Source organism: Phragmites australis, chromosome 13 (assembly GCF_958298935.1).
Source record: "Phragmites australis chromosome 13, lpPhrAust1.1, whole genome shotgun sequence".
In the NCBI taxonomy this organism is placed as follows: domain Eukaryota; kingdom Viridiplantae; phylum Streptophyta; class Magnoliopsida; order Poales; family Poaceae; genus Phragmites; species Phragmites australis.
In genome coordinates, this window is record NC_084933.1 from 15203086 (window position 1) to 15274439 (window position 71354).

The 71354-nt window shown below is 41.2% G+C and overlaps 6 protein-coding genes and 1 non-coding gene across 12 annotated transcripts in view; 4 read left to right on the plus strand and 3 right to left on the minus strand.

Moving 5' to 3' along the window:
* The window catches only part of LOC133889231 (cytochrome b-c1 complex subunit Rieske, mitochondrial), a 2686-nt gene extending 1047 nt beyond the window's left edge, over positions 1–1639 (plus strand). Inside the window, exon 2 of the mRNA XM_062329726.1 lies at positions 726–1639. Within this exon, the coding sequence (XP_062185710.1) occupies positions 726–1375 (650 nt within the window). The 3' untranslated portion in view covers positions 1376–1639. The remainder of the gene's footprint in view (positions 1–725) is intronic.
* A 1327-nt stretch (positions 1640–2966) lies between these two features.
* Positions 2967–10681, plus strand: LOC133889230 (probable glucuronosyltransferase Os04g0398600). Its single transcript, XM_062329725.1, has 4 exons — positions 2967–3302; positions 9123–9511; positions 9668–9909; positions 9995–10681. Exons 1-4 carry the CDS (start codon positions 3164–3166, stop codon positions 10506–10508), a joined length of 1284 nt encoding a protein of 427 aa, XP_062185709.1. The 5' UTR covers positions 2967–3163; the 3' UTR covers positions 10509–10681.
* Positions 10682–10797: 116 nt separating this feature from the next.
* On the minus strand, positions 10798–11776 carry LOC133889232 (pollen-specific protein C13-like). Its single transcript, XM_062329727.1, has 2 exons — positions 11486–11776; positions 10798–11311 (listed from the first exon to the last, which is right to left on the minus strand). The coding sequence occupies exons 1-2, from the start codon at positions 11661–11663 to the stop codon at positions 10980–10982; spliced, it is 510 nt and encodes a 169-aa protein (XP_062185711.1). The 5' UTR covers positions 11664–11776; the 3' UTR covers positions 10798–10979.
* Positions 11777–12578: 802 nt separating this feature from the next.
* On the minus strand, positions 12579–34746 carry LOC133889062 (uncharacterized). 6 transcript variants are annotated; one of them, XM_062329505.1, is made up of 29 exons: positions 34453–34740; positions 34128–34302; positions 33304–33972; positions 29004–29141; positions 28754–28852; positions 28536–28661; positions 28271–28333; positions 26906–26998; positions 26133–26243; positions 25755–25918; positions 23758–23836; positions 23457–23555; positions 22620–22676; positions 22304–22348; positions 22079–22169; positions 21640–21764; positions 20310–20384; positions 20134–20221; positions 19189–19261; positions 17374–17433; positions 16870–16963; positions 16657–16737; positions 14517–14627; positions 13878–13943; positions 13635–13790; positions 13465–13545; positions 13325–13387; positions 13166–13249; positions 12579–12868 (listed from the first exon to the last, which is right to left on the minus strand). In XM_062329505.1, exons 1-29 carry the CDS (start codon positions 34620–34622, stop codon positions 12758–12760), a joined length of 3447 nt encoding a protein of 1148 aa, XP_062185489.1. In that variant the 5' UTR covers positions 34623–34740; the 3' UTR covers positions 12579–12757. The 6 variants fall into 6 exon arrangements, with proteins under 6 accessions (XP_062185489.1, XP_062185488.1, XP_062185490.1 ...); XM_062329504.1 differs by having other exon boundaries at positions 16657–16755; positions 34453–34738; XM_062329506.1 differs by having other exon boundaries at positions 16657–16755; positions 21640–21713; positions 34453–34737.
* An 18487-nt stretch (positions 34747–53233) lies between these two features.
* LOC133887927 (uncharacterized) lies at positions 53234–53837 on the minus strand. Its single transcript, XM_062327946.1, has one exon. The coding sequence runs from the start codon at positions 53622–53624 to the stop codon at positions 53310–53312; it is 315 nt and encodes a 104-aa protein (XP_062183930.1). The 5' UTR covers positions 53625–53837; the 3' UTR covers positions 53234–53309.
* A 2164-nt stretch (positions 53838–56001) lies between these two features.
* Positions 56002–56082, plus strand: TRNAL-AAG (transfer RNA leucine (anticodon AAG)). Its single transcript has one exon. It is a non-coding gene; the product is annotated as a tRNA-Leu (tRNA).
* Positions 56083–56578: 496 nt separating this feature from the next.
* Positions 56579–58725, plus strand: LOC133889252 (small ribosomal subunit protein eS27-like). Its single transcript, XM_062329747.1, has 4 exons — positions 56579–56739; positions 56858–56959; positions 57684–57712; positions 58378–58725. The coding sequence occupies exons 1-4, from the start codon at positions 56737–56739 to the stop codon at positions 58502–58504; spliced, it is 261 nt and encodes an 86-aa protein (XP_062185731.1). The 5' UTR covers positions 56579–56736; the 3' UTR covers positions 58505–58725.
* The last annotated feature ends 12629 nt before the right edge of the window (positions 58726–71354 follow it).

Sequence of the window (71354 nt, forward strand, 5' to 3'; positions counted from 1 at the left end):
ATGTATGTGCAGCATGGGTCATGGTTGATCTGTGGATTTTCTGTGGATAATTATTTGCATGTAGTTTAGGATCTATAATCGTTTATTTGAGATCTGTTACGACACACTTACAGCCATCTAGTGTTTCCTTATGTTCTGCATAGATCTATATATGCTTGTGTAATGTGCGCCATTCATCTTTTGTCAGTTTCTAGTTATTTACTTATGTCAGTGTGCTTAAATCACAATTTAGCTCATATATTTCTACCGTACCAGTTGGTGAAGACCATGGGAGTGGGGGTTGTCATATAGCAGTAGTTGTTTTTCTTGCTTGCGTGTTTTAACCATATTCCTGATGCGTTCTGTTAGTTCAAAGCCTGCATAACATATACTGATTTTTGCTGGGATTAGTATAATACCAAATCGAAGGATTAAACAACAGTATTTACTTTCAACTCTACAGGAGAATTATTTATTAAATGTTGTTGTCTAGTTTGTTCCTTGAAATGCCTGCTAGGATAGGATCAGCTTATTCCTACCATTGCCAACTCCTGCTAGTTTATCCTTTGCTTGTGCTGGAGTCCTAGACTAAGGATGGGAAGGAAGTGGGCGAGAATATCGTCAAATTCGTCATGCTCAAATCAACTTTCTTTTTGGTATTTAGTTTACAATATTGTTCTGTTGGTGTCATTTCTTGATATCTGAGGATGGGTTATGCTGTAGTTTTTACCTCCTTTTTCATGCAGGTTTCTCTTCAACTGAAACTCTTGTCCCAAGGAACCAGGATGTTGTTGGCTTGGCTGACCTCCCAGCAACTGTAGCTGCTGTTAAGAACCCTAACCCAAAGGTGGTTTATGATGAGTACAACCATGAAAGATATCCTCCTGGTGATCCCAGCAAGCGCGCCTTTGCTTACTTTGTTCTGAGTGGTGGGAGATTCATATATGCATCACTGCTGCGTCTCCTCATATTGAAGTTTGTCCTGAGTATGTCAGCAAGTAAGGATGTGCTTGCCCTTGCTTCAATTGAGGTGGACCTCTCCAGTATCGAGCCAGGCACCACAGTGACTGTGAAGTGGCGTGGAAAGCCAGTCTTCATCAGGCGCCGCACAGAGGATGACATCAAGCTAGCCAACAATGTGGATGTTGCATCCCTGCGCCACCCAGAGCAGGACGCAGAGCGTGTGAAGAACCCCGAGTGGCTCGTGGTTATTGGCGTCTGCACCCACCTTGGTTGCATCCCGCTCCCGAACGCCGGAGACTTTGGTGGCTGGTTCTGCCCATGCCACGGTTCCCACTATGACATTTCTGGGAGGATCCGCAAGGGCCCTGCGCCGTTCAACCTCGAGGTCCCAACCTACAGTTTCATGGAGGAGAACAAGCTGCTCATAGGCTAAGGGCCTGGGACGATCCATCTATTTGTCCTATCTACCTTCACAGAGGCGAATCCCTGCTGTGCTGTTATATTGTTTTTCCTTTTTGGTTTGGCTAATTTTTTTGTTTCACAAGGGTCGTTGCCATGCCGTGATGGTTGACTGTTATCTGCCGAACTGCATTTTTCAAGCACAAAATAATTTGCTACTTTGCTGCTACCGAAATGTAAGTTGGAAGTCGTTTTGAACTTCATCTTTCTCGGAATACAGTAGGAAAGATCTTGATCACCTCTTTTTGGCACATTCTCATATGACGAATAAGCTATCTCACTGTTATTTTGTCATTTGTTACGTATCTGATGTTAAGTTAATCACGGAACTGGTGAAAGTTTTGGATGTGAGATCAAACCCCATGAGCTCTTCTGTTAGTTTTTCTCCTCTTAAGTTGTGGACTCGATATCAAACTCCAAGAGCTCTTCTGTTGGTTTTCCTTCTCCATCCATGTTGCGTTGATGGGATTGTTACATTTTGTTGTCATCTGCTGGTGTTAGTGTCCTCTTGGCAGTGATCAGGCTGTGTTCCGGTTCCTACTTGCCAATGCCTGCATTCATGTGTGGCCGGTTGTCTTCATGCGAAAGCGACTGCGTACAGCGATGGACAGCGGGATGGTGGCTGCTAGCGCTAGGGTCCAAAATCCAAACACTTGGTCGACCTCAAATGGTTAGCTTTTAGTATGGAAACATTTCAATTTGCATAAATATGCCCATAATTGTGTACGAACGATTAATTCCTGTTGTAAGTACGAGCGAACAGCTTGTGCTGTCATGGTTAAGCTCGATGAACTTTGGTACGAACTCGAGGTCGGCTCGTTTTATAAAGGAACTGAGCTCAAACCAAGGCTAGATCGAGCTTAGCAGCTTGTCGAGCTGGACTTCTTTAGGGCCCCTTTGCTTCATGACTAATTCTGTCAAATATTATTATCTAAGATTAGTTATGTCATACTTTTGTGATACAAAAATTAACTAACTAACCTAGATACAAAGACTAAAAAGTTTGACAAGATAGAATAATGATAGCAACTAAACACTATCTAACAAAATTGAGATTGTCCGAACTAAAATATAATAAATATAGTTACAATCCAAACATATCCTTAATCACACATGACACGAAGCTCCTCAAATTTGAGTATTTGACGGTGGAAGGCGTTAGCAGCGAAGACCGAGCGTGTCCCAGCCAGGCAAGCTCCCCCCACCTCATCAATGCTTGCGACTATTCACAGCTTAATGAAAATCCCCGGTGATAATATAATGAACTTAGTGAGGGTTAAATGTTGCTGCTCATTGATGCTTGCTACTAATTGCTGCTAATTTTTCTAGTTAAATTTTGGAAGCTGGACTGCGTAGCGCCTAAAACAACATACATTTCCTGATTTACGTAAAGATGACTTACTATTTTTGCAAATTTGGAAAAAAGAAGATTTTTTTCGAAGAGGGCATCAGATTTTAAAAACCAAAACGATAAATATTAATTCTAGCTAGTCTTAATTATACTAGTCCTAATCTAATCTTAAGTTCCTAAACTAGGATTCGGAGAAAGTGTTTCCCTTTGATTACTGTGGACTAGTTGTTGGAGACTGGACCCATTCTCTTCTCTCTCTCCTCTCCTCTCCATTTGTTTGCTTACCTTCCCAATCTCTTCCTTCTCCTGTATCGAATTCCCAAATCCAATCTCCTTGTTAAGCGCGCGCTCTCTCTCTCTCTCTCTCTGCTCCGGGGGGTCGACCGGTCGAGACTGGAGAAGGTGCCCGGGATGGGATCAAGGACGGGGTGGCTCCCCGTGGCCCTCCTGCTGGTGGCCGCCTCCGTCCTCTCGCCGCAGGCCGCCGCCGCAGCCGCTTCCTCCGGCGAGGCCGAACAAGCCGTTCAGCAGCACAGCGAGCGCATCTCAGGTCTTCCCCTCGTCTTCCTCGTTTCATCTCCAATATTTTTCTGTTCAAAGCTGATACTTGTTAGCTGTTAGGATTTAAGAACCTAGTTTTCCCCCCTTTGCTTGTTGCTGTTCTTTGCATATCTTTGGAGTCGGGAGCCTGTGGAGTTGTTGATTGTGGGTTAATTTCTTCTAGCTTTGCAATTGGATTCTTGGAATAGTTTGATTTGTGAAGATTGTTAGCTCTTGCTTTTGCTTTAGAGTTGTGGATTAGGACGCCTTTGAGAGCTATTTAATCCGTATAGGTTCAGTCGAATTCCTTTTTTTTTTTTTTGGCTCCGTTTGTGTTGGATTTTCCTGTGATATAGTTGCTAACTTTTCAGGTTCAAGTTCGATCCTTTTTTCTCGTCAATATTGTGGATGGTATGATCACTGCTAGCTGTAAGATGGTATTGGGTGTGTTCTCTTTTTTTTTTTTAATGCAAAAACCTTTCAAAAGTCACTTAGATTTAACTTTCCTCTCAGAAATTGTTTTGTTGAAAAAAATCTTCAAAAATTTAGCTTTGTTATAAAAACCCTCCAAAAATTCAAAAAAATAAAAAAAAATCAAAAAAATCTTAAAAAGACTAGAGACAATTTTAAGACCTTCTGTGAATTTTTTTTTCAAAAATAATATCTTTTGCATCATATTTAATGGAGAGAAAGTTTGAAAAAAAATAATTACAGCTCATTTATTAACTCATGTTATTTTAACTTTGTCATGACTACTCATATTTTTCCTACACAAATCATGGTTTAAGTAAACTAATCAAAGTGATTTCACTAATTTTGGGGTGTTATGGATTAGTTATGAATTAATCTATCTGCAACACATTTACTTAATCCTGCACGTTACAATAACTATTTCAAGATTTTATGTATTTTTAGAAGATAAAGGATCATGTAATAAGACTAAAAAAATTTGTTTGATGATTTTTGGATTAGTAAATAATTAACTATGCATTTAACTCAAATTAATAAATGAGATGCATATTTTTTTTTCAAACTTCCTCTCCATGAAAATATGATGCAAAGGATATTATTTTTGAAAAAAAAAATCACAAAAGATCTTAGAATTGTCTCTATTTTTTTAGATTTTTTTGTGATTTTTTTTAATTTTTTTTAAATTTTTAGGGTGTTTTTGCAACAAAGCCGAACCTTTCGGGGTTTTTTGCAACAAAACAATTTCTGGAGGGAAAAGTCAAAATCCAAGTGACTTTTGGGGGTTTGCATTTTTCCTTTTTTTCTTGCTTTTGCTACTTTTTGCTAAGATTATGGTTATGCGGCCAACCGATGATTACACCAACAGTACGACACTGGTCTTGTGGCTAATGGCCATGGTCCAGGCCTGCTAAGCATATGCTAAGGTGGGTTTATTGTGGATTTGGGGGGTTGATCCCATGATCTCTTGGTCGCTGAGCGTAAGGATAACTATGGTAGGCAATCGCAAAACTAGGAAAAAGTGCATTTTTTTATGCAGCTGTATGTAAGTATGAGTGTGTTAGTAATTTGCTTCAATTGGTTGAAATGGCATGGAGTCAATGTGGAACCGAACCCAATGACATGAATTGGTTCCAATACGAAGGCCTATGTCATCTTAAAGTTCAACTCACGTGGATTATACTTTTTTTCTTGAACGCGCATGAGAGCTGCGTGTCATTCCATTAAAGAAGAAGAGTAAATGATACATTCGCGCCAGAAACAAGATAGCAACGATCGACAAAAAAAAAAATGGATCGCAGGGCTCCTAGATGAGTCTTTGGGGGTTCTGAGCCCCGGCCACACACTACAAAGCTCCCTCTTCCTCCACTGTCCGAGCTACCATGCTCACACTCGGAGTGGCATTGTTGAAAACACACTTATTACGATGCTTCCAAAATTCCCAGGCCACTGATATGATCAAAGTATTGAGTCCTTTCCTTCGATCCTTGTCAATACATTTGATTGCTCGGCACCACCAGCTGGAGAGAACAGTCGTGTCCGGCTGTGGCTCCATTCCCTGCAACCCAAGCTTTTGGAAGATACAGTCAGTTTGGTTCCCAAGCAAGCCTGGCCTTGCCTTGCTATCACGAGCAAGCCTTGCCTTGCTAGGGGAGGAGAGCCAAATTTGCTAGCTTGAGGTAGCAAGGAAAAAGCTTGCCAGCACAGGCCCCGAGGAAAGCTCGCCAGAGATCCAAACACTCAGCCAACTCCAATTTCTTGCTCAGCTAGTAGAGGCAAGTCTTACCTGAGGATCCAAACAGACCCATAATGAACCACACTTGCTGAGCCACCACACAAGAGACCAGCAAGTGCTGAATTGTTTCATCAGCTTGATTACAGAGAGGACGTCGGGTGAGGTAACCCGCGCTTGGCCAACCTGTTCGTAGTCCAACAACAATTAAGCACCGCAAGCCATAGAAAGAACTTGCACCGTAACGGTGCCCAGGATTTCCAAATGCGCCTTCACGGGGCAAATCTGATTGAGTCTTCAAAAAAAGCACGGTAGGCCGAATTACTAGAATAGGTACCAGAACTAAACAGCTTCCAAACATGTTGATCCAGGGTACCTTGCTACAGCAAAACCTCCTCCACAATTTCCCAGAGCTGAAGATATTTATCCAAGGCTTGCATCGTGAGAGCTCTCCTAATGTTAGCCACGCATATACGGTTGTTGAGGGCCTAATCAACTCTTCTTTGGTTGATGATGCAACGTGGAACCAGTCTACGAGGTGTGGAGCGAGCTCAGAAATGGTCTTTCCATGCAGCCACCGATCGTCCAAAATAACGTATTGGACATGTTCCCAACCAAGGTCACAGTGGCCATAGCATGCATTGCTCTCGCATTTTGTTGAACCTGTACTTGTAGTCCAGCCCATGGCCGATTAGGCTCCATCTTCTTAAACCATAACCATCTCATTCGAAGTGCCCTACCGAGGGTGGTGAGATTATGTATACCTAGCCCACCAAATTGGATTGGCCTACACACCCGTTGCCATGAGATCAAACAGTTACCACCATTGACCTTCTCTTGACCATTCCACAAAACTCCCTTATTTTGTCAATCGCTTTGATAACTCTTTTAGGGAGGTCCATGGCGATAATTTGATAAATGGGAGCAACGGTTAGAACAATTCGAACCATAATTAATCTACCTGACCTATTCATCAAAGATACTCTCCAACTCGGCAAGTAGTCGGCTACCTTGTCAATGAGGGGTTGTAGCTCTACTTTGGTAGGCTTTTTTGACTAATAGAGGAAGCCCCAAATAGGTACAAGGGAAGTCTTTCACCTCATAAGCGAGAATATCATGTATAACAGCTAGCTCCTCTTCTTTGCATTGGATAGGTGACAGAGCATTTAAGAATGTTGGTTCGAAGTCCCGAAGCCTCTCCAAAAAGCTACAATAGTTGCTTGATCAGCTCCAAGTTATCCACAACCGGCCAGAGGAACAGCACCACATCGTCTGCATACAAGGAGACCCGATGTTGCAACCCACGAATGGAAAGCAGCTGAAGTACGTGATCTTGGCAAGTTCGGCTGATGAGAGAGTTCAATGCATCCATCACCAAAATAAACAACATAGGGGAGAGAGGATCCCCTTGCCGTTATCCTTGTTGGTGCTTGATTTCCTCGCCCAGCTCACCATTTAAAAGAACCTGAGTAGAGGAGGTGGCCAGCAAAAAGCATAAAAGGTTGCACCACCGTCGACCAAAACCCAACCTTCGTAAGACGTCAAGCAAGAAAGGCCAAGACACATAATCAAACGCCTTAGAAATGCCCAATTTGAGAAGGATATGGGGCTCTTTCCTATGTAGACTCTCGGAAGTTTGTTGGACAAGGAGGAAATTATCTTGAAAGCACTGACCCCTCACAAAAGCACTTTGGTTACTAGAGACCATGTAAGATAATCTCGGTGCGAGTCTATTGATCGTGATCTTAGCAATCAATTTTGTGAAGCTATGAATCAGACTTATAGGACGAAAATCCTTGACTTGCACCACATCAACTTTCTTCGGCAAAAGAGTAATGTAGGTTGTGTTTAGTAACCTGAGCTTGGCTCCCCTCCCTTGCTGTATGGCCAGCGGTGCCTCCATCAAGTCATGCTTGATAATTGCCCAACATGACTTGTAAAAACGGCTGGTAAACCCATCAAGACCCAGCGCCTTATCCTGTGGTAAGTCTTTGATTGTTGACCATAACTCCTCAGTGAACAATACATCAAGTGCCTTCAAATCAAAGTGTTGCGAAAGGAATTCCTCAAGATTCAGAGTGGTATCTCTCTGTTCAGCTATATCAAGCAAAAGAGTAGAAATCAAATACAACCACATGTTTGTCCTCTTGATTGGTGACAACACGATCATCCACCATGAGTTTGGCCATAAAATTCTTTCGCTTTCGGTAACAGGCCTGCTAATGGAAAAAAGAAGTATTGGCATCTCCTTTTATGTAGAGAATCCGGGAGCACAGTCTCGCAATAGTGCGCACAAGGGAGGCTAAACCGAGGCAATGCATTTTCAGCTTCTTGCGTAGCCATTCCTCATTGAGAGTAAGTTGCCGAGAGTCCCAAGCAATTTCAATATGATGGAGTACTTCCTTAGCCATGGCAAGCTGTGATTTTAAATTGCCCACCTTGCGCTGGCTCCAACTCTGTAATCCCTTGCTCAACCGCTGCAATTTAACAAAAATACGCTCCAGCAGGCATGTGGCCGATGCAAGAGCCTCCCAATTTTGCTGAACCGCATCATGGAAGCCTTCAAGATTGAGCCAAAAACTTCCAAAGTGAAAACGACGTTTGCCTCGGGTGTTAACAAAGGACAATGGTTCGAGATCGTGGGGGCGGAGCTTTGCAACAAGAAGTCCGATAAGATGTCTTCCCAGTCCGCAAAACAGAACGCACGACATAGCCTGACAAGGGTTGGTGATTCCCGTTCATTCTACCAAGTGAGTGAATTTCCGACCCAACAAAGGAATTTCTTTGACTTCCACATCATCCAACAAGCGTCAAAAACGGCCCATCATAGCTCGATTAAGATTATCGTTGTATTTGTCAGAAGCTTGATAAATCAAATTAAAATCACCGGCTACCAACCATGACCCGACGCACAGTGCACGAACATCTCTCAGCTCTTGTAAAAACAACTTATCTGCATCTTCCTGTGGGCCATAAACACATGTGAGCCACCAATTGTTGCCATCTTGTTCGGCGAACTGAACTGAAACTGAGTAATTTTCCACACGTGATGCAAGAGCCTGACATATAGCACTTTTCCATGCAATAAGGATACCGCCTCTTGTGCCCTCTGCCGGTAAAGCCACATGCCGATCAAATTCAGCACCAATGGTTGAGAGCAAGAGCCGAGGAGAAAGAGCTGCAATTTTCGTTTCTTGCAAACAAACTATGTCGGCGAAGCCGACATCACCATGTCCCTGACCGCATTGCGCCTGTCTAGCTGATTCAGCCCACGTGCATTCCAGATTAATATGGAGGGATTCATTGGGAAAAAAAAAACTATTTAGAGAACGACCAAGAGTACAAGCTTGTACACTCAGTTGATCCCACTGGATCATCCGCCACCCTAATCTGGTCGGCATCCTCTGGTGTCCACCCAAAGATGGTGGCCAAAGCTGTGAGCTGTGTACGGTTGAGAGGCTAATCCAACACAATTTAGCTCACAGTGTATTATACTTAAAATGCTATTTAGCTCACAATTTGGTAGAGATGGCAGCATGCTTGCTTCGCTGTTCAACTTATTTACATCATATGTAGTCCACGTGAGCTTCTCATGTGTTTGTACTAAAAACTACAACTATGATACTGTAGGAAGTGCTGGTGATGTGTTAGAAGATAATCCTGTGGGGAGGTTGAAGGTCTTCATCTATGACTTGCCGAGAAAGTACAACAAGAAGATGGTCACCAAGGATCCACGGTGCCTCAATCACATGTTTGCTGCAGAAATTTTCATGCATCGTTTCTTGCTATCAAGTGCTGTGCGGACACTAAATCCCAAGGAGGCCGATTGGTTCTATACACCAGTTTATACTACTTGCGATTTAACTCCCGCTGGATTGCCCTTGCCATTCAAGTCACCACGGGTGATGAGGAGTGCAATCCAGTATATTTCAAACAAATGGCCCTTCTGGAATAGGACTGATGGAGCAGATCACTTCTTTGTTGTCCCGCATGATTTTGCAGCATGCTTTCACTATCAGGTGAGTGCACCTCCGACCTCCCTCAGCATCCCATGCTCATCTCTTCATTGTGCATAATTTTTCCTTTTAACAGAGATTGGAATCAGGGATAGATCCTTCCTTAACTACCATTTTACTAAGAAGTTGTATGTGTAACGATTGTATTGACATTTGCAGGAAGAAAAAGCTATTGAGCGTGGAATTCTTCCATTGTTGCGACTTGCTACATTGGTCCAAACTTTTGGACAGGAGAATCATGTTTGCCTGAAGGAGGGCTCTATCATTATACCACCTTATGCTCCTCCGCAGAAAATGCAAGCTCACTTGATTTCCCCTGACACTCCACGCTCAATCTTTGTTTACTTCAGGGGACTTTTCTATGACACTGGGAATGACCCTGAGGGCGGGTACTATGCACGGTAGGAATCACTTTAAATTTTTAACATATTTGAATTTTGTGTTAATGTTTGATCCCTTATTCACTACAGTAACACTGTTGTACAGAGGTGCGCGAGCTTCCCTATGGGAGAACTTCAAGAGCAACCCTCTATTTGACATTTCCACAGATCACCCTGCAACTTACTACGAAGATATGCAGCGTGCTGTCTTCTGCCTATGCCCATTGGGCTGGGCACCATGGAGCCCTAGGTTGGTTGAGGCTGTGGTCTTTGGCTGCATTCCAGTCATCATAGCTGATGATATTGTGCTACCATTTGCGGATGCAATCCCATGGGAGGAAATTGGTGTCTTTGTCGAGGAGAAGGATGTACCAAAGCTAGACACAATCCTCACATCAATGCCTATCGATGACATTTTAAGAAAGCAAAGGTTACTTGCAAATCCATCAATGAAGCAGGCCATGTTGTTCCCGCAGCCAGCTCAACCAAGGGACGCATTCCACCAAATCTTGAATGGCCTTGCTCGCAAGCTCCCACACCCTGAGGGTGTATACTTACAACCTGGCGATAAGCGTCTCAACTGGACTGCTGGACCTGTGGGAGATCTGAAACCTTGGTAGCGAATTTGCCATGGAAACCCCATAGGATTAGTCTATAGTTCATGAAATGTGATGTAATCGAAATGTTGTGCTTTAGGTGCAAAATACACCTTGGCCTTTTCTAGTCCTTATGAACATCATGTAACTTGGTAACTTTTGAGAGAAATGAAATGATATTAATCTTGCTATCAGAACCACAAGTTAGACTGGTTATTTATGTTGACAAGTTTTTGCTGCAGTATGCCGTTTTATAATTTAAATTCTGTATCACTGTATGTTAAAGAAGACAAATCGGTGGCAAGGGCAAGAATGCAGCACTCAAAATCTGGTTAGTCCCAACTCACAAGGCTGTGAGTAACATTAGATAGACAGCAAACTTACAGTTTTCATGTTTTCGGATATTGCTAAGCGTGCACTCTGTACTTTGCTGACACATCCATGCTACTTGCAGGCCAGGAAATTGATTATAGTTTGTGGATCGTCGCCTTACTCTTACTCGTCATCGTCAGCCAAGTCGAATTGCTTGAGCAGCTCGCTGCAGACGGGCAGCGGCACGTCCTTGAAGTAGCCGAGCGGGTTGGCAGGGCGCAGGTTGTCGCAGATGCCATCGTCTCTGGTGAGCACAACGCGGGCACGGTCCCTGGTCGCCTGGACCTCGGCACAGTTTGCGAGGGGGCTCTCGACGAGGACGACCTCGCAGATGTCCTCCACGTGGCTGTCCTTGAGTTCAATTTTGTACGTGCCGGTCTCGTCAGTCACTCCTTCGACGCTGCGCTCGACATTGCCAGTGCCGAAGTGCTTGCACTCCAGCCTGACCTTGGCACCTGCGATCAAGAAGCTTGGTGAGCCAATGATGAACTTCTGGACATATATACCAGGTCAGTGAAAACTTCTCTGCAGTTTCGGACGTAATAAGGGCACTGTTCATCTTTCTTCCAGCTGTTCATGGATTCAGAGATATGTTTGTGTTTCCACTGTAGAGCTGAGAAATGACATACCCTTGATGTACTCGGTGACATTGGTCTCGAACCCGGCGCGGCACGTGTCGCAGTAGACGCGGCCCTGGACGAGGTAGTCGGGAGCGTCGGTGGCGACGGCGGTGTCGGCCACGACGTAGAAGAGGATGTAGAAGAGGATGGTGAGGGTCATCGCCGGAAGGATGCGGAGCGAGGCCATGGCCGAATGTTTTCCCCTCCCTCCTACGAATGTTGTGGCCTCGGCGAGGCTGATGGATGGAGAAGGTGAAACCTTATTTGGTGAGAAGGGTGAGAGGAGGGTAGTGAAACTAGCCTGGTTTCGCAACAGAGCTGTGCTGTCCTTAAATAACCTGGGAGTCGGGAGGATTTGTATGGCTGCCCGTGGAATTAGGAGGCAATGAAACAACCGTTCTGACCGAGTTTTGTGCGATTGGAAGGTGAAATATGGCGAAACCTGGCGAGTTTGGTCGAGTTTTTTTTTCTGTGATCCACAACAGTTGGCCAACTTTTATGCTGTTTCATGAAAATGGTGCATTTTTCATGTGAAACAAAAAAGAGAAAGAGACGAATTTCATAATGCTTGTTCACCATGGTGTGTTTGCAGCTGTGGATTGAAGGTTTTTTTTTTTTTTGGTTCCATAGAAATAAGCATAGATTGTTTGACCGGACATTTTACCCTCGATTACAAGTGCCTTGACGTGAATTTGTCAGTGCAAGCCGTACGACCGTGTGTCCTGAGAATCATTCATAAACCAGCTAACCTATTAGCAAAATGCAAAAACCATCGGTCTACATCTTGGCTGTCACTGTTCGACCACGCATTGCTGGAAACTTTTGGGGCGCAAGCCAGCAACCAGACATCAAAACCACCGCAGGAAAACATCTTCCCATCGAGCCATGACAGCGGAGAAACATCTTCCCATCGAGCCATGACATTCATGTACTTTTCCCCACAAAATATGTACGAATTTTGATGAAATGGTAATCCAGAGTGGAAATGTTCCTAGTAGATGCGGAGCAAAGAAAGTTAGGCGATCCAGAGTGGAAAAGGGTACAAATCTTTCCATTTTAGAAGCACGCACATGGGTGCAAGATTGTTCTAGCATATTCAGCATTTCTGCACACAAGTAATGCAATTCTACATCCACATAATGGAGAACATTGTTTGACAACAGATTCCAGGACTCGTTTACGTGAAGAGAAAAAAGTATAAAACAAAAAAAATGAGGGCTAACAATTCGAGCCCTTGTCTCATTTTGCTAAACTATGTTCAAGTATGCAACAACAGGAGCCTCATGATTGGAGAGCAGCAAGAGCAGAAGTGGGCAAGCACGACTCCACGACATCCCTTGAGATATCCATGTACTTGCACAAGGACATCAGCCAAAAAACTGCCTTTGGCGCCTGCAAAAATAGCCATATGAGATAAATAACAAAGTTGTTCAAACTCGGAAAAGAAACAGAATACAAGCAACGAGGACGTATTTCTTGACTCAATGAAGTACAATAAGTTAAATGTACCCGTTGTGCTACTATTAGCATCTAGAAATCACTAAATGACAGCATGCCATGATTAGTGGCACTGACAAATGATATGAGGCTGTGTTGTTAAAAAGATAAATGCATGGAGGTTGACACAAGAAAACTTCACTATGTGCTTTCACAAGTTCACAAGGATAGAAATGCCGGAACAAGTAAAACCTCAGAAGAATGTGTAGTCCCCTTTTGTGTATCAGTCATGACATCGAATGCTGCTTCTGCCATCCGTATGTACTGAACCATGAACTGAAACCAACATAGATCAAATTTCTGTCCTGGGTGTATGTCTAAGAAAGGATCAAGATACATGAATAGGAATACCTGGATATACTGGACCATATAGAAAGTATCAAACTGCCGCAGGAGTGTACCAAGCCCTATGATCTAAAAGAGAAAAAACGTGATTACTTGGCAACAGAACACGATGCATTATTCAGATACAATGGACTTGAGTTGCATACCACAGCAGAGAAATCGGCTATGGACCTCTTTAAAGGACTGGTCAAATTGCCTAAATGAACATCAAGCACATATCTTGACAACTGCACTCAGTCAAATAGACATAATTTTCATGAGTTTATTCAAGGTATGACGTCAATTCACAACATTACTTAATTGTTCATGAAGAAACCTGTGATATTGAAAAGAGGGTTAGCAGTCTGGCCAAGAACATTGGAGGGTCTTCTGAGATATAGATAGCTTGAAGAGGTGAAAGTAAACCACAAAACTTTTGCTGCTCCTTTATATGGTGAAGGAAGAGTCTGGCAGTTTGATCCTCAGCTCCTCTCTGTACACATGATCATGCTACTGAATCACAATCTATGAATATCAGATCTACAATGATGCCAACATGTTGAGTATTGTGGAAACTGACCTCAAGCTTTCCTTTCAGCATAGGCACCAAAACCTCAACAACCGAGGTTATAGTACTTGCTTTGATCTGCCAGAGTGTCACAGACATGGTTTAGAAATTAGAAGTAAGGGAGAGACTCTGTCATGCAGAGCAGAAACGAAACATACAGAATATGATAAATCCACAAATCAAGTCGTGGATGTCAAAGCTTCTGACAGAGATGCATAATCAAGCAACAAATAATGAGTGAATCCTAACTCAGGGTTAGGGTTCACTTTAGTGGCTCTGGAAAGGTCCTCACCCTAGGATGGCTACAGGTTCCACTGTACTGGTAATAGATAGAATTGTTTACACACTATAAATTTAGACACAAAATTTGATCAAACTATTACCCATCTGATCTTTTCTGCAAGAAAAGAGTTTCAAATTTTAAATTCAAAACCTAGGCTAGTTAATGTTCTCCTGGTCCATACCTGGAGAGAGTTACTACGGATGGTAAATAATCCTTCAGTTAACGCCAAGAAGCTAAGACCTCTTCCTAATTGTCACTAAAAACTAATGAGTAATGACTTGAATTTGACATTTCTACTGGAAATCAGAAGAATCATGGGAAATGTTAAGGCTGTGAGGAAATAAAAGGTTGGCCTTCAATTTCCTTACCTTGCATGCTGATCTCAATTTTAAGGATATAAGATTCATAACCAACTGCAGTTGTCCAATTGTTGCCAATTTCTCAACCAGTGGTCCCAATGATGAATGGAAAGTCCTCACCTATGTAAAACATAGAACTGACTGTAAATTAGTATAGATGATATATATATATATATGGTGAGTCTATTCTGCGCCTAATCGCAACAGTGAACTACGTTGCGTCACCCTCAGTTGTTGCAGTCACCTTTGCACCACCCCAGTTACGATTAAGAAACTAGTCAGTTACGACGGTGCATATAGATAAGTTACGATCACATGATAAAAAGTGTATAATTACGAGAAGCATTGTAGTTTATTGATGTGCCACCTCCAGTTACGACTAAAAAAATAGTTAGTTACGATAGCACAGATAGTTGAGTTACGATCACATAACAAAAAAGTCAATTACGATAGCAACTATACTGCTTTTTGGATCGTAACTGGGGTGTGCGCAGAGGTGACCCAGTTGCGATCACAGTTATAACTAAGAAAATAGTCAGTTACGATAGCACAAATAGTTGAATTACGATCACATGACAAAAAAATTAGTTATGATAGCAACTATACTGCTTTTTGGATCGTAACTGGAGGTGTGCGCAGAGGTGACCCAGTTGCGATCACATGACAAAAAAGTGCATAATTGGACTAGATAAGGTATCTAGTAACGACCATATATGTTTGTAATAATTGACCTATCTTTTGAGTCGCAACTATACCGTTTTTTGGATCGTAATTCCAAGGTGGCGCAACAGTGAACTACAGTGCACCTAGGCACATAATAGATATAATATATATATATATGTGTGTGTATGTGTATGTGTGTGTATATATATATACATGTATATATATGATACTCTCAGGAGTATGTACTCCCACATATGTATCTCATAACATAGGAAGTATTTCATATGATAAATGGTATGTACATGGAACATATAAGATCATCCAAGTAATATGTGTATTTTCATAATTTTTTAGTGTGTTACAAATACAAAGGTATTATCAAAATCTAATAAAATTGATGGACTTCTTTTCTATTTTTTATGTAATTCATATTGGAGTATCTTAGAATGAGTATATAAGTATACTCATAGTGACAAAGGAGTATATCCAATTCATTTATGTGATATATCATAGTAGAGAGTATGTACTCCCGAGAATACAGACTAGTTTTCCTATATATATACTCCCAGGAGTACATACTCCCTACTATGATATACCATATAAATGAACTGGATATACTCTTTTGTCACTATGAGTATACTTATATACTCATTCTAAGATACTACAATGTAAACTACATGAAAAAATAGAAAAGAAGTCCATCAATTTTATTAGATTTTGATAATATTTTTGTATTTGTACATAAAATGTAATATACTCAAAAAAATATATGCAAACCACCTAAAAAACTATACATACCACTTGGATGATTTTATATACTCACATGCTCCATATACATACCATTTATCATATGAGATACTCCCTATGTAATGAGATAGGTATGTGGAAGTACCAAATATGCTTCCTATATATATATATATATATATATTATTGGCGCACAAACCATTATTGTTTAAACTTAATTGCACCGAATCGTGGTGTTCACTTTGCACCAGACTCAACATAGACTAGTGTTATACTTCACAGAAGAAAAATTCCCACAAATGGTTGAGGTCAGTTCAAATAGTTCAGTAACAATATTTCCCTCAACAAATCCTACTATATGCAAGTAGGGAAAATTACAAGAGTAACACAATCCCTTCAACAACTAAAATAGTACATGTTATTCATGTGGTTTAGGATTGCATACTATAACTATTGTAGTTATACCAAATATGCAAACCATAACTATTAGCAAGTATTGAAACAAGAGATTCTGGCAAGTACTAGAGGAGAGAACAAGCATGCTGCTCCATAAGAGTGCCTTTAAATGAACCAAGAGCGATGAAATTTATCAACTAAACAGTTTACAGGTTAACTTTCAATAAAATTATTTTGACATAGACATTTGTGCTTGGTATCACCCAACAAACAAGAAGCGTCTACCAAGCCAATAGAATGTACATAGCCCATCATAAAGTTTCCAAAGCATAATTTACAAGTATACCATATGCTTATATGATGACCAGCCCATCAGAGGAATTGACATAGGAGGGCCCAGAAGATCATCCAGCTGACTCAATTCCTCCTGACATTTAGTATCAACCTGAAGTCAATCTTGTAATTAGTGTAATTGAACAATGACCAGGTGTGATCACATAATCAATAGCGTATACAAGAAGTTTCAATCCTGTAAGCTGTCTTGAATTATAAAGCATACCAAAGAACATAATTCTTTCACTGTATTCTCCATGCTCTGCTTTATGAGTATGTGTATTAAGGAGTCCAAGCATGCTAACCCAACCTGTCCCACGCTAAAAAAATAAGCACAATTGCATGTCAGGTCTCCTGAGCCACATAAAGAATCAAGTATTTTTTTTTTTAGCAGAGTACAGAATAAAAAGAATTATTCATAAAATAAATATGCCAAAAATTGGGCAATGGAAAGAAAGCTTCAAATGTTTTTTGAACAATAGGTTATGTCCAGAATAAAGCACCCCAGAATGCAGCAAGCAAGGAATAGTCCATCTCAGGACATTTTTCGATAGACAGGAATTTGACCCAGTCCCCTTAGACTGGCAGGGTGGGTAATTAGTTCATGTTCCCTTCCAAACCATGGTAATTGGACCTAATAAGTAATCCCAAACGATCCAAACATGCCCTTATATGTGCTCATGGGCACAAGTATTATTTCATCCCATAACAAGCAAAGATGAGAGGTTACCATAATTCCAGAAGATTAAAAAAGCGCATACCAAGCAACTCATGTCCTCCTGCATCAAACCTTGGGCCCCAAAAAAAAAAAACATAATCAACAATGTAACAAAAACAAATGAACAAAGGAGAGCAGAGAAATCCTATATATGTAGAAGCCAATTGTAGCAAAGTTCAAATATTGCAAAGCTGAACTGATAATCGATGCATACATTTCTCTGCAATAGAATAAAATAAAGTGGGTGGAGTAAGCATCCAGATGCCAACATGATACCCAGCAAACAGTATGATATATCAGGACTAGAGAATCCTTCGATCGTCTACCTAGCTTAAAAGTAAGGCAACATACTTACAGAACATCAAGAGCAGTGGACTGCAAAGGGTCAGACCAATTCATTCATTGGACTTGATAATATTTTCTTATGGCAAATTGCTAAGGAGGACTACAAAGATCACGTGAGTTGGGAAATAACATCGATATGTCACAGACATGTGGCCCCAGGGCTCACTAGTCACTAGTCATCATCACACTGGACGTTACATTCCAATTTATGAAATATTTGTAGTGTTACAGAGCAAATGTTCCTGATTCTCTATATCCAACTTTTGGATGGACCGATTTCTTAAACTGCTTCAGTGCTTATATATGGACATACTACTTGTGACATGCTCAGTTAACCTGGCATGTTCATCTACTTTCTTAGAAAGGAGAGCCTTGCAAATTGAAAGATCTCAAGCAACGTGGTTGAACAGGAAAGTAGCTAACGAACATATATTTACTACAGCTAATGTGTTTGAGGTACTTTTAATTGTTGAAATGTTATTTTGCATGTGCATGTACCCTATTTTTCGTTGTCATGTTCTTTACCAAGAACTATAAAATTCTAGCCAAAAATATGCATGTTTTGAATGGAATCTGACCATCCAGGTTAAAAATGGAGGATTTCAGCAGAATCTTTGAAGTTCAATGGAATTAGAAACTTAATTTTGGCCAACGAGAAAATCATTAAGACATTTCTACAACTGCAATGCATTGTTGATGAGGGTTTTTTTTTTTTTTTAAAAAACAATAGGCTTTGGCAGATCGCTGCCTCATGTAACATAATGTTTTTCACCCTTCTCAAAAAAAAATGCAACTTTAAATTGAGCCAAGATCCCGACAAGAACCAACCAGGACTTGATGGAACCGACTAACCAGCCAGAAAATTCTTCAGGCACCACTACCCTTGATACCTAATAGACTGGTTAAATGAGACATACAGCGCTTAAAGTAAGAATAGGCAGGCTGTGACAACACAATAAGGTGAATCATCAACCATGTTGTCAGTGGCAAATCATCCTAATGACCTTTATATCATATCTAGTTAACAAACGCTTACATAGGACTTAAATGCAGCAGAACAGGCCACAACTTACTGCTCATAAATCAATTGGCTAGGCATCACCAGAAGTGCCAATAGATTTGAAAATATCTGGCAGCCATCAAACAGAATTAGCTTATCAATCATGCCTAGTTCCAATGCAACACTAAAAACCACATTACAGCCTAGAGCATACTGGTTCTATAGCAGTTTCAGATATCTATAGATTTTAAAATTGTAGTCTGCATATGCTTAAGTATCTGAACAGTCACTAAGCCAACCATTTTTACATTTTATCCAGAAAAATTGGCACCATGTAATTCGATAAGGATCCAGGAACTTGTTGGCGTTGTGACTATGCAGTTAGGGCTTAGGCGTGCATTACAAAATTGCGGATGTACTGGAAAATGCTTCTGTTATACAGCTAGAGTTTCAAAATAGCCATGCAACAAAACAACACTTACCAACCAACCATGGGCTCTATAAACATGGAGTGCGATGGATTTGTCAGCTGAACTATATATTGCAGCAAGTTGCCTGAAATTTGATGACATTTAACAACATGAACACAATGCAAAAGTCCTAGCATAATTTGTGCTGTTCTAAACTGTGCAAAGAGGGGACATTTTATTCAAAATTCAAAATTTTCAGCAGCATCTTCAGTGTTCATTTTGTAAATTTCACGAATATTATTACTTACATTACAATGAGAAAAGGTTGATTGAATCTCAATCTAATTCAACTCATCAAATTTTGGACTGACGCCAGAAAGAAAGTAAAATAAATAATAAAAAAAACTATATGCCCTATATTTTAAACTGGATGGAATATGATGAAATTGTGTGGTTACCATACAGGTAGGACTAACTGATACAACCATACAGCTGATTTTTCAGTTATCTGAAGGGTGCAAGAACGTGCATGTGACTACGGCAAAAAAAATCCAATAACTAACAAATGAGTCATCCAGATGTGGGTTTCTAGCAAAGAGACAACAACATCCAGCAACCATTAAGGTGTAAAAAAACAGCCATCTTGCAAAATGGACAATAGCCAATGACTTTACTTGGTGGTCAGGTTGATGGCAAGCGACAGAGATTAGGACCGACTTTTAGACGCATGACACAACCTACCATGCACGGTACCATCGATGATAATGATACCATGAATCCCCGCTTAGAAACTGCAAATGAGGCATACTTTTTTTTGGGGGGGGGGGGGGATCAGGCGTACTGGTATTGTGTGAATCTGATCTACAAATAATATATACACCTAAAGTTAAAAATTTAGAAGGATCCTAACTTTCACTTATGTATGAACCTATCAATCTTTCAGGTACTACCTACAGACGTCACTAGTGAAACCTACAAAAAACATGCTTCTCTACAGGGATAGATCTAAAACATTACCAAAAAATGTGCTGGAGCTGGATGCATTATTCAACTGTTCCACCACATTAGCTGACTTTTGCATGCATCCCATAAGCTCCAGAACCTCCTGTCAGAGGAAAACCAAATAAGTATATAACGACTAATCTGACAAGTTAGAGAAATAATAAAGCTAACTAGGGATGATCCTGGCATACTCTTTTAGCACATTGTTCCAATACAGTAGCTAATGTTTCTTGCCAGATTGAGCTCCCATCAATGTGCAGTATATCCTGCAATGATTTATTAAACAAAAGAAGCATCATCTTTGACAGCTCAATAGTAGTGAGAAACACGGGCAAGGAACTTAATTGATTATATTTGAGTAAGTGTCTATAGAATGGTATCGCATTCCAACAGGATATGGAAACTTATATGAGACTTCTGTAAAACTGAACTTGCATGGAACTTAAAACTTTCATGATGAAACTTACATGAAACTACTATCATGTTCCCTAGTCACTCATTACCTTATAAATAAATAGCTGTCAACTCAATAACAAATTGATGATTTGTTAAAGAAACGCACATCAAATTTGGATGTGGGTCTTTTTTATTCAAGCACGGTTGTGTCGGACACTTGAAAACTAGGCATACAGTCAACAGTATATTAACTTAACACATAATTGAAATGAGAAGCAAAATTGTTTTTATGTTCAGAGCAAAATTCTTGTGCCAACATGCCCGTGTTCATGATTCACAACTAGCAACCGAAAAGGCCCAAAAAAGGAGACATAATCTATAGTTATATACACGCTGAGGTCTATTTTGCAACACCAACGGCAAGTCCGCAATAAAGACACTAGGCAAGCGACAGGCTCGGACGGGGCTCGTCCCCAAATTGACCCCTAGGGGTGGGGCAAAGCGAGTAAGGGAGTGCTTAACCAGGGGTGGGGTAAGTCCGTAGACTGACAAGTGGACCTTGGCATCCTGGTGGCAAGTGACCCACTTGCCATCTGTACAAATTGCAAGATCACACTCATGACATCCCATTATTAACCCTTGTATCGAGGCTCTACCCTATGAAAAAAATTGACTTTGTTCTATAGCAAGTTAGCAGCTCTTTAGTAAGAACTCAGGTGTTGGATGTAACCAAACCAAAAAGGCCCTGATTTGTACACAAAAATTTCAAAAGGAAACTACTACTTCATATTGATTTGAAAATCAGCTAATATTGTCACTGACCTAATCTATGATTGGTCAGAACCAATAAACAGACCTCATTGATCACTAGAAGACAAATATTTTGGACCATACATACAAAATAGCTCTAACTTATAGTCATTAGTCAGGCTTTGTAAGAGATTATATAGTGAAGTGCAGAAAGATCCATTGGCAGAAACACAAGTTCCTGTGCATCTAAAATAAGAAAAATTTAATGAAAAATAGAACCGTGTAATTCTAGTTCATTGTCTTATGTTAACTGAAAAGAAATGTGATTGATAAATTTCTTAAAGAAAAACTAAAATAAGACTGCAAAATAATCACCTGAAGGAACTCCATCCTCTGCATCTGGGAAAGCATATAATTTGACAAAGAGATCAGGCTGCTCTCCATATCATCTGTCAGCAGCGAATTTAAAATACTGCTAATCCAGTTAATCCAAAGTAAAACTACAAATAACAAAACTCTACATGTAATTCCGAAAAGGATGGCATATACATGTATTATCTGCTAATACATAGACATCGTCTCATAAGTAGTGAATATCCAGCACTAACGGTTGCCTTTACACACCTTCAGTAGCAGGCTTGCAGCACAATATAAGATTAGATAGTCAAATTTAGGGCTAATGTGAAGTTGATTCATTTTTCAGTAGATGTGTAGTGGTAAGTGTTAAGTGGTCACAGATACACTTAAACAAACATAGTAATAATATATGCTCACAAATAGTTAAATAATAAGTCAATGTTGGTCAGCTTCGTACCATAAGTGGGTGACGATAAGCATTTCAGTTTTGCTTCTAGCTGAATTGCTAGTTCCTTTTTTATCATCTGACTCAGCCATCCACCTAAATTCTTCATATGAAATAGGATGTATAAAAATATTAGCAGTGAAAGAGTGGAAAAGACAAAAAGAAAAGGAGAAACATGCCACAAAGTCAAACTATCTCTCGTCTCCGAAGTTAAAATGATCAAAGAGAAGGGCACACCAGGCCAATAAGGTCATCAAAGCTCTTCGACATGTTCTGAAGGCCCTGCATTAGTCATAGAGGATCCCAGTAACATGTCAGTAAAACCAAAAATCACATAACATATCATGGTTCACAGATTAAATACTACCAATCATAATTTTTATTTTGCGAGGAAATACCTCCAAGTCAATTGACAAGAAGGCATCTGCACTCACTCATAAAAGAGTTGCGGGATGGTTTCCTTACTAAATTATCCCGCTTCTCTGATAATGCTTCTTTATGCAAGCTTATTAAGGATGCTATGGTGGCAAATAATGCAGATACTAGTAAGTACCTCTGAAATGGTGCATAGTTTGGCAGCCTGCCGTGCTTGACATAGTTGATGATCCAACTGTGGCATAAAGCGCATCACAAAGTCATTAATGTCAAACAACCAAATAAATGCAAGTGAATCGTAGTCTACCATGACACATTATTGCACCATACTGTCACCTCCAGTCTGAAACAGATGTTTTAGCAAGTTAATTTTGGTTTGCAAATACTTCCCATTTTGGCCTTTTTAGGAAACTTTTTCTCCATCAAATGCCCCTATTAATTGCTTATTGTTAGAGGTGTATTATACCAACATAAGGCATGTGTTCCTTCGCCAGTTCATTAGCCCATGTGCATGGAGCCAGAGGCGTCTGGGGGAGGTGGAGGTGGTGAAGGTCGATGTTAGGGATGTGCTCGTAGAGAGGTGGAGGCCGAAATGGCTAGGGGCACGCCGATAAATGGTGGGTATGGATTTGGTGGTCGCTGGAGATGGTGCGGTATGGCAGTTCTGAAGGTCTTTCTGGTGGCAAAGGATAAAAGGTCAAATTTCTACACACTGCAGAAATCTATAGTGACCTTATCAAGAAAGGACCGAGTATTTGCGTAGTAAAAGAGCAAAATTGATGCCTATATTTCTCAATCATCACACATAACTTAGATATTTGGACATGACAAACGAATATGTGTATTTAGGGGGGACAAAGGACAAGACTTGAGCATAAGGTTTGCTATGAAAATAGTAGTTAAAATAATTAATAGGTGGTGTATCCCCTTTTGTGTGCATTAAGTAACTTAGAACCTTGATAGTACCAAAAGAACCAGCTAAGTAGAAGAATGTAGAAGGGAAATTGTCCAATACCTGCATGAGCTCTTCCAATGCTTCCTTGTTGATGCGATTTACTAGATAAGTAGACTGTTCTCCATAATCAACAGCAGTGGAAATTTTAAGCAATATGACCTGCAAATTTTGGAGGAAAACCAGCATAAATACCTGACATCTCAAATGCTCCTTATTCATGTGATTCAATAGAGTTTTATGGACACTAAACTGCAATTTATCTAACACGTTAAAAGATGAAGAGTTTGCTATGATAACACTTTTAACCATATATAAGTAAAGGTCATGTTTCACTAGCTAGCACCATAAAGAAGGAACTTACCGGGATAATACCTAAAACTGCAAATATCTTAGCTGCATATTTTGAAGAATAGTAGGTGGAGACACAGTGAAGATCAGGGCTGTCAAGTTTTGAAACTCAGGATGTAAGATTTACATGTTCCAACAATATGAGTACAATAGAACAGCAAAGATCAGGCATACGATAAGTACAAGAGAATATATTTACATTGAAGGGGAACCTTTTTTTATAGAGCAATTATAATACCAAAGTTCATTATGTAAGAAATAGCAACTCCCAACTCTCCTACTCCTTCCAGTCCGCAGGATGTGGAAGTGGATAAAGGTGAAGGTGGTGGATGGAGGTAGACGAAGACGTGATGCTTTTAGTGCTTCAAGATATCAGACTCTCTTTCCAATTTTTATTATATCTGTAATTAATATTCCGAAAACTGCACATGTTCAAGAAGCAGAGGGGTTGAATCGAAATCTTAATCAAAATCTTTTTTTTTTAGGGTTTAGGGTTAACAACATTGCGCAGGTGGATGACTGTCGCTCAGGCTTTACAAGATCGTCGCTGGGTACAGGATACACAGGGTGACCTATCAGCTACTGTACTAGTGGAATATCTGCAGGTATGGAATATGTTGGGTTCGCTCTACAGCCAGATGAACAAGACCAGCACATCCGGAGGCAGTCGGCTTCTGGTCAGTTCTCACCCAGATCGGCATACAAGTGTTCTTTCACAGGTGTTGTCGGCTTTGCTCCTTGGAGACGTGTCTGTCATTCTTGGGCTCCTCTTCGATGCAAGTTCTTATGGCTTGCAATCTGCAACTGCTGCTAGACGGTCAACCGGTTGGCATGCCGTGGCTTGTTTATCCAGCTCGCTGCCGTCCGTGCAACCAAGACAACGAGACGGCCCAACATCTCCTCACCAACTGTGTGTTGGCCCGAGAACTCTGGTTTCAGGTGTTCAGGCATGTTGGTCTTCAAGCCGTGACACTTGATCCTTAGGATGCGGTCTTTTCGGATTGGTGGATGCAAGCTCACCGGCGGGTGGATAAGCTGCTCAGGAAAGGATTCAACTCGCTCGTCGTCCTAGGTGCTTGGTGGCTTTGGAAGCACCGCAATGATTGCGCCTTCAATGGCGCCTCGCCAAGGATCAACGACGTCTTGCGTGAGATCTCGAATGAGGTACATCTTTGGTGCTCGGCTAGGGCTAAAGGGCTTCGGGCCCTGTGGCCGGCTTAGGTGTTTCTTTTGGTCGTGCATTTTGTGTTTTTGTAAGTGGCGCAAATGCATCTAAGTAACGGAGTATGAGTGTGGGTGAGTTTGTATATGCATTCTTCCACTAGGAGGAGTACATGTAAGACCGTTTTTCTTCTTAATACAAAGATACACAGCTCTCCTGCGTGTTCGAGAAAAAAAAACCTTTGTGTTTTTGTTCGAACAATCTGATACACCTTGTGGAGAAATCTAGCTACTCTTTCTAATATATATTCAACTAACTCGAAGACTAACAAGGTAAAAAGTACCAAAACATTGCTCTAGTATCCAAAACTTCATTAACTCAATAGCTATGCGGAGTTTTCAACATGCAGATACATGTAATCGGTCACAGTTAGTCGATTGCAAATCCAAACTAGTTATTAGGGCATGATGTTGGCTGATGTGACAGAAATCAAGGGTTCTCTGATTCCCTTTCCTCTTGTATCTTTTATAATTTTTATAAAGGAACCAACTTCATTTGGGGGGGGGGGGGGGGGGGAGGCGATCAGCTAATGCAAACTGTCTGCATTGAAATTTCTGAAATATACAACAAAGCTACGCACCAACGTGGTTCCTTCAGAACATAATCACCCTAAGATGTAACAGTAATAACAAATTACTTCGTAAACATGCTGAATGCATTCATAGCCAAAAAAAATACAGTCAAGAGTATCATAGATCCGAATACCATCATAGCATTGACAACACTTCACGTTATAGCATTAGTTCTGAACTTTGATGGCCATGGAGGCATAAGATCAGAAGGCAAACCTTTTGCACTGCTTGATCCTTTGGAGCGGTGCACTCAGCCATGACTGTAATTTAAGAAACATCGTATGCAGAAGTAAAGTTTGTGATGGATCCTGACTGATATTCTTCTTTAGAAGTGTCTCAAATAGTGTAAGATAAACCCATGCATACTTAGCATCAGTAATCTGAGGAGGCAAAACAGAGAGAAAGAGAGAAAAACAAAGTTATAATTGATATATATTAAGTTTCAAAACATATAGTCAGAAACATAGTAACTCTATGAGGACCATTAGCTACCATTTCAACTTCCAAGTAGTCAATGATGAACATATTAGTAACATGGTAAATGTTTTCATTAAGGTGAGTCCAGGGATCAGATACAAAAAGACAAGCTCTTACCACTGAGAAAATACTTAGTGCCTCTTGGTTTAGGTTAAGCACTTTTATCATATCATGAAGATTCTTCTGTATTTTCGAGAAGCCTTGCTTTATCTGCATGCTCTCTTTGATCTGCATCATTTTGTCAAAAATGTTACTCCTGTTCAAAAATACATCACGCTTTGGGCATGGCACGATCTCCAACAGGCAACTTTGACCATCAATTCCCATAGCAACATGTCAGTAAAAGATATAAACAATGTTATAGTTTGAAATCACTTTTCATGACAAATCTCATGATACCATTTTCAAACAATCAATATGCATTGTTTTACTTGTACTAATGGTTGACCACTCAAATTCTAAATGTTGTATATCGAACAGAGGGGAATAAAAAACATGGATATCCAAAGGCCAAGTCAAGAATTTCTTACACCACTCAAAATGGACGATGCCTTGTTACTAGATTCTAGTAGTGACATCATCCTAGAGTTCAACAAAGTTTTGGCATTGTCTTCTCTTTGATTTCACTTATTATTTTATTGGAATTCAGACCATATTTTGGACCCCCACTAAACGCTGGAATATCCGACCCAAATTAACTCAGAAGTAATTTCAGAATACACATGGAACTTCATATGTTGTTCTCTTGTGGGAACAGCCAATATGGTGTGCCACAATCCACATTACAGTTTTTGCACAAAGAATTGGAGACCGCAAGCAGAGCATGAATACTATGAAATTATTCTGCCAAATTTTGTTAACAAATGTTAAAGAGATTAGGAAGCTTCTACTTGGTGGAGCGTCTCAATATCTTTCAGTGTTGATAGCACTCGATGGATTGTCCTGCCAGAGCTTCCAATTGTGGTATAATTCAGGGAGACAACCTGTCAGAGAAAATAATCAACAAGAGAACAAACTTCAATATATAAACTGCCAATCCTCATAGAAAAAAAAATGGGTTAATTGGATTTATGTCACTGCAACTTGGACTATTCAGAAGAATACCACTCGTATTTTGAAACTTCGAAGAACGCCACCGCAACTTTGCTATACTTTAAAAAATGCCATTCTCACCATTTTAAAATGTTTGGGCCCCAATACAGCTGCGTATTTTGATTCGTACACGAATATGGCTCCGCTGGCCCACTTGTCATTGGCTCTCTCCACTCTCTCTCCAGCTCTCTCTCTCTCTCTCTCTCTCTCTCTCTCTCTCTCGCCTGCACCGCTCGCCGGCTGAGCTGGATCTCCCGTGATCTCCCATGTCACCCGACCCAAGGCACCCTCTACCAGACCTTCGCCCGCACCGCCCGAGCTCCATCTCCCTTATGAGCTGTCACACTGCTCTTCTTCCCGAGCTCCGGCGTCCGCCACCAACCCCTCCTCTGTGCGCCGGAAAATCCCATCTCCCTTATGAGCTGTCACGCTGCTCTTCTTCCCGAGCTCCGGCGTCCGCCACCAACCCCTCCTCAATGCGTCGGCCAATCCCTCACGCCTACACCATCTCTCTCACCCATTAAACCTTTCCCCTTGCTCAATCGCAGGAATCCATCGCCAGAGAACCGCCGTCACCATCGCGCCCTTTCCGCTGATGCACCTCACCATCACCGGGACTCCTCAAACCCCCTCTGCCTCAATCGGAAGCTCGGTGATCACCCTTGTACCGCACAAATGCTCGAGCCGCGCCCTTTTTTCCTTTTCCGCCGCTGGCCAGCCACCGCACCAGCGCCATGGCCACTGCCGCCGCCCGTGAGTCGCCGAGCCACACTGGACACCCTACCGAGCCGCCTACATTTGAGTGAGTCGAGGTCGGGCGGTGGGCGCCTTGGGTTGGGCAGCACTGGCGGAGGTCGGGCGGCGAGTGATGGAGCTCGGGCGGTGGGCGAGAGGAAGACAGCTGATGACAAGTGGGCCAATGGAGCCATATTCGTGTACGAATCGAAATACGCAGCTGTATTGGAGCCAAAACATTTTTAAATGACGAGAATGATATTTTTTAAAGTACAGCAAAGTTGCAGTCGCGTTCTTCGAAGTTTCAAAATACAAGTGGCATTCTTTTGAATCAGCCAAGTAGCAATGGCATAAATCCAATTAACCCACTAGAAAAAATTGCAGCAACTTCAGTAACTACATGTAAATTGAAAATGAACAGTATTGACCTCTGATGAAATGTGCTCCAACCAGTCTTTTACGGTCTTGTTCTTGAATTTGCATGATGCAGCCTATTGAAAAGGAGAAAAAAGCATCATGCTTAAGGTATTCATTCACATTTTAAAATAAACCTCATAACCTCAAAACATGATATCCATGTATAGACCCAAGGTTAATGCAAGCAATAAGGCCAATAAGTGAAGTAAAAGACTATAAAAATAAAGTATTTCAGCTGGATCTCAAGGAAGGTTATATTGGAAATCTAGAACGTACCCAAATTCCAAGATAGTTCTGAGACAAGTCTTTTATACATTCCAAAGCATCATGCCTCTTTTCACACCACATACTTTTCCTGGTATTCAACAGTTCAACATGCAGTTGCTTCACCTCAAACTCAAGCTATATTACAGAAAACAAAGCCAATGAACATTGGAATCCAACTAGGATAATCCAAAGCTAAAATATTCAATATCTCAGAGAAGGGTCTTCACTTTAGCATTCTTCAATAAGAGTTGTAACAGGTTTCCTTCATCTACTTGCTGTGATGACCCTACAGAGATCACCAGGTCCCTTGCCTTCTTATCACTGGTCTATGAAGCAATATGTTATAGTGTAAACAACAGAAAGGCAAGCATAACTCTGGTTTGCTACCTTAAAAAGATTTTACAACGTCAATACAACAATGCCTAATGATAAAAAGTGAAAAAGATGTTTACATCGAGGACCTAATTAGGGTTTTACCATGCGATGAAGCAAAAGCCAACGCAGCGTGAAATTGCACTCTCTGATGACAGAAAGAAGACTCAGCGAATTATCAAGCACATGATTTTTGTTTATAGCACGTATATGAATACCCAAGTCAGCTAAAAGCTGAGGAACCTGAAACAAAAAAAAAACAATATGCAGAAGTCAAAACAGGAGAGTGAAAAAAGAGATGGAAAAAAGATCAAAAATGAGAAAATTCAATCATAAATGGAGCATAGGTAAGTCTCAAGTTCAACTATTTGCTAAGGTTAACGACTAGGTAAACAAACAGATACTGAACTGCACTTCATATCGACAATACAAAAACAACAACATTTGTCCCAAGCAAGTTGGGATAGGCTCGAGATGTGTTAGCGCATTGCTTTTGTAGTCTAGGATTATTTCCTTAACTGCCTAACTATTTATGGTTAGTCTAGATATAATCTATAGCTGTACAGATCCTAACAGATCCTGTATCTCGTGTATTTGGGATGTAATCCCTTGTGATCAATATATATAACCACCCTGATGTTACCTGGGTCTCCGACGATTGTGTTGTTCGCACGGTCATGTATGGCTCCATGAAGGACGATGTTCTCAACATCATCCTCGACAAGGAGCAGGATGCCCGCGCTTTGTGGGTTGCTGCTGAAGATCTCTTCTATGGCAACAAGGAGAGTCGCACAATTGTTCTTCTGAATGAATTCCATGGTCTCCAGCAAGGCGATCTCTCCATCACGACGTACTGCAAGGAGCAAAAGTCGCAGACGCTCTCCGAGACGCCGACTCACCTGTTACCGATCACACCTTGGTCCTCAATTGTTGCGCGGTCTGTGTTTAAGGCCCCTTTTGATTTAATACATTGTGATTTGTGGACATTTCCTATCATCAGCATGTCGGGCTATCAATATTATCTTGTTATCGTTGATGATTTCTCGCACTTCTATTGGACTTTTCTACTGCATGCCAAATCTGATGTTTTTGTTGAACTGGAATCGTTTTTCGCAATTGTCCAAACTCAATTCAGGGTCCTTATTCGCTCTATCCAAACTAACAATGGCAAAGAGTTCGTTAACCAAGCAACCACTACGTTTCTTGCTCGCCATGGCGTGACATTCCGTCGGTCATGTCCCTATACTTCTCAACAAAAATAGCACTACCGAACGAGCAATTCGCACCATCAATGATGTTATGCGCACTCTTCTTTTTCAGGCTCAGCTCCTCTGCCGCTTCTGGGCTAAAGCCCTATATGCTGCCACCTATCTCTTCAACAGGAATCCCTGTAGGCTTTAGCTTCTGCCACACCCACTACACCCTCCATCGAATCCATCCTTCCTATGATCATCTTAGGGTGTTTGGCTGCTTGTGCTATCCAAACATTGCCGCCACTGCCACAAACAAACTCTACCCTCGGTCCATTCCTTATTTCTTTCTTGTATATCCGCTCAATCATCACAGCTATCGCTGCTATGATCCCCACAATCAACGCATCATCTTGTCTCGTCACGTGGTCTTTGATGAACCTGTGTTCCCGTTTCCTTCGTTAACCTCATATTCGCCTTCCTCGGTGCGAGATCTTGACTTTTTACAGGAGATTGATGTGCTTCCCCTTCGCTGCACCGCAACGACTCTGACGCCCACACTGTCTGTCGCGCCTGTTCCTCAAGCTGCAGCCCCGATAGTCCCCAGCAAGCCACCGGTGCGCTTGGCATACTCCAGGTGGCCACGTGCGACCCCCCAGGCGTCCTCACTAGTAGCTCCAGCGTCATTCGCCGCCGCCTCGGCACCAGCAGCAACAACTTCCCCTGTTGCACCGACCTCAACTTCTTCTCCATCAAGGCTGACTGCCTCCACGGCAACCCTAGCACTTAACGGTTTTGTTGCACTGCCCACCGTCGAACAAGTTGTCCCTGCTGCTCGGCCTGGGCGCGACCCTCATGCCATGAGGACGCGTGCCAAAGATGGCATCGTTGCCCCTGTCCAGCACTACAGCTTCTCCACGCACCATGCCACTCTTTCGTCCGTGCCCAAGTCTTACCACTCTGCGTTGCAGGATGCCAATTGGAGACAAGCTATGTCTACTGAGTTTCAAGCACTTCTCGATAATGGTACGTGGACTCTCGTTCCACGGCTGCTCGGTGTTGATATCGTCTCCGACAAATGGGTGTTCAGACACAAGTTCAACTCTGTTGGCTCCCTGGCACGCTACAAAGCTCGTTGGGTCGTCCGTAGTTTTTCTCAGCAGTCAGGCATTGACTATGACGAGATTTTCAGCCCTGCTGTCAAGCCTGCTACTATACAGATTATTCTCAATGTTGTTGTCTCCCGAGGCTGGTCTATCCGTCAACTAGACGTCAAGAATGCTTTCCTCCACAGCACCCTTGATGAGACCGTCTACTGCGAGCAGCTGTCCGGTATTGTTGACACCAATCAATCTCAGCACGTCTGCCGTTTGCTCAAGTCTCTGTACAGCCTCAAGCAGGCCCCTCGGGCCTGGTACTAGCGATTTGCCACCCACAATGCCTCACTGGGCTTCGTTGCTGCCATTTCCGACACGTCCCTCGTGTTTTTCGTTCTGGGACTGAGATTGCCTACCTGCTGTTATATGTGGACGATATCATTATCACCGCCTCTTCTAATGCTCTTCTGACATAGCTGACTCGCTTCTTGCGTAGTGAATTTACTATGACGGACCTTGGTGATCTACACCATTTTCTTGGCATTTGTGATACGATCCACCTCAGGTATGTTCCTGTCTCAGCGTCAGTATGCTATTGATCTTCTCCAGCGAGTTGGTATGGGCGATTGTCACTCTACAAGCACTCCAATGGATACTCAGTCTAAATTGTCGACTGCAGCAGGGGATCTTGTCGTTGATCCTGGCGAATATTGGAGCATCATGGGTGCCCGCCAGTATCTCACCTTTACGAGATCTGACATCAGCTATGCAGTTCAACAAGCCTGTTTACACATGCATGATCCCCGCGAGCCTCATCTTGCTCTTGTCAAGCACATTCTGAGGTATATCAAAAGGACTCTTGGTCATGGTCTGCATCTCCATGCTTCTTCTACTTCGGCCCTCACTGCATACTCTGATGCGGATTGGACCGGTTGTCCTGATTCTCGACGCTCCACCTCGAACTTTTGTGTTTATCTTGGAGATAACCTCATCTCTTGGTCTTCCAAGCGCCAGCCGACGGTCTCTCGCTTTAGCGCCAAAGCAAAATATCGTGTTGTTGCCAACGTTGTTGCTAAGTGTTGTTGGATTCACCAGCTTCTTCAAGAATTACACCTTCCCCTTCAGTCGGCAACTGCTGTCTATTGCGACAATATCAGCACAGTCTACATGTCTGCCAACCCCATCCAACACAAGCGCACAAAGCACATCGAGATTGATATTCACTTTGTGCGAGAGAATGTGTCCCTTGGACATGTCCGTGTCCTTCATGTACCATCCAGTCTTTAGTTCGCCGACATCATGATGAAGGGGTTGCCGACCAAGCTCTTTCTTGAGTTTCAGTCTAGTCTTGGCGTCCGGGAGCCTCCCGCTGCGACTGTGCCACCGGGGGGGGGGGGGGGGGGGAGGGTTAGCGCATTGCTTTGGTAGTCTAGGATTGTTTCCTTGATTGCCTAACTATTTATGGTTAGCTTGGATATAATCTGCTAGCTATACCGATCCTAACAAATCCTATATCTTGTGTATTTGGGATGTAATCCCTGGTGATCAATATATATAACCACCCTACGGCTTTACTGCGGTGTGTGGGGTTTTCCCATAATTTCTCCTCTCTGCAAGATGAAACCTACAAGATCCAACTAAAAAGATGTTGAAACAATGATGATAATAAAGGTATTAGTAATAGTAACAAAATAAAAGTAATAACAGTATAAGGAGACTGATGCATAAGTTATGGTTCTGATATGTGGATTGTTAATTTTCACGCACTTCTATATGTGAATAGTTCTTTAGGGATATTTCATTCCTTCAAATCTCTCTTTACAAACTCCTCCCATGTTAGGTTTTGTTGACCCCTAACTCTCTTCATATTATCAACGCGCCTCAATATCCCTTTATGCTCAGGTGACTCTGGAGGCCTCCGTTGGATATATCCAAACCATCTCAACCGATGTTGGATAAGCTTTTCTTCAATTAGCGCTACCTCTACTCTATCACGTATATCATTATTTCAGATCCAATCTTTTTTTGTATGGTCACAAATCCATCGCAACATATGCATCTCTACTACACTTAACTTCATATCGACAATGCTAAAATAAAATGGCTTGCTACACTGACCTTTGTGAAGTGGTGTAGACTAATATCACGTATGGAGGCAGGAGAAAGGCAGGAAAGCAACGATAACTTTGCTTCTTTGTATGCATCCCAAGAGACAAGTAAATCTACTGAGAAATGCAAGAATATGGGAACCACCCAGTTATCTTTGAAGAACCGGTCAACAATCTCCCGCATAGCCAAACCACTGTGCAGAAGGCCATGAGAATAAAACAACAGGACATAGAGATGTCCAGCTTGCAAGGACAGAGCTGTAGTACGGTGCTGCGGGTCAGGATAGAAGCGGACATTGTTGTACACATCACCATTTCGCAAGCAGGTTATGACAGCATCCACAACAGGTTCAGGAAATGGAAACCTCCCAAGCAGGTCCTCAGGCTTCTGTACAGAAATAATATCTGAGCTATATGCTGATGAACCGGAACTAGCAGACCAACCAGGTGTAGGCACATGCTGCCGACAGAGGTCACATATCCTCTCCAGATTGGGATAGTTGAAACAGCGCTCGTACCGCAGGTGCGCCACGAGGAGCCTCTCACGCAGCAACCCACCAATTTTGTGTTCCATTAGCAGAATCATGCATCCGAACAAAGTCATCGACTCCACAAGCAACTGGCAAGCGCAGTTATTCTCCAGCACACCATCCAATGTGCAATGCACATACAGCCCTTCCTACACAAGAACGGGCACCCATTTAGTGTCACTAAAATTGGGAATGAGGCATCATGTTCCATGGTCTGTTCATCTTAAAATAGTTCGGCATCATGAGTATCAACTAAAGAGGTGCGAAGACACTGAGCAACGGAGAGAGTGCAAAGTAACCTAACCTGAAGATCATTTAGGTAACTGCAGAGCTCCTCGTGGTAAGTAACGGCGCCATCCAGCAAGAAGAAGAACCTCTGCATGTACGAGCCGCAGGACTCGCGGAGTTGATCTTCCAGTGCTTCAAGCTCGATGTCGCCTTCGATCCTCGACTCCAAATCTCCCGGGGAATCGAAATATCTGCGCGTGAGACGTAAAATGTCGGTTGAAAACTGCGGTGGGTACTCGAGATTTGGGGATTTCGAGCTACCAATAGGATAAGGGTTCACGCAATTGCATTTTCACATTGCGTCGGTGTTGAATTTATCGGAAGAGAGAGCGAGTGGTCACCGGAGGTCGAAGAGGACGTTGTCGAAGCGGCGGTCGGCGAACTGCGGAGGTGCGCGGTCGGAGAGCAGGAGCAGCTCAGCGATGAGGGCCTCCGCGCGGGCACAGAAGCTGAGGAGTTCGGGGAAGTCGGCGGCGGAGGAGGCCGGCCGGCTCGGGCCCGGCTCCGCCATGTCTGGGCTACTTCGAGCGGTCGGATCGGTCGGGAAGAAGAAAGCCCAGATACGAAGGAGCTATGACGCATACCAACTATGGTTACGTAAACCAGGTCGAAGGCGTAAATACGCATGTGTTGCTCTGAGAGTCTCCAATCTTAATGCTCCTCAAGGCGTAATTTCGACTAGTTCCTCTCTGTACACTAGTAGGTTCAGCGTGCTTTCTTTAGGCTGGCCGGAAGGGATCTGGCTCTATTGACCAAAAGCGCAAAAAAAAAAGGTTTTTTATTTTATCTAAACTATAAAGCCACAAATACATTTAGTATTAAGCATCCTATCCAATATTTTCAGATCAGATCTAACACCTCCAACGCCCCTGCACATTCTGGCTCACGTCCGGTCTTCCTACCTATTCGCGTATGAAAAAACCGATCATGTTCGCATATGAAAATAATCAATCATGTTAATCACTTATTATTTTCCTTCCATATCCTTCCATCTGTTATTTCACCTCCTTCCACTTTTAATCAACGCCCAATTATAGGTGAAGGTGTCTCTCGACCCGAAGCTCACTGCATCACACGGTCACACCCCATCAACCATGACACCAAGTGTCGCTTGGGCTCCACCACTGCCACCATCACGCGAAGCCATTCCTTTCACGCCGCCTCTGATCTCCACGCCCCTATTGGGAGGTCGGCGCCCCTATCATCACCGCGCACCTCGCCGACGAAGGGGATGATGGGGAGATACTGTCTTGCTCCTTTCCATAGAGCACCTTCTCTCGTGAGGTAATGTCTCCATCTCCACATTCGTTCCAAGTTCAGCCTGCATGGTATATCTGGTTTTGAATTTGTGATTCTTAGTTAGCAACAGTCTAGATTTATTTCTAGCCATACATATTTATCTTCTCTAGCATATCAGCATTTGAAAGATCTTTACCTAGACTTTTATATTATGGTAGTTTTGTCTTTTTTATATTTTCTTTTAGTATTTTGCAACTCCACTTGGAAAGACATTTACATTTCCTTTCTATTAACTCGCAGATCTCCTATAACTCCGATATATATGTCCTCCTGTTCAACGGTCGGTTTTGGTTGAAGCAGAGATTATTCAGGTGCTACTATTTTTCTTTCTAATTATATTTATGGTATACATTCTTCAATTCTGAAACATACAATTTTTATGTTATGTTCAAGTAGATATTGTCGTTTTTTTTGTTGTTCTTAGTTGCTTGAGAAATTGATTGCTCAAAAGTCAATGCAATAAAAGAAGTACTTTGTTAATTAGTTATTTCTTTTGGTCCTGGCCTTCACATGAGTTTGTATTGGATAATTTTACTAGGTTTAGACTTCTTTGATGGGACAAATTTTAGTTTAATTGTACAACTTTCTCATGTTTGTTAATATAATTTGTATGTAAATTGCTTGTATTACCATGTACGAAGCATTGTCTTTGAACTTGTTATCGGCAAAGAGAACATTCTTTTGTCTCATCTTATTTTGATGTATCTATCAATGTCTCTTGTTACCCATTTCTTATCCTACACAGTTCCTTGGGCTTGTGCATAAGACATGTCTATTGATCCATCAATCTTTAGTTTAATAACTAAAGTGGTGAATGTGAGATTAACGAAAAAACAATATCTTTGTGACAATAAAAATCGAGATCCATTTCTTTTAATTCTCATTCTAACATTTCATTCTTGTTAATTCAGTGCCATATTTTATAATTCCTTTTTTTATCTTATTAGTCAGCATGTCTAAATGATTTCATTTGTTGCTCTTGTGTCGCTGGATGATGCTTTGAGGAAGCTCCATGGTTCATTAGTCGACGTTGTAGCATTAGTTGCCCATGTCGGCCCTCTAGACTATGACACCTTTTACCCTAAAGGGATTAGGAAGATGACATTGAAAGACAATCGGTATATTTATTAACTTTGAATCTTGCACATTTTATCTGGTTGCTATATAAAGATACTTATCTCTTTTTTTAGTCAGATTGTCTTCATGTGTGTCTTCATCAGCTCAGATGATGAAGATCGCAACCTAATCATAGCATCTGATATTCACAACTACTTTCTCCTAGCCACCAAAGTTATTGTCGATCAGGTAGCGCGTAAGCATAAGTTGAAGGCCCTTTATTTACAGGTGTCGCTGACACCAGATCATAGCCAAAATTTTCCAAGTTGTCTGATCAAGTCTAATAACACCACCATTGCTTTCATGAGATCTGAGCTATACCTATTGCTATTATCCCTCGAAGGTACTCAGATTATTATGTTAGCTATAATATATCATATTTTTTTATTCTATGTGTTATATGAGTCTCATTAAACAATCTAGCTAACACCGTTTTTAGACATTAGGTACGGCATACGGGAGGACCATGTGGCACATGACTGCCTCAAATTTGCTATCACCTATCGAACTCGTGAGATTAAAAAGTTGGAGGTCCAAGAACAAGCAATGTTGACTAACCATCACTATCCCGACAATGAAATAGAAGTCCTCTGACCTGCTGGAAACTAGCTAGATTAGTTCCTGCATTGTCCATGAATAAATTAGAAGATTTATTTCTTAAACATACTTTGTACCGTTATCGTTGATTGCACTGATGTTTAATTTTGGAAAAAAAATTATGGACATTTGGTACTTATATCTTTACAAAGGATGTGTGATTTTGTAGCTTGAATAAATAAAGGATTGCACATTCAGATGATCATAAGTTTGGAAGCAGAACAAGACATGGAATCAAAAGAACTGTACTAAATTTTTCTATTTTGTTCATTAGTTGTTTATCATATACAAATCACTCAACACCCCCTGATCATTCCTACGTCCACACTGTTTACTGTACATAAACCTCTCAACACCTTTTTTTTTTTGCAATATACTGATTAGTTTAATGCCCATGCATGGTAGAGATGGAAGAAGTGAGAAAGAACAAGAACTAGATGTGCCCTCACTGCATCGAGGAGAAGGGTATCAATAACTTCTGGATATGCAGCAGATGAGAGTGTCTCTAATCTTGCTCTCTTTGGTTCTACCGAATGGGATTGTAATATATGATGGTAATTCTGGTTCTGTGTCTTGTCCAGTATACGTGATACATGTTGTTCTTGCTAATTGTAATTTCTATCTATATATGTGCCTCTCTTTCTCACTTTATTCAGTATTACAACATCAAGAGGGCAAGGATATGAGTCAGTTGCTCACCTTCTCATGGATAGGCAAAAGTGCCAAGCATTCTAACAACAACGACTAGCTGAACTTTCACATGCTCACTTCTTCAGCGATTTCGGTGATGATGGTCGAGAATGTAGCGAGAGACCCGTTTGTTTAGTGGTAATTTAGATGACAATTATCTTAGGAGAAATGTGAAGCTTTTGTGCTAAAAAATGTGAAACAAGGAACATTGTGTATCTGATTTTTCAGAGATATGACAGTCACAATGATCATCTTGATGATAGCTTGTCAATTCACTATCATCGCATTTTGTCTGTGTTCCGGATCAGAATGTAAACTAAAACAAAATGTGGTCTATCATGACTCAATAAAAATTGTCATTTTACTGTGTCTAAGGTAGAATCAGCTGTCTATATCAATGGCAAGGTAGCGACACCAACCAATAGGGTTAATTAGAATTTAGATTCATGCATTATAAATATCAAGGTTTTGAAATATGCCATTACAAATGCGGTATTTGGAAACATGCCATTATAAATTTGTTGAAATTTGGTCCATACAATTACAAATCTTCTAAAAATTGGATCCATGCCATTACAAATCTCCTAAAATTTGAATTCATGCTATTACAAATCTCTGGAAATTGGATCCATGACGTTACGAGATGTGACTGATTTATAACGGTAATGGCGTGAATATAATTGCAAGAGATTTGTAATGGCATGTTTTCAAATACCGGATTTGTAATAGCATATTTCAAAACCACGATATTTATAATGGCATGAACCTAATTAACCCCAACCAATATGACTCCAGCTAGCATATCTTGTGCTAGAATATGTAAACCTATATATCTATTTTAATTTTTGCATTTTATTCCTTGAAACACACCAAATTTTGCAAGCAAAATTCATGCGGTGATCATATTAAGTTTCCCATGTTTCAAACTATGACTACCTTAGCATAAAATTATTTATGTAGGACTCACAGATTGAAATCTTAGTAAATCCCTATAAGCAAAATTATTGAATGGGGAAAGGGGAGATCTTCACGGCTTCTTTTACCTAAGTATGGTTGCTTTGAAGATCTCTCTTTATAATCAACCATGGTTTCGAACCATAAAAAACCTCTTCCTGATTCCATACAAAGTATCTGATAGAGGAAATCAGGAATACACATTTTGTTATTTAAGACTTGAAAGAAAAAGATCTGGTTCATCAGTTAATATATTTCAAGAAATAACAGGTTCCTGAAATTGTTCCTTCTTCCATTCTGCTCTACGTCAGGAACATCTGATTCACACACTATCACCCTCAAGGATGAAAGGTCATGCAAAGAAGCCTCGGATACAGTGGATAACACTTCCGTTTTTTTGCACAAAATTCATCATGGCAAATCTTGCCAGTGGAATATGCAAGGACATATATTTACCCAGCAACCTCAACATATTTTTTTATTACTTTCCTTACATTTTTTTTTGCCTGACCTCTTTCCTTGTAAATAAATCATCTAAACAAATCATTGAACAAAATATGATGGTAAAATCAAGGTGTGATTAACATATAGACACGCCAATATTCGCAAAGGATCATAATCTAACATTATCACATATCAAAATATTATTGCACTACATTACTGCCTTGTCACTTTCCTTCTGAATTAATTAAATAAGTCACTCAAAAAATATCCGGCATAACTCAGGACGCAGTTGACATATAGTATAGGTGAGCCAAATTACATTTCATTGATTAAATAAATATTTGTACGAAGTTTTTAATTTTTAGCACATCTTGTGGGCTGTTCATGCTAAATTATATGGAGTACTGGATAGAAGATATGCTATATGATAGTGTAACTAAGGTATTTCATGCATGATAACAAAATTGATTTGCATGTTTATTTATAATAAAATCTAAACATTATTTTTTTATTACTACTGTGCTGCATGATATGACCAATTTTAGAAAAAAAAATTAGCTATAATTTTGTTGGACTCAAAACTAAACACAAGGAAAGGATATCCAGATCCCGAATGTTACAATGAACAAAATGAAAGTTTAGTCAATGTTGTCATTTTAGAATGTCCTGTCAAGCGAGGCAAATGGTCAAATATATCAAATCAAACAAAAGACCAATCATCACTATTTGTTCTTTCCACTGCCATCATGCAAAGAAACAGAGATGATTTAGTAGGTGATTTATGCAAATATATCTTGTTTATTGAGCATGCCGAGACTCTGGAGTACGCTTCTCTTTTTCCATATAATATCTTCATTTTTGCATTCTTATATATTGTTATACTTAATATAAGATTTTTGTATTTATAGTAAAGAACGGATGCAAAGCTCTAAGACATACCCTATTAGTTTAAGCCTAAAAAATGACTCTAGGAAACACTGGATGTTCATAATGAAGGTGATATGTCTCAAAGGCAATCATAAAGATGATTATATTATATGTCTATGTTAATGTACTTTTGAATAATATGTTATTTCAAGAATGACTACCTTTTACATTGATTGACAAGTATGTGACTTGTTCATGAAACTCTTTGTTTATATCATGATGTTATTCTTAGTCGATCCTAGTCGCATATCATTATGATGATACATAAGACCAGCACATGTATTGATTGATGATCATATTTTATAGATCATAGGTATAGAGATATCAAGTTAATATTGTTGATATTTATGATGTGCCATCATTTGTTGGATAGATCTACCTTGAGATACTGCTGGGATTTACTTTATCTCAAATGGTGTACCTGTAGGATCCTTAGACCTGAGATCATCATTGATTCCTAGAATATGAAGTGATATACTTTGAGACTGTCAAACGCTATTCCGTAACCGGGTAGTCATAAAGATAGTTTTCGGGTTTGTCATGAAATATGTCGTAGGGTGTGAGCGATCAAGATGGAATTTGCCCCTCCTTGATAACAGGAGAGATATCTCTGAGGCCCTCGAGATAGTTGGAACGAGAAAGTGTATGACCATGCCAATATGATAAAGAGTTAGTCATGATGAATCCACTACTTTATCGAGTGAATTATCGAGCTATCACAAGGGTGGCATGTATCTTGCCTTAAGCTTGACTGGTATCATGAGGCAAAGGGGTCAGTGCATGTGTATATCAAGGTTCAACCGATATGATCTTTTGTGTATACTCGGAGGTCAACATGTCCTGCTAGGGACCGCTATTGATTTCAGTTTGAAAAGGGTTTCCGAGTCGTAGCCGTTTGTACATAAATCTAACGGGTCATACACTTAATGGGTTGGAACAAAGCATACGAATTGGATTCGTATATGGGTTTTGATTGGATTGTGATCTATGAGAAGTTAGAGTCCTAAATGGCTTCAAACGTGGGAACACATTGGCGAGCTCTATATAAGAAGAGGCGTGGTTACGGCATGCTAAGGTTGAGCTACTCCAAAACCCTAGTCACAGCCTTCTACACGATCTCCCAAAATCCTAGTCGCGCGTGCGGTGCTAGCACATCGGCGCTCAACGTTTCTGCCTAGTACGTGTGGATACCGTAGAGGCGCTGCTGCTATTACAACGCTAATCTTCTTGGTGAGTTGATCACGATGTGTTCGGTACTGGTCGCCGGTCATGACAAACTGGTCGACGTACCTGCTCATTTGATTGCGAAGCACAACGCGACCACTAGAATCTGGTCGAACAACATGACATGACCACTCAAAACTGATCGAGGACGCAACAAACCTGATCAAGAGCTGGTCGAAGAACTGGTCGAGGAGCACGACCACTTGCTTATAGTTGGTCGGGGAGAGTGACAACCTGCACGGGGCTGGTCGTGGATCTGATCGAGAAGCTGTTTGAGTAGTTTGACACGCACAATGTTGGATTGGTCTACTCTAACTCTTCCTCCGCTGCACTGCGCGTTGAGCGATAACAATCTATGATGTCCTATTATCATGGTTTCCTGGGTGAATACGGTAAAAAATTTGTTTTAGGCTAGCGTTGCCTGCCCGTTACCCAACAATGGTATCAGAGTCATCTTGCATAGTTTTTTATTTGGATCAGTTACATATATATGATATGTGGTAGTAATAGATTAGATCTATTATTTTAGTGATCAGTTCATGTGATGGATCGGTCACTGCACGATTTGGTGTAATTGGGATTGGATGAGGTGCGAGTCGATGAACCATACGACCAAAAAGATTAGCTCGATCTCCCACCTGGCTGCACGTGCGACTTGCTCCTACTGGCTGGAATCACTATTGGGGCTGCCAGTGCGCGTCGCTTAGTGATCGGGAGAACATCAGATTGAGGTTGTACGTGTTATTGTCGTTTCCTGAAAACCTCATGCGATGATCAATATGATTGATCCAATAAAAATTGAGGCATTATGAATGACTCGGAATCAGCTTGATATGATCAATCCGATGAGATTTTCATAGCAATGTCATAGATACGATCTATAAATTTCTGAGAGGTTTTCAGGGTGCTGCCATGAAACCCGTGGAGGCGGCTTCCACCTCAACCCCCTAGCCGCTAACCGGTTAGCAAGACCGTTGTGCTCTCCGAGCCTAGGGCTTTTAGGGATGACATGTTTTCATCATCCCGTTAGAATTTGATTCTGCGCTTTACTTGTTTTTACAGGGAATGATGTGAATAGTATAACCTTTATGAGTATATGTTGCATGCGTGTAAATTTTATGGCCTGCGTGTCATGGTTAATTGCAGCTAAAGGCTATCATGTTATTGTATAACGGCCTACGTGTCGACTTGTGATGCTTCTATTTTTCATGTAATTTATCTAGTGCTATTAGGTGTAATAGACTAATACATGATCATGGAGAGTTGAAGCATGATGGCCCAGAGGACAAGGACCATGACGATGGAGATCACCATGTGAAGGGTCCATACTATGTCACAATGAATATGATTGCCTGTGATGTTTATCTATGTTCCTGTCATGTTATTTTATTTATATTTTCTATGAGATGAATATGTTTACATGATAGAGTAGCTTCCCTCAGAAAAATTAAGAATAATTGATGCCCTTCCAATAGTTGCACCTACTTAGGTTTTGATCATTATTTGGTAGGTCTACCAAAGCATAGTGCCATCTTTTAACTTAACCAATTAGAGTGGATGTTGGATATCCACACGTATAGTATTAGTTTACTTAACAAAACTATCAAAACGGTTTTAGGTTGTGGGGCATAGTGTTGGGCGCCGGGACATTCGATGCCACCCAACAAACAAGAGTCACATATAGATATGATTAGCAAGATGTTGCTTACCTATGTCACCTAAGTTTCTAGTAGTGATGCTAAATCTGAATAGAACCTAGTTGAATATGGATCTTGTTCCACTATATGTCGTTAGAGGAAAACGGTTTCAAAACATATAGTGAGAGTATATTTTGTTAAATTGTTTAATGAAAGGTTTACATAAACATAGTGCTAAACTTTGTATATTTATTTTTGTTGTAGATTATGGCACCTACTGTTAATGTCAATTCCAGTTTTAATTTGCATTCGATTTTTGAAAAAGAAAAGATATCTGGAACAAACTTTATTGATTGGTATAGAAATTTGAGAATTGTTCTCAAATAAGAGAAAAATAAGTATGTTCTAGAGGTTCCCTATCCTGATGAACCAGTTGATAATGCATCTACCGCTGATTGGAGGGCTTATGAGAAGCATACCAATGATTCACTCGATGTTAGCAATCTCATGCTTGGCACAATATCCTCTGAGCTTCAGAAGCAATATGAGAACGTGGATGCTCAAGATATGATTGTGGGACTCCGAGGCATGTTTGAGAACCAAGCTAGTACCGAGAGGTTCAATACCTCCAAGTCCTTGTTTGCGTGCATGTTGATAGAAGACGGTCTAGTTAGTTCTTATGTGATCAAGATGATTTGTTACATTGAGAGCCTGGAAAAACTTGGTTTTCCCCTTAGTCCTAAGTTGGCTACGGATGTGATTCTCCAGTCGTTCCCTGTGAGCTTCGAAGCGTTCATTTTGAATTTTCATATGAATAGCATGGAGAAGGGTATGGCTGAATTGCATGAGATGTTTAAGACTGCTGAGGAAAGCATTTAAAAAAGCTCTAGTCATGTGATAACAGTTCAAAAGGATAGCAAGAAGAGAAAGCGCAAGGCTAAAGCTAAAGTGTGAGATGAGATATCGAGCTCAAAGTCTAAACCTGTTGGAAAGTCCAAGGCTGTCCCTGCTGCTTCTAATGCTTGCCACCACTGCCATAAGCTTGGCCATTGGTGGAGGAACTGCAAGCTATACTTGGAAGAACTCAAGAAGAAGAATGGAAGTAAGACTTCCACTTCGGGTATAAATGTTATTGAAATTAATCTTGCTACGCGCCCTAATGATTCATGGGTATTTGATACCGGATCAATGATTTATACTTACAAATCGTTGCAGGGACTGAAAAGTACTAGGAAGTATGCGAGAGGTGAGATGGATGCTCGTGTCGGCAATGGTGCAAAGTTGATGTGTTGGCCGTCGGTGTTTATTCCTTATCGCTATCTTCAGGATTAGTTTTGGAATTAAATAATTGTTATTACATTCCTGCCTTGGGCAAAAATATTATCTCTTCTTCATGTTTGGAAGAAGATGGATACATAATAAAGAACAAGTGTTGTTCGATTTATTTGAATTGTATGCTCTATGGTAATTATCCATTGGTGAATGGATTATATATTCTAGATCTTGAGGATGTCCCTGTCTATAACATTAATACAAAGAATCCTCGGCTTAATGATTTGAATCTCACTTTTATTTGCCATTGTCGCTTAGGTCATATAAATGAGAAACACATGCAGAAGTTCCATAAAGATGGTCTTCTTGATTCATTTGATTTTGAATCATTTGATACATGCAAATTTTATTTACTTATCAAAATGACTAAGGTGCCTTTCACCCGTCAAGGAGAGAGGTTGAGTGAGTTGTTGGCCCTTGTATATACTATGTATGTGGATCAATGAGCTCTATAGCTAGAGGTGGTTTCCAGTACTTCATTACTTTTATCGATGACTTTAGTAGATATGGTTACATCTACCTAATGAGGCACAAGTCTGAGTCCTTTGAAAAGTTCAAGGAGTTTCAGAATGAAGCACAAAATCAACTTGGCAAGACAATTAAATTTCTGTAATTTAATTGTAGAGGTGAATATTTGAGCCATGAGTTTAGTGATCATCTAAAGCAATGTGAAATTGTTCCACAATTGACTCAACGGGGACACTTCAATGGAATGGAGTGTCCGAACGGAGGAACTGAACTTTGTTGGACATGGTCCAGTCCATGATGAGCCAATTTGATCTTCCATTATCCTTCTGGGGATACGCTCTAGAAACTGCTGCGTTCACTTTAAATAGGGTTCCATCTAAAACTCTAGAGAAGACACCATATGAGATATGAACCGAGAAGTATCCCAAGTTGTCTTTCCTTAAGATCTGTGATTGTGAGGCCTATGTAAAACGTTTGATGTCAGATAAGCTTACTCCCAAATCAGATAAATGCTTCTTTGTGGGTATTCTAGGAAAACCAAAGGATATTACTTTTATAACCGGAAAGAAGGCAAAGTATTTGTTGCCTGAAATGATGCTTTTCTGGAGAAAGAGTTTCTCTCAAGGAACATCAGTGGGAGCACGATGCAACTCGAAGAGATTCGGGAACCATCAGAAAGTGTTTCAACTCCTATTGAACCACAATTGGATGTTGCAGAACATGCTGTGGAGACACCAGCCCCACGACGGTCAGAAAGGATCAGTCGCACACCTGAGAGGTTTATGTTCCTAATCACGGAGCATCGCGATATATTATTATTGGAAAACGATGAACCTAAGACCTACTCGGAAGCGGTGGTGGGACCGGACTCTGAGAGATGGCTTGGAGCCATGAGATCCGAGATAGAATCCATGCACAACAATTAAGTTTGGAACTTGGTTGATCCACCTGATAGTGTCAAAGCAGTTGAGTGCAAATGGGTTTTTAAGAAAAAGATAGATGTTGATGGAAATATTCACATCTATAAGACACGATGGGTGGCAAAAGGTTTCAGACAGATTCAAGGTGTTGATTATGATAAAATATTTTCGCCCGTTGCAATGCTAAAGTCTATCCGGATCATCCTAACAATTGTTGCATATTATGACTATGAGATATGACAGATGGATGTCAAAAAGGTTTTCTTTAATAGAAACCTAAGTGAGGATGTGTACATGACACAACCTGAAGGTTTTGTCGATCTGAAAAATGTTAGGAAGATATGCAAGCTGCAAAAGTCCATTTATGGGCTGAAGCAAGCTTCTCGGAGTTGGAATTTCGCTTTGATGAGGTGGTCAAAGGGTTTGATTTCATCAAGAATGAATAAGAGCCTTGTGTTTATAAAAAGGCTAGTGGGAGCGTACTTGTGTTTCTGGTCTTCTATGTAGATCATATATTATTGATCGGGAATGATATTAAGATGCTTGATGCTGTCAAATCTTTGTTGCAAAAGAGTTTTTCAATGAAAGATCTAGGAGAGACAACATACAAATTGAGTATAAAGATCTATAGAGATAGATCTAGAACGCTGATCGGATTAAGCCAGAGTACATACATCGATAAGGTATTCAAAATGTTCAATATGCAGGATTCAAAAAGGGTTTCTTACAATGTCATATGGTATCACTCTCAGCAAGAGTCAGTGTCCTTCGACCACTGATGAGCTTGAGAAAATGAGTCCGATCCCATATGCTTCTGCTATCGGATCCATCATGTATGACATGCTTTGTACACGTCCAGATATCTCCTATGCTCTAAGTGTTACAAGTAGATACCAATCAAACCCGGGTGAAGCTCACTGGGTAACAGCAAAGAATATCCTCAAGTACTTGAGAAGAACTATGGATATGTTCCTAGTCTATGGAGGTGAGGAGCTCGTTGTAAATGGTTACACCGATGCTAGCTTCCAAACCGATAAGGACGATTCGAGATCGCAATCTGGTTTTGTGTTTTGCCTCAATGGAGGAGCAATAAGTTAGAAGAGTTCCAAGCAAGAAACGGTGGTCGATTCCACAAGATAGTCCAAGTATATTACAACTTCTGAAGTTGCAAAGGAGGCTGTTTGGATCAAAAAGTTTGTTTCATGAAGCCATTGCTAGTCCAATAGATCAAAAAGTTAGGTGTGGTGCCTAGTGCTTCTAGCCCAATGGATTTCTATTGTCATAATAGTAGAGCCATTGCGAAAGCCAAAGAACCTAGGTCGCATCAGAAGTCCAAGCACATATTACAGCGCTATCACCTTATTCAAGAGATTTTAGATTGAGGTGACATGAAGATATGCAAGGTGCCCATGAATTTGAATATTTCTGATCCGTTGACAAAGCCATTCCCACGGTCAAAGCATGAGGCGCATATGAGAGCTATGGGTATTAGATATTTACATGATTGACTCTAGTGCAAGTGGGAGATTGAGGCTGATATGCCCCACAGGCAATCATAAAGATGATTATATCACACGTCTACGTTAATGTACTTTTGAATAATATGTTATTTCAAGAATGACTACCTTTTATATTGATTGAAAAGTATGTGACTTGTTCATGAAACTCTTTTTTTATATCATGATGTTATTCTTAGTCGATCTCTGATCGCATATCATTGTGATGATACATAAGATCAGCACATGTTTGATTAATGATCACGTTTCATGGATCATAGGTATAGAGATATCAAGTCAATAATGTGGACATTTATGTTAGAGAACATGATGTTGGATAGATCTACCTTGAGATACTGCTGTGATTGTTATTTATGATGTGCTATCAGTTGTTATCCCAAATGGTGTATTTGCAGGATCTTTAGACCTGAGATCGTCATTGATTCCCAGAATGTATAGTGGCATACTTTGAGTCTGTCAAACGTTATTTCGTAACTGGGTAGTTATAAAGGTATTTTTGAACTTGTCATGAAACATATCATGGAGTGTGAGCAATCAAGATAGAATTTGCCCCTCCTTATAACAGGAGAGATATCTTTGGGCCGCTCAAGGTAGTTGGATCGAAAAAGTGCATGGCCATGTCAATATGATTAAAGAGTTAGTCATGATGAATCTACTACTTGATCGAGTGAATGATCGAGCTATCACAAGGGTGACATGTATCTCGCCATGAGCTTGACTGGTATCATGAGGCGAAGAGGTTGGTGTATGTGTATATCAAAGTTCAGCCGATATGATCTTTTGTGTATACTATAGAGTCAATATGTCCTACTAGGGACTGCTAATGATTTCGGTTTGAAAAGGGTTTTCGAGTCGTAGCCATTTGTATATGAATCTAACCGGTCACACACTTAATGGGTTGGAACAAAAATGCGAATTGGATTCGTATATGGGTTTTGATTAGATTTGGCATTAGGCATTAGATGTTTCGTAAGATAAATTAATTGTGATATTATATTTGCATGTGACTCTATTTAACTATATATACTTGCTCCATCGTTCATTTTTATTTTTGATGCTCTAGAACCGTATCAGAAACCATAGGTATAAAAAAATACATGTGCATGTCAGCATGTGCATGGTTACTTAGTTTATTCATAGAGCTGAAGAATACTGTTTGAATCGACCTAGTTCTTTCTTACTATCTGAATTAACTGATGGGACATCTTTTTTTTTTTTTATCAATGTGAGTCGTAGTAAATCTTTAAAAAGGTCCTGCCCAAATTTGTCATTCAAAAAAAAACCTGTGCTCATAAATAGTTATGTAAACCCACATACATAATAGTAAATGGATAAAAAAGATAAAAAGTATTGCACGTAGGTGCTGCTCTATTGCCAAGGGTAAAGAGAGCTCAGAACTATACAAACTGTGACACTGATAGCCTGCTAGAGATCGTGTGTTACCGTACTATACCCAGTGGAGTAGTCCATGGAGGTACCAGATGGGTAACGAAAGAGCACAAAAAGAACAAATATGTGCTTGCAATGCCAGAGTTAGTGTATCCCCTTAAAGTGGCTTTAGACGTTTTAAGGGCACATCGAAGACTGTATATCCTAAACAATTTGTATTTCTGATCGGATGGAGCAGAAGAAAGATTTTGCGGGCTATGGACGATCGTTCTAGCAAATCATAGGTACTCCCTCCTATGAGAATATAAGACGTGTTTTACTATGATCTGATTTTTAAAATTAAATTTTGATCGTGTTTCTAATAAAATATATGATTTACAGTCACTAAACTAATATAGTGTGAAAATATTTTAAAATATAAATCTAGTTATATAATATTTAGACTCTGATTATACTTATAATTTAACTAATTGTTAATTAAAGTATACAAAATTTCATTTTTAAAAAATAAAACACATCTTGTATTCTTGGAGGGGCAGTAGCTCATGCAATGCTTCTCCTCTTTAAAACCGTCACGGAGAAAGGAAAAGAAAGTAAAGAAAAGTTTTGGCAACAAGACCATCCACGTATGGCAGTGTCCATCATGCTGGCGACGAGGATGCGGTGCTCTCTGCCGGTGGAAAACTCTCGATTTGTCGGCATTGTCCCCTGCAGTCAGCTTTGTTGATGGTAACACAACACGGTTTCGACACCCAACGATAATTTCCTCAAAGCATAATCAGAGAAGCCAAGACGCTACTCAAAAGATCGAAAGGTATAAGAGGAGGGTGAATTAAACTATTAAATAAAAACACTTCTATCAATTTTTAAAATAAATAGTAATATTAGCTTAAATAAATTGAAATACGACTATATGATTAAATTAGATAGAAGCAACAAAATAATCAAGTTAGAATGCTAATTAAATGCTCAAATATAAATACGAGAAAGTAAGGAGATGGATAAGAGAACACCGATTTTTTTTGAAGTATTGAGAAATTGACACTCTACCCTAATCCTCGTTGGAGCATCCATAAGGATATCGCTCCTCTTCGAGTCACGAAATCTCAAATACTCACTCATAATTATCACTTCTCTATCTTCGAATTGGCAGGTATCGAAACAAGTATATAGCTCTTTTCGAGGATCCCAAAACAACTCTAAGAGCTCACCGTGACACCTCTAATCATCAAAGACCGGCTAGATATTGACAACCATCAAGAGTAACAAGCCAAGCACTAAATATATCATTAACCTTCAATTAAGAACTTTTTAATTCACTCAAGTGCACTCTCTTGTTTTCTGATGACACACACAGTGTATAAACTCTTCTGGGGTCGCAAGAGATTCATATAAGACCAAGTGAGAGGGTATATATAGGCTAAAGACCCAAATCTCGTCGTTAACCAACCACCCAAACTTTCTGTTAGTCCCGAATAATCCGGTGAACATCTCCTCGCACTCACCGAACAATTCGATGAGTGCAATCTTTAGAGCCCACTATGCCAGCTGTCATTAGCCGTTACTGCTAATAAATGATTCGGTAGATTCATTCGGTGTGCCTTAGTTCATCACCGGACTATCCAATTAGTAGAACCAAACCAAATTACCCGTTGCAACCCTCTCTGCAAAAATTAGTCCGGTGATTTCTCTTTTCTTTCACCAGACCATCCGGTGAGTGTAGCTTCTTCTGTAACCAAAATTTCTTCTCTACGAGAAATGCTCCGGTGCTCCCATCTCTCCATCACCGAATAAACCGATCAGGTCAACTTTAATTCTTCTGAAAAAATTCACTTCTGTTGAAGATGCTATGGTGCTCTAATCTTTCCATCACCGAATAATCTGGTGAGCTTAACTTCAATCCTTCTGAAAACTTCACTTTTGTTGAAGATGCTCCGGTACTCTAGTCCAGTGTATCACTAGACCATCCGGTGCAATACTTCTAAAATTTAAGGACACGTGTCGCCAAGAAAATATTCCGGTGAGAAGACCATCTTTGCCACCGGACCATTAGGTGTACTTAATACCTTCCTGAGTTGAGAAGCTAAATTGATTCGGTGAGTTCACCTTTCAAATGACTGAACTATCTGATGAGGTAAACATCTCTGAGCTTATCCAATTTAAATTTCTTTGAGCTCTAACTTCTCGACATCTCTACCATGGGTTTCTATGAGGTACCTAATGTTAGAATTTCATAAGTGTGCATAAAACTAAATTTAGATTCAACTAGATCAAGCTACTACTTTAGCTCCTCTTTACAGTACAGTTAAAAGACTAAAAAAGAAGACATATAGTACTCTAAGTGTCATTCCTCTACTTGTGACATTTAGAACTAAAAAATCCTTAATCTTGATGCACATCTTCTTTGATCGTCCATGTAAACAACTTATAGACCATGAATACCCAATTATCATTGTGAACTAATTTTTTTTAATATTATTTAAAAATAAATTTGTTAGTTATAATAATACAGTTATTATTAATCATCGAAATACTTACCACTTACCTAAGAGTCTAAATACTACGGTTACTCTAATACACAATATCATATTATTATACTCAAGGCCATCGCATCATATAGAGCTCATTGCCATATGAGTAAAAATCCTACGTGGCACATAAACTAATATGCACGATACAACCTATTGGAAGCAAGGTTCACAAAATTGTTTGGATTTCAAAAACCGCTCTCTAGTGGTTATCAAATCGCGGTTACATGATAAACCAAGTAAAATTTGACAATAATTTGCTTAAAATTTACTCGGTTAAATTTAAAATTCAGAGAGAATTCGGACAGAATCAACCGAACGGTAACTGGTCGGTTTGCTACGGTTACCGACCGCATTTAGCGATTTATCAAGTGGTTTTCCATATTTTTTGAATTTTTTGTAACCGTTCAAATTCGTCAGTAACCGTTCAGTTTTAGCAATTTGTCGAGTGTTTTTTTCGAATTGTAGTGAAGTAAAAAAAAAAACAAAATATGGCTCAACCTTGTAAAATCAATAACTAATTCATATGTGCTTCAAATCAAGTGAAACAAAATTTGTTGTTTTTCTTGTAATATGATCTACATGATAAAAATATTTATACTCATAAAAAAGTTGAATATTTTCTATTAGAATATGTATTTGCTAAACCTAGTTAAATGCATAGTTTACTCTTTGCTAATCCAAAAATTATGAAACCAATTTTTTTTAGTCCTCTTACATGATCCTATGCTTTTTTAAAAAAATATATGAACTCATTAAATAGTTATTGTTACATGCAAGATTGTGTAAATGTGTTGCAACTAGATTAATTCATAACTAACCCATCACACCTCCAAAATTAATGAAACTGCTTTTATTAGTTTACTTATACCATGCTTTATGTAGAAAAAATAATGGTAAACATGAAAAAGTTAATTACAGTACAATTTCTTAACATATTCACTTTATGCTTTTGAACTTTGTAAAAATTATGGAGAAATTAATAAAACTCTAATTAAGTGAAACCAATTTTAAAGATCCTCTTAATGTACCCCTACACAAAAAATATGTGTTTATATATTAAGCTTTTCCTTAACATTAATAAATGAGCTGCACGTTTCAACTTTTTTTCTTATTTTTTTCAAACTTCCTCCTCATACAATATGAGCCAAACGACATTATTTTTGAAATTGTTTTTCACACAAGATATTAGAATTGTCTTTAGTTGTTTTTAGGATTTTTTGATTTTTTAATTCAAATTTGAAAACTGATCGATATCTATTACCGATACGGAATGATAAGCTCGACTACCGTAGTATTCGAACGATAGCTGTTGATAAGTTGAACCCTGATTGGAAGTAGCCTACACAAGCAAGATGTACTAACTTAAGCGAAAATGCTAAGCATATGACCACGACGTGAGACTGACCCTTCCGACCAAATATTGCTACAATATTCTATAGTAACTATGCTACAGTACATGAGTAGGAAAGGAGTAAGACGTTCCAGTCGGGCGTATAGCAGTTCTCTAACTTAAGAGTCACCAAGGTGTTGGACATTTAACCTGGGCGTTTTTTGGCTACCATTTGGACTTAGACTGTGGTGCGGTTAACTAGGAAACAACGGCCTTTGATTCGCTACTCGATCCGTTTATGAGCAAGAAGCAACCACTCTATAGTGTTATCTATTACTCCCTCCGTATATCACGTATTAGAATTAAAAAAGTCAAACTTTTAGATTTTATCAATAATTAATTAAATTATATGTATATTTAGTGTACGAAAGATGTAACAATAGATTTGTATTCCTTGTATCTTTTAATAAGATATTGGTTTTATAACTATTGATAATATATTGTAAGAAAAATTAATGATTAAAATATATTTAAAAAACTTTCTTAAATCTTAATACACCTGGAAAATCCTAATACGCCCTGTAAAAAAGAAATGGAGGGACTATCTAATGAATAGCACACTTCACTTATGGCAGAAAAGAAAATAATTTATAGTTCATGCGCCGGTCGCTGGATCCATCAAGACATCAAGTACAAGTTATAGCTAGGTGCGTATAATCATGCCTGCAAAGCATGTGTGACCTTCGTCGATCGAGACCGATGCACGTATGCCTGCAAAGCATGTGTGACCTTCGTCAAAATAAGAGCGAAAGGAGCGGCTCGGTCACGCGGCCGGCGGCGCGGGCGCGGGCTGCAGGCCGCAGCCGGCGAGGCAGCCGACGTGGCCCTGGACGCAGGCCGTGGCGCAGAGAGGCGCCTCGCTGCCGCCGCGCCTGTCCGCGCACCTCATGGCGCAGCCTACCGCCTCCGTGACGCACCCCGTCACGCAGTCCACGATGCTCCGGGTGCGCGCGGCGTCCGGGTCGGGCTCGCCTGCGGCGGCGGCAACGGTGGCGACGAAGACCGCTGCGACGAGGAGGAGGAGGACGGAGGCGAGCGTGGCGGGCGCACACAGCCTGATGACACGGGCATCGGCCATGGCTGCCGGTTCTTGCCGCTGTTTTTGTTTGTGTTATCGAACCTGCGATGGGAGCAGTGTGCAGGAGCGAGGGAGAGAATGGGAAGGGTTTGTACAGGGTCGCTTGCTCTTGGAAGCGCGCTCATACGAAACGGATGCAGCTTGGAGCAGGTCGGCACGAGGGACGTGTGAAGAGAAGCTAGGCGTGGCAACCGCGCTGGTGTCATCGGAGACGAAACCTGCAAGGCTGCAATGCGTAGAGAAGACGTGGCAACCGCGCTGGTTTTATAGCGTTTTCGATTGGTACCCACACCTGCAATGTATAGATCGAGCGGATCTAAAGAAATTGCAGCTCAACCTTGAAGACCCAATTCCATTCAGCATGCATCGTGGATGCATAGCTCTTTTTAAGGTTCACACTCCTCTTTAAAAGCTACACGATATTTCCACCCAACTATAGCTTACGCGCTGGATACATCAAGTTCCACTTGAAAGCTAGATGCATCATGTTGCAAATGCATATGCGCTGTGACTGGTGCATCATGTTGACGGACTAGTATTTTAATAATGAGTGTATATAGCTAAAAAAATTGATCGATGATCAAGGAACATTGCATATTTGGGCCATCCTAAGCTAGGAGTGAAAGCGAAACAAATAGTTTTTAATCTGATCCGTGCGAATACAAATACGTGTATGGTAAGTTTTTTTAAAAAAAAATCTATATAAATACGAGCGTGGATATGGATAATTTTATACATATATGGTATTGCAAAAATCCGATGAATATAGATTATCCGATTTTTAGCTCGAATTATCTATATTTTACTGGGTTCATTGCCTCTAACCCAACCTAATAATATGGAATAGAGTATGAGTTATATCTATCTATGCAATGCAATATTTTGAATTATACTACTAACTATTGTCTACTATATTATGCTTATTTGATGAATTTTGTACTATTTTCATGTGCTAGTGTGCACACCTCTTGCGTGAGTAAAAAAAATAGAAATAGCTCTCTGTTTCTTTTTCTTTCTTGTAATTGAACCATGTGATATGCATATATTATTTTATATCTAATTGTTTAGAAGCTAAATTTGCTTAGACTCCTTTAGGCTTTCATCGCTTCCAAAAAAAACGATGATGATCGGTGACAATACTCTATGTGAGATTTTGGCTATGCATATGAATCCGCATACTCATAAAAATTTGTCTCAGGGAAGATGATGGATGACTTCAAAATAAAGATGCTAAATTTGCTTGGATTTCTTTAGGTTTTCATCGCTTCCAAAAAAAACGATAATGACCGGTGACAATACTCTAAGTGAGATTTTGGCTATGCATATGAATCCGCATACTCATAAAAATTTGTCTCAGGAAAGATGATGGATGACTTCAAAATAAAGATGAAATCAACACAATCATATTGCTAATAAGCATGATTACTATCACGCTACCTGTTGGTTGTATGGCTGTGTGCGCGAGCGAGTAATATCTGATTATTTTAGTATGTTTCTGGTCCGACTTCAACTCCGAAACAATTCGTATTTGTATCTGTATCTGCAATATCTGCTTCTAGCTCTAAATCCGGCAAAAAAGATGCAAATATGGTAAAAACATTATCCGTTCAAATCTGATCTATTTTTATCTTACTAGAGGCTAATTAAACTTTGAGATGATAAACTGCGATAATGAAAAAATGCCTAAGAAAATACGAGTAATTTGTTGAGTCAGAATACAACACATAATTATTAAACTTTAACCACCCTGATATCACCAACATATATAGTCAACTTTTTTTAAAAAAAGAATTAGGTGTGTATACCTATATCCTAAGGTGTGCCCGCCCATGGCACGGGCCCAGGCCCAGCCATCCCTTGTCTCCGCTCTGGCCATCGCATGCCAGAGTCGCCGCACGAGCGGTTCGGGCACACTGCTGGCGGCCGGACGGCGATCGAGGCAGCCAACGTCGCGCTTGACGCAGTTCCCAGCGCAGACAGGCGCCTGTCGGCATTGGACACCCCTGCCCGCACACCCCATGGTGCAGCCCATCACCTTCATAGCGTAGTCCATCGTCTCCTTGGCGCACTCCACCATGCACCCCGATGGATTGCTCTCTGCCTCGGCGGTGCCGGTGAGGAGGAGGGAGGCGAATAGCGCGGTGGCCTTCGAGCACCGCATGGCACGGGCAGCGGGCATGGCTGTTATATAAGCTGTTTTACGTGGATCTGTCCACGGGATGAATGCAAGGCGAGCGAGAGGGCGGAGGTTTGTTGGACTTGCCCTCGGAATCGTGCGCAGACGAGATGGATGATTGGCGTGAAGACTCCTCGCAAGCATGAAGACTAAAGACGAGAAAAAGGAATTACTGAAAAATGAAGGAACTGACCAACAACAGTTGAGATGGCCGAGTTGGTCTAAGGCGCCAGATTAAGGTTCTGGTCCGAAAGGGCGTGGGTTCAAATCCCACTCTCAACATTTCCTGTTCCTTTTTCCCCTTTTTATGTTTTCCTGCTTTTTTTTTTTGACATTTACATCCAGGCAGTAGTAGCTTTGTTACAACTCCTCCTTGTCTTTCCTTCTGATTTTTCTGAATAGATTTTAAGGTGAACGGAAAAAAACCATGCTTTTCCTAAAATCTCCGAGATCAAGATTTATAGATTGGCATAGCAATGCTACGAGGAGGTGGAACAGCCTACAATTGTCAACCTTTCCCCAACAAGAAACAGGGGCAGTATTCACTGACTAAGCTTATGTCGACCATGTGTTGTGATGATCCAACCATTATTTGGGATAATATGACTGAATAAGAAAACGAATGGACTTCATAGTTCATAACTCTGTAGCTGGGCCGCCCGGTGAAACACCACCCAGTCTCTATAGGCCCATGGACCTCCAGCCCGTGACATGCGGGCCCAACATTTGAAGGCCCACCCATCCGCACGCGAGCAGATCTCCACGTACTTGATCCGACGGCGGATACCACGCCACCACCCAGCTATAACCTCCACCGCAACCCTAAACCTCCTTCACTCTCCGCCTCCCGCCGCCGCCGCCGCTTCCTTCTCCGGAGAGACCCCTCCCTCCAGAGACCAGCGAGCGCGGAGCCGGAGCGAACCCTACTCTCCCACCATGGTACGGACGTCGATCCGATCCGATGGAGCACGCCCGGTTCCGCGCGTTTCTCCGTTCGAATTTGCTGTTGGATTTTAGGGTTCTGATCGGTTTGGTCTTGGCTGTGGCGGCGGTGCAGGTGCTGCAGAATGACATCGACCTGCTGAACCCGCCGGCGGATCTGGAGAAGCTCAAGCACAAGAAGAAGCGCCTCGTCCAGTCCCCCAACTCCTTCTTCATGGTACCCTTGCATCCCCTTGAGAAACCTTTTCCCCTCGTGTATGACCTTTCTCTTCGCTGGAATGATGCGCGTGCGCATCTGCGGCGCGTATGTCCACGTGTGGCTTTCGTACTGCAGTGCGTGTCTCCTTCTAAGAACACCGCTATAGTGTTGTGCGTTGTGGCGTACGTAGGTGCCGAGCCATACGATTGGAGAACATGTTACCTGTGGTTGCTTAGAGGTGCTGCATAATTCTGGTTGTGGTACTTGCTGCGTAGTATTGGAAACTAGAGCTGATTGTGGCTGCTGAGGATTACCAATTACTGGATTATGTGATGTTGGCAGCTCTGCCGCTGCTTTGGGGTCGTTTGGATTTGTATGTAGCGCTGCTGTGTCTTGCCATATTGTTGGGCAAGTTATGATAGAACTAACCTGAAACATATCTATGAATCTGTTCTAAAAGGTGGCTGCCCCGCATAGCGCCTAGTGCTTTTTAAAAACACTGGCATTGGTTGTACTCAGTGAATTGTTTTGACCCAAGAACATTCTCCAAGAATTTAAATTCGTTTGCATTTTTAGGGAAGTTGCTGGGCTTTCCAGCTATTGTATACAATTCTCATTTAGTGCCTCACTTTTGGACTGCATTAATTTCACCTATGCACCTGTGGTTCTAGCATCAGCGATGGGCTTCTGTGTGATCGTCCATGTTCTGTGGGCTCTAATGATGATGCATTGTTTCATGCAGGATGTCAAGTGCCAGGGCTGCTTCAACATGTAAGATCTCTTGATCTTTTGTGGTTTCATATAGCACTCCTTTCCTTCTAAATTAGGTGTCTGGTTGTAGGAAATTTCTGGTACCTATCCTTACCCTTATTCCATTGTGTCGTCTTACTGATGTGCTGCTTTTGAGGTGGTTGTTAATGTATATGGGCAGTTTTTCTACTGCTATATTTAGAAATTAGAACTGGGTTATGCTTTTTTCTTATGTTATGTTTTTAATACCAAAGAAATTTGCTTATGCAAACATGTAGTTTAGCAGGGATAAATGATCTCCATTTCTGTGTAATATTAGTTGTGCACATGTTATCCTTTCACTGGCTACTGCCCCTGTGCTATGGGTGGTCGCTCACCTGTGTAAACCACTCCTGTCGTTTCAACCTTAAGATTTGTTTCAATAATTCTTCCTCAACAAATTCAGTCCGTGCCATCCCTTTACAAAAGCTTAACAACCTCTATTTTAGACATTTTTTTCTCTTTTCAACAATGTGTTGTCTCCAATTTTCATGTTAATGACTATATTGGCTCTACTGATTACTACAATCTATGTACCTTGCTATCAAATCTTTTTGCCTGATGTTTGTGCCTCCTATATTAATGAGTAATGACCAATGAATTTGTGGTGGACGCACTGAACTGAACACCTTTTCTGGTGATTGCAGCACTACTGTTTTCAGCCACTCCCAGACGGTTGTGGTCTGCCCGGGCTGCCAGACGGTCCTCTGCCAGCCTACAGGTGGGAAGGCCAGGCTTACCGAGGGGTGTTCCTTCCGCCGCAAGGGCGATTGAGAAGATCATCACTTGAAAGCAAGCTCTATTGATCAAACTCTTAGTTTCCCGGATGTAGTCTGAGAATTTTGCAATGCCTGCTAAGTGAACCCATGTTAATTTAATCTTCCGCTAGAGTCATGTCGTAACACTGGTACTTTACATCAACGGTGGGAGCATGGTCAGACCAGCCGTGTGTATCCTGGTGACTCTTGGCGTCAATCAATCGTTATTGCAGGTGATTCTGGTTGCCATCATTTTCTGTTGTGATTGTTGCTTCGTAAAATGGCCGGCCGGTGGGCTGGTGCTAGCTGCCGTTGCTTGAGCCGATCCTGGCCACCGTTAGTTACTGTGTGATGCCTTCTTGCTACGGTGGATTTTACGGAACCACCATCGGTCTTGAAAACTGGGCTAGTGTTTGTCGGGGGCGGCATGGAAGATGGATTATGGGTTCTGTATGAAATGCAGTGATCGCACATTGGCTAGGCCTCCAGCGGGGCTGGAGCTTCATCTTTGCCTGCCTCTCCCTTGTGACCCCTCTGGTAATTTGGAGGTGGCGCTTGCACCTTGCGGTGGCAGGTCGGAGGCTTGACAGCCAATGGTGGTGTAGGCGAGGAAGAAGAACCCACGGTTTGATCGATAGCTTCCATTTGCAGAGAGGAAGGAGAATCTGGTCTTTGAATTGTTAAAAGTCTAGCTTTCATTTGTGCGAAAGGAGGAGCACCAAGGCTTTGATCTATGAGCCCCCTCTCTCGAACTGGAAGGGGCATCAGCCATCAGGGCTTTGATCTGTGAGCACCCTCTCTGCTTTGTTGTTAGCTGCTCGCGCGAAATTTGGTGCCCATTTCGTCGAATAGTAATGACCCTGGCCCTGGGAACGTGAATGCACTCCTAGATGACATGTCTGAACTCGGCGGTTCTGTGGCGTATGTGGACAAGCCGAGATTTTGCACAAACAACCCGGCTGCTGAGGTAATCGATGGAATAATTTTACTATACATTATAGACAGTGTGCAGAAAGCTCACATCTTCACTACACATTATAGATACACGTAGGGTCTGTTGGATTTAGTCCTAGTTGTAGAGTCTCGGGGACTTGTTTTACGACAGTGTGGAAGCAAGGAGTTCGTATATGGTTTCTCGTATATGGTTATAGTATTGTTCGTATGAGTGCAGAGTTCAAGTTGGAGTCGGATCGTGGGATGGTACGATTCGTGTTAGGATTCGGAGTTAGCAGGTCACTATAAATACGAGTTGTAATCTCTAATTTGTAAGCAAGACACAGAGTCGTGCAAGTCACGAGTTGAATATAGTCTAAAATTTCCTCCAAAGAGTTTTTGCCTTGTCTTATTATTCTCGTCGAGATACGTGGCTTCGTTCTCACCGAATAGTACGCGACTCAGGAGTAGCTGGACATTGCTGGTCGATCGGTGTGATCGAGAGCAACACGTACACGGTGGATAGCCAGACTAGACGTGGTCAAACACGTACGACTGATCGCTCAAGCTGGTCATAAGTTGGCATGCTCCATACTTTGGTCACTCTGGTGGTCGAGAAGCCTGGTCGCTTGTGTTGTCGCGAATCCGGAGTGGTCGCGCACGTGATCCAGTGGTTGGACCCAACATCTGGTATCAGAGTAGTGAGTACGTAGTACTAACTCGTGAAAATGTCGATCGTACCTCAGGGCGAGGTGGTGCGGGAGAGCGGCGGTGGGCTGTTCCTGTACCCACAATTGATGGCGACAAACTACAGAGCTGGGTGATTCGCATGCAGGCGATGATGGAAGATCAAGGCGTCTGGGAGGCAGTCGAGCCAGCGGCCGGTGCGGCCGTTGACGAGAAGAAGGATAAGAAGGCGAGGTCGCATCTCTTCCAAACGCTCCCGGAGGATCTCCTGATGCAGGTGGCATGGAAGAAAACTGTGAAGGAGGTCTGGGATTGTCTCACGACAAGGTTCATCGGCGCGGATCGCGTCAAGAACGCGTGGCTTCTAACGTTGAAGAGCGACTTCAATGTCATGTGCATGCAGGAGGGAGAGTGAGCTTGGACCAGTACGCAGGAAGGCTCAATAGCATGTCCGTCAGGTACATAAACCTAGGGGAGATGTTGGATGACGCTGCATTGGTCAAAAAGTTGTTTGACACCATGCCGGATCGATTCCTGAGTGTGATCGCCAGGATCGAGTAGTTCTACGACCTCGATAAGATACCGTTCGAGAAAGCTGTGGGGTGGCTTAAGGCGTTTGAAGAATGTACTCACCCGTGTGCATCCGATGGTAATAGCATCGGCGACACCAGCTTCTGTTCACTCAGGCCGAGTGGCAGGCACGATAGAACAAGGATGGTGGCAACTCCTCATCAAGCAACAAGGGCAAATCCCACTTTGCTGCAGAAAGCAGCAACTGCGACCGAGGTGGTCGTGGACGTGGCAGAGGTCATGGCAGAGGTGGTCGCGGCGGGATCTCGCGCAATGACGAGGAGAGCGGCTCGGGCAGCGGTTGCCGCAACAAGAGCCACATCAAGTGTTTCAACTGCCACAAGATGGGGCACTACGCGAACGAGTGCAAGGCACCGAAGAAGGAGGAAGAGGAGACTCATCTCACTCGTGCTGACGACACCGAGCCAGCCCTGCTACTCGTGGTGTCAGAAGAGCCAACACAAGAACAGCAGCACCAGCGGGGAGCCATGCTATTGAATGAGGAGAAAGTGAAGCCAGAACTGTGCGACACAACAGGAGGCTCCAGCTCTGAAGTCTGGTACCTGGACAATGGGGCCAGTAATCACATGACTGGTGACAAAAGAGAAGTTCAGAGAGCTGGACGAAGGTGTCACTGGCAAGGTGAAGTTCGGGGATGGCTCCACGATACAGATCATGGGCTTAGGGTCTGTTGTGTTTAGTTGCAAGAACAGCGAGCAGTGGCTGTTGCAGGAGGTCTACTACATTCCAAGACTGTGCAACAACATCATCAGCCTTAGACAACTTATCGAAGTTGGACACAAGGTGATCATGGATGCTGAACATCTACGTGTGTATGATAATAGTCCTGCACGGTTGCTTATGAAGGTGAGGCGAACTCTAAATCGCCTCTACAAGATCGAGATGCATCAAGCGACGCCAGTGTGTCTCTTAGCCAGCCTTCAAGACCCGATGTGACTTTAGCATGCGAGGCTCGGACATGTCAACTTCATTGCTATGAAGCTGCTCGTCGACAAGGGGATGGCGACATGAGTGCCGCTGATCACACACCCGAATGAGTTATGTCACGGGTGTTTGCTGGCAAAGCAGGCGAGGTAGCCGTTCCCAGCAGCGACAAATTTCAGGGCGGAGAAGCCACTGGAGCTGCTACATGCTGACCTTTGCGGGCCGATCACACCTTCGACTCTCTTCGGTAACAGTTACTTCATATTAATTGTTGATGATTACTCACGGTGGATGTGGGTGTTCGTGATCAAGTTGAAGGACCAAGCTTGCTTCATGTCCAGAAAGTTCAAGTTGCAGGCCGAGAACACGAGTGGGCAATGCATCAAGACGTTGAGGACTGATCGTGGCGGGGAATTCCTCTCTGCTGAGTTCACCCAGTTATGTGAGGCGATCGGGATCAAACGACACCTCACCACGCCATACACGCCACAACAAAACGGCGTGGTAGAGCGGAGGAATAGGACCGTGATGGTGATGGCGAGGTCCCTCCTCAAGAGCATGAACATGCATGGAAGATTTTTAGGGGAGGCGGTGTGACACGCGGTGTACCTGCTGAACCGCTTACCGATGAAGGCGCTGGATGAACGCACCCCGTTTGAGGCTTGGAATGGAAGGAAGCCGCATTTGGCGCACCTTCATGTGTTCGGTTGCACTGCACACGTGAAGGTGACAATGCCATTTTTGAATAAGCTCGACGACCGAAGCCAGCCAATGGTGTATCTTGGCATCGAAGATGACTGCAAGGCACATCGTCTCTTTGATCCAAGGTGTGGGAAAATTCATGTAAGTTGTGATGTTAAATTCAATGAAAGCATGGAGTGGAGCTGGTGTACAAGAACAGGTGGCGGAGAGCCATCTGATTTTGATATTGAGGAGGCGATTAGCACTGAGCCGCCGGTGGGCGGTACTATGTCACTTGCGGGTGGTCCGGCAGGTGTGCCAACGCCCCGGCACATAATGATCAAGATCCTTCATCAACTCCGCTGGCCGGCGAGCTAACGCCGGAAGGGCCAGTAACCAGGAGACGCGCTGCGGCATGCACTTCAGTTGCCTCTCCAACAACCCCCACCAATCTAGTGGTGCTACCGGCACCTGAATTGCTAGTGGTTGATCAAGCCACACTGCTATCGAGCGGGAGTAGCAGCACAGATGAGGGCCCTGTGTGATACAGGCACATTGACGATATCATGAGAGATGCTCCAAGGGTGGATCTCGATGAAGACGTGGAAGAAGAGGTCATGCTCGTAGAGACGGAGGAGCCATCTTGCTACCTTGAGGCTGCTGTATAGTAGGTCTGGGAGGGCGCCATGGCTAAGGAGATCGAGTCCATAGAGAAGAATAACACATGGACTCTCACAACATTGCCAGCTGGTCACAAGCCAATCAGGCTCAAATGGGTTTACAAACTGAAAAAGAACTCAGATGGAGATGTAATCAAGCACAAGGTAAGGCTAGTTGTGAAAGGCTATGTGCAGCGGCAAGAAATCGATTTCAAAGAAGTGTTTGCACCGGTGGCTAGGCTGAACACCATACGCGTCATCCTTGTAGTTGCAGCCAACCGAGGTTGGCAAGTTCATCATCTGGATGTCAAATTGGCATTCTTAAATGGTGAGCTCGAAGAGGAAGTATACGTAACGCAACCGGAGGGATTTGTAGTGAAGAACAAAGAGCATCTTGTGCTCAAACTCAGCAAGGCGCTGTATGGACTTCGGCAAGCGCCACGAGCCTGGAATATCCGGCTTGATAAAAGCTTGAAGCAACTTGGATTTGTGAAGTGTACTCAAGATCATGCCGTATACATAAGAGGAACAGGTCAACATGGAGTTATTGTTGGAGTATATATTGATGATCTCATTATGATAGGAGAAAGTCCAGAGGAGATCATGGGATTCAAGCAGCAGATGATGAGTGAGTTCGAGATGACCAATCTCGGATTGCTCAATTACTATCTTGGGATTGAGGTAACACAAGAAGATGGGCGAATTACAATCAAGCAAACATCATATGTGAAGAAGGTTCTTGGTCAATTCGGTATGCTGGATTGCAATCCCACCAAATTCCCCTTGGAACAAAGGGCGTAGCTGCATAAGGATCCAGATGGATAACTGGTTGATGCAACTGAGTATCGACGCATCATTAGTTGTCTAAGGTATTTACTCCATATAATACCTGATCTTTCTTTTACTATCGGAATGGCAAGCAGATTCATGGAGATGCCCACGGTGATGCATCACAAGACAGTGAAGCAGATTCTTCGGTATTTGAAGGGCACCGTGCATTATGGTATTGTGTATACCAGAGGAGGAGAAACAGATGTGATCACCGGCTACACAGATAGTGATCGGGCTGGTGATATGGATGACAGAAAGAGTACTGGAGGTATGGCTTTCTACATTAATGATAGCATGGTGTCATGGAACTCGCAGAAGCAGAAAATAGTGGCTTTGTCTTCCTGCGAAGCTGAGTTTATGGCGGCAACGGCGGCGGCATGCCAATCACTGTGGCTTAGAAGTCTGTTGGGGGAGCTGACAGGAGAAGAGCTCAAAGCAGTCAAATTATTTGTTGATAACAAATTAACGATGGCTTTGATGAAGAATCTAGTGTTTCATGGCCGCAGTAAACATATTGACACCAAGTTTCATTTTATCCGTGAGTGCGTTAAAAAAGGCCAGATTGAGGTAGATTTCATCTGCACAGAGGAGCAGCGAGCTAACGCTCTAACGAAGGCATTACCGGCGGTGAAGCTAGCGGTCATGCGACATCTTTTGGGAGTTCGTGAACTTGACCCACAATAAGATTAAGGAGGAGTATGTTGGATTTAATCCTCACCGTAGGGTTTCGGGGACTTGTTTCATGACAGTGTGGAAGCAAGGAGTTCGTATATGAGTGGAGAGTTAGAGTCAGAGTCGGATCGTGGGATGGTACGATTTGTGTTAGGATTCGAAGTTAGCAGGTCGCTATAAATATGAGTTGTAATCTCTAATTTGTAAGCAAGACACAGATTTATGCAAGTCACGAGTTGAATAGAGTCTAAAATTTCCTCCAAAAAGTTTTTGCCTTATCTTATTATGCTCGTCGAGATACGTGACTTCGTTCTCATCGAGTAATACGCGACTCAGGAGTAGCTCGATGTTGCTGGTGGATCGGCGTGATCGAGAGCAATACGTACACGGTGGATAGCCATATTAGACGTGATCAAGCACATACGGCTGGTCGCTCAAGCTGATCGTGAGTTGGCATGCTTCATACTTTGGTCGCTTTGGTGGTCGAGAAGTCTGATCGCTTACGTTATCGCGAATCCAAAATGATCGTGCACGTGATCCAGTGATCGGACCCAATAGGGTCATAGGCCCTACTTGGGGTATGCAAGCTTCCAGACGCCAAAAGAGAGCTTGCATGCTCAGCTACCAATTGCATCTTGTTCTTGTCGTCTTCGTTGGCTTTGCGGCTGTCCGTGACCGATGGTTCCCCCTTGCTTCACGTACAAGTCATATTTTCTGATTCAAAACATCTAAGATATGACAAAGTGTGCCTGATCGCTTGTGATCTCTTGACCCAAAAACCTCTAGGATAATATACTGCGATGGTTTCTGTGGACATCATGAACCTAGCACGCCTTTTGTCTTCAATGAATCAGTGCTCCAGCCTTTTTCTAAAAAAAGAAATTATTTATGTTTAGATGGTACGCTCTCGATAATAGAGGCCGATTAATCTAAATCATTTTCGCGTACCGAGTTAATCTGAGATCGTGTGATGGATCGCCGGTTAATGCTATTATTGATACAATAGAATTCTTTGGGAGGGTTGAGAACAAACACGACCCTTAAGCTATCTTGTGATTTCATTTTTAATTGTTTGTTTCTCAGTATCAGTTCTTTCTCTTTAACATTTATCATGGCCAACTTATTTTTGTCTATCAATGGAGTATGTCTTTCTACTTTCTTTCAATTCAAGCATCCATCTCCCTTTTTCGCTTACCTTTCGAGAATAATTGCTCAGTAGCAGGAGAGCAGATGCAACACTTTGTGAGTGTTACCTTTGTCACCACTTTCTCAAGTGGGGGAGCAACCTGATCATAGATTTCCATCGTACGAAATTTCCTGGAAATTTCCTGAGTAGTTAGTGATGAGGACGAACACTCTTGAGAGAAGCTAGCTGATGCAAGGAAAATGCACCGTTTTTTTTTTTTTTTTGATAGTGAGACGATGCCGGGCACAACTAAATCACATTTCTCACAGAAATTTACACAGGGTTTGCCAAGGCACCTAACAAATGGCTGATGTAAACGCAGACCTGCAGAAAGCTTCAAAGGAAGAGGAAACCATATGCTACCTCGCTGTTAAGATTCTAGTCCAAATTCAGGCCCCGTTTGGAACAAAGAATTTCATGAAATCTAAAGGGTAGGAAGTAGAATGCTTCCCGCACTAAGTCAGGACAGAGATGTAGTAACACACATATGTGATAAATGTGTTACAGAGATTTGTAGTAACATATTTGATATATGTCCTTATTGCCTATGTTATTATGATAGAATTTATTGTCGTACATAATAATTGTTCCTATATGTAATAAAAAGTGTTACAATTAAGCTATAGTAATACGTATGATATATGTTATTATAGACAGTAGTAACACATTTTCATTTAGCATGTATTTTTGAGGGGGAAAAGCAACTTATGAGAATGGATCCAGAATGCCTCATTAGCGAGCAAAGTGTACTACTGATGCACTATTATGTCTTATCATGAATAATTTTTTTCTTTCTATTTTTTCACATAGTTTTCCTGCATATCATGTGTTCCTATAATGCTTCTTTTTAACATATTTTCTATAGCTTTCCTACATGTTATGTGTTACTATAGCGCTTCTTTTTTAACATATTTTCTATAGCTTTTCTGCATATTATGTGTTCCTATAACGTTTCTTTTTTAACATATTTTCTATAACTTTTTTTTTATATTATGTGTTCCTATAGTGCTTCTTTTTTAACATATTTTCTATAACTTTTCTGCATATTATGTGTTCCTATAACGCTTATTTTTGTAACACCTTTTATATCTTTTCTGCATATTATGTGTTCCTATAGCACTTCCTTTTGTAACACATTTTCTATGTGTTCCTATACCCCTTTTATTGCAACACCTTTTTAATCCTATGATGCATGTGTTACAGCCTATCTTTATAATATGTTTGGTATATTACTGCAATATTCCTTTGTGTTACAGATATATATTACCAAAACTATATTTTCTAGTAGTGCCGATCTCATTGGAGGCCACAGGACCACCGGGGTTCGAATCCCAGCCGGCTTCCATCCCGTACTTTGCCACCCTAGCTAAGCTCGGTTCACAAATTTCATAGGATCCTGTGAAAATTTCTGTGATCCTGACGAGGCCAATGTTGGAAATTCTTGTCTTAAATCGTTAAAATTTGCGCTTCTGAGATTGTGAACGAGATGACAGTTTCAAGTTGTATGCAAGGGATTAAAGTGTACCTAGCAAATGGTTACCTAGTAACTTATTGCTAACTTGTAATTAAGTACAATTAGAAAGTTCTCACTGAGAAGTAAATATGTGTATAATTATCTCTTGTGGGCAGTGAGAGATGCGTGCCTATGATTCTAAATGAGGCACAGAGTTCGGATTTGTAAGACATCCATTTCGATGTTGTTGTTAGCATTTATAATCTACGCCGCTACAAACATCACAACTTGGAACTAATGCAACTTGTTCGTAGTTTAGGTTGTCGATTCACATTAATCTTCGGCTTAGCTTTAAACATCATTTTCAAATCCATCAAAACATTTCGTAGTCGAAAGGGTAGGAACCCAATAACTAATGCATACTCTTAACTGGTCTGTTATGAAGTATCAGCGTCGATTTGTATTAAGAATCGACACTGATACTCAGTGACAGTTTAATCCGACTCAATCATTAATTAATCATAAAAAATTATAAACTGATACTGATACTTCATTAGTACTAATTCTAGCTTAACCAACACTAATAACTTGGTATGGATGATCTGTTCGGTTCTAATAAAACAATTAACATGTGGTTCTACAGTCACTATACTGTGCAGCAACGATGCATGCATGTTTGAATATAAAAACTATGAAGGGAGATCTTTGTACAAAAATGTAGGGGTTATATTTCTTTTAAAAAATTCAGAGGGAAAAATATTGTCTTTGAGTGTACTTGATTGCTGCGATTTACTGAAAGCATAGGAACTCGTAAACTACAGATGCTGAAGAACTGAATCAAATCACGGTTTCGTAATTGATTTGCAGATTGGCCAATTTATAATGTGTACTTTAATACTCTCTATGATCATAAATACATATCATTTTAAATAAGACACACTTTCCGATGTATGGCTTCGATCACTATTTCTTATTAGAATATATTTATAAAATGCATTGGATTTATAATATTATAAAAATATTTTCAAGACAAATATACATATGATTTTAAAGTTTCCAAACTGAATATTTTGAAAACTATTATTAGTTAAAGTTTAAAAATTTAACTAAATATTTTTTAAGTGACATATATTTATGATCAAAGGGAGTATGTAATCTATGACAGTACTCCCAAATGCATTGGATGGGCACCCCATGTGATACTGACGAACAAATGAAAATTCAAATGATATCTGTATACAGGGCAGGTTCTGAGATTTCGGTGGTCTAGGACAAAACTAAAACATGGCCCTATTGAACATAAACATCGAAATATTTATATATTAATTGTAAACACAATATTCAAAGCATTAAAAAATCATCAAGGTCTCCTTTTGTTTCTTTTTTCTTTCCTTTTATCGCTGCTATACATGCTTTCTAAATGCCATGTTATCACAAAATAATAATTGGGTACAAACAATCCTGAAATTGAAATAAAAAAATCATCAATAGTTGACAAATAGTGCAAAGCTGTAAAAGAATTGAATCAAATAAACAAAATCATCCGGTTGAGGATTAGCCCTTGATTCGATTGAGCATGAGACCATGCCTGCTGGCGATCAGGAGGAGAAGAAGGGAGGGAAACACGCAAAAAATGGCTTACCGCGATCGAGGTTGGGGAGTAGGTCTTCGCCAATTTTGGATGATGATCTTGAGCTTAAGGAGGAGGAGGATCAGGTGAGCTGATACAGACATGTTGTTTTGGACGGAGACACGGAGAGGTCGAGAAGAGGCGAACATGTGAAGATCGTGATTGCTGCTGTTGTTGTTGCTGAAAATTGGGATTGGTTTGACTGGGGTCGGCGATAGCATGACTGCATACCGCACGATCAGACATGCACATGATGCTTCATTAATTTGGAAATGATCCATCATCTATAGTTTGGCTGGGTTAGGTTACTAAGGTAACATAACATTGGACCTTAAACTATTTATAGATTTGGAGACTTACTTGGGCTTAATTGCTACTTGCTAACAGACTGTGTAGCGTATGAATTTGCGTTGGATTGGTAGGTAGTAAGATATGCCAATACATATGCATACCTGGTTACAGGCCCTGGATTTCGGGGGCATAGGACGGTCACCCCGCCCGGCCTGCCTCCGGGCTGGCCCTGTATCCATGGCCATGGGCAACCTATGTAAAGAATTTGTTGCAAGTTAATATGCGGATACGGTCAGACACACAGGTACATTCTTGACTTCACCAAATGGTGCCAAGTCTAGGTCTCAAAAATTGTTATCAGCAAAAGAAGCTTTGCTAGTAAATAGGCAGTCAAGTAAATATTTATTCATTTACAGAGAAAGATGTTGATATCAACGAATTCACATGTAAACATATTTCTAAGAGAAAGTTGGGTGCTTTGATTTGGACTAGCATGGAGCTGCTATATTGCCTGCCAGCTTGAAGCATTGATGTACACGGATGGTGAGAATCATGGACATTAGTTGAGCCGATTGGTTATGATTGGTTCCTACTGACCATATTTATGTGATTGAAGATTTGATTCCTAAGATCTAAGCTCGTTAGTAATAATTGGTTTAGACTCTTAAGCATCATTGTCAGATAAGGAATGTTTCAGTTTTTCAGTTCCGGAAAACCTAATCCAACATTCTTGTCAATCAAATAAATCAAATTCATAGGCATAGATCGAACAGCAAGAAGATTTTGCAAAATACCCCATCGTGTCCAGGCTGCCTCAATGTCCCGAGACAAAAAAGATGTATTTATTTCCTTCCAACGGCAACCAGGAAAAAAAAAATCGAGGCAACAAAACCGGGATTGATTTCTAAACAATAATACAAAAATAAAAATAAAAATAAAATGATTTTTTGGGGTTTTAAACCTAGATAAAAAATTCTTCTAATAGGATACCAGAGGATGAAGTTTTATCGTAGTTTTTTCAGTAACCATATATAAAATATAGTTTCTGCATTATTTTATTTAATGGCCCAATTCCAATACTTTTAGCTCGAACCACATCAAGGTAGACAAATACAACATTATAAAGTTAATAAAGTGATTTACTATAAAACCATAACCACTGTAGATAAAAAGAGTATGACTAAAGTGAAGAATGGAACTTCACAGAAGTTCAGTTATGAGTATACCCAGAAGTTCATGTATGGATCGGTGATGTACTAAGAGTGAGAGAGTGAATTAGAGATTCTAAAACTATTTACTCAAATTCAATAAGATAAACCTAATCAATTTTTATTTAAATGTGCTCTAGATTTATCTAGTGTTTCTACTCTACCGTAATAAAGTTTCACACTATAGGAACCAATCCTACAAACTACATATGATGATTCTAGAAAAGGTAAATGCGAAAGGTAAAATGGCGCAACAAGTAAATGTGGAATGTAAATGGTAGAGAGTGCAAACTCGGTACGATATTTTTTTCCCATAATACCGGTGAGTTGTCCTCACCTCTAGTCCTCATTGGAACTCATCACAAGGGCTAAGTTCATTAGTTGGCTAACTTCGTGGGTAGCCGTTAGAGATTTTCACATACCGGTGGATCTTCTATTAAGCCTCTCTTGGAAGCTGATCGTCATCTCCACTTAGGTAGTGCTTTGCAACTTTGGCACGATGCACTCCAATAGCTCACAAAGCTTGCGGCCACTCCACAACCTCCCCGGAGAGTTTCGCAAGACACAAAAACCATTAAATCATCTAGGTATTGGCAAACACTAAGAGTAATAAGTGCGGATCACTCATTTGATCCAACTCTAGGTTGATCACCTAGCTAGATGCACACTAGGGATGGGAACAGAGCTGCACCCGGCGTGTAGCTGAAAGTGCATCTAAACCTTAAATGTGATTTTAGTAATTAATAACAATACCTATAGACTAATAATATTATTGAGAATTGTTAATAGATTTTTCCATAGGTGATCCATGGAGAATAGATATGCATCAAGATGAATGAGCTCTAGTGATGCTTGGGTAAATTAATGATAATACCTATGGACTAACAATGTTATTGAGAATTCTCAGTAGGTTACTCCATAAGAGATGCATAAGTGATAAGACATGAATTCATTGAGGAATGCCATGAGGATCAAAGATAAATGAGCTCTAGATGATGCTCATGAGAAGAAGCAGCTCAAGAAGATTGGCAATAAGCGTGAATGCTAAGTACCTTATGGAGATAAAGTGACTTAATGTATAAAGTTATCAATGAAGTTTTATGAACTAACTCATGTGCTT

Coding starts and splice junctions, on each gene's coding strand:
- LOC133889062 (XM_062329504.1), bottom strand. CDS start 34,622: ATGGCGGAGCCGGGCCCGAGCCGGCCGGCCTCCTCCGCCGCCGACTTC. Junction 28,853..29,003: donor GGCTTTTGCTTCATCGCATG/GTAAAACCCTAA, acceptor ATTGCTTCATAG/ACCAGTGATAAGAAGGCAAG. Junction 13,546..13,634: donor CCCTCTTTTCAATATCACAG/GTTTCTTCATGA, acceptor GACTGAGTGCAG/TTGTCAAGATATGTGCTTGA.
- LOC133889252 (XM_062329747.1), top strand. Junction 56,960..57,683: donor CCCCCAACTCCTTCTTCATG/GTACCCTTGCAT, acceptor TGTTTCATGCAG/GATGTCAAGTGCCAGGGCTG. Junction 57,713..58,377: donor TGCCAGGGCTGCTTCAACAT/GTAAGATCTCTT, acceptor TGGTGATTGCAG/CACTACTGTTTTCAGCCACT.
- LOC133889230 (XM_062329725.1), top strand. CDS start 3,164: ATGGGATCAAGGACGGGGTGGCTCCCCGTGGCCCTCCTGCTGGTGGCC. Junction 3,303..9,122: donor GCACAGCGAGCGCATCTCAG/GTCTTCCCCTCG, acceptor ATGATACTGTAG/GAAGTGCTGGTGATGTGTTA. Junction 9,512..9,667: donor CAGCATGCTTTCACTATCAG/GTGAGTGCACCT, acceptor TGACATTTGCAG/GAAGAAAAAGCTATTGAGCG.
- LOC133889232 (XM_062329727.1), bottom strand. CDS start 11,663: ATGGCCTCGCTCCGCATCCTTCCGGCGATGACCCTCACCATCCTCTTC. Junction 11,312..11,485: donor TGTCACCGAGTACATCAAGG/GTATGTCATTTC, acceptor TCTTGATCGCAG/GTGCCAAGGTCAGGCTGGAG.
- LOC133887927 (XM_062327946.1), bottom strand. CDS start 53,624: ATGGCCGATGCCCGTGTCATCAGGCTGTGTGCGCCCGCCACGCTCGCC.